This window comes from Poromitra crassiceps (genome assembly GCF_964638095.1).
Source record: "Poromitra crassiceps genome assembly, chromosome: 7".
Lineage (NCBI taxonomy): Eukaryota > Metazoa > Chordata > Actinopteri > Beryciformes > Melamphaidae > Poromitra > Poromitra crassiceps.
Window position 1 is genome coordinate 55202489 of NC_139628.1, and position 70320 is coordinate 55272808.

Consider the following 70320-nt stretch of genomic DNA (forward strand, 5'->3'; position numbering starts at 1 on the left):
GCAACAACCAGAGCTCCACTACACACCAGAGAGATGATCAAGACGCATACGGCACTCTTCTCCATGGTCAGTCTTCTAACATCATGACTGTTCTTCACAACTAATATTACACTAACATTTATAACAACTACTTACTAATCAATAGAAAGTGTGTCTTCAAAGAACAACATAAAGATTGATTTTTGTTGTTGACCTATTGGTAAATTAGACAATCAATCAGTCAGGCAATTCTTGACAACCAAAATGTGATCCTAACATCTACAAAACAATCCAAGGCTCTAATAAGAATCAAAATGGCAAAGCTTTGCATACATCTATCTTTGAAAATTATATTCTACTGAACATTCTGTATTTGAACAAGTGTTAGAAGAGATGAGGTTTAAGTTGGTCTCATGGAGTGATTCATTTGACCTTGTCTTTATTTTTTACTGACCTCTAGGTGATGCTGATGTCTATCAAACTATTCACCCCTCTGCAGACAGTGGAAATGGTACAGTATTGACTTTATGATGAACACTGAATAGCAGAGCGACAATTTGTGAACCAAGACTATTTAATAACAAATGTGCTTTTCACAGATCCATCTAGCAGGTAAGCAGCCTACAGCACAGCACCAATTCTCTCATCTTAACCATAACAGTGATAACTTCCATGTTATTTACTATATTTACTACATTTATTAGACCCATCCAGTCTCAGAGCACCAACCAGAGCTCCACTACACACCAGAGAGATGATCAACACAATGCATATGGCACTCTTCTCCATGGTCAGTCTTCTAACCATCATGACTGTTCTTCACAACTAATATTACACTAACATGTATAACAATCACTCACTAATCAATAGAAAGCTGGTTTAGCTGATTAGCCAAAATGTGATACTAACATGTACAAAACAATCCAAGACTCTGATATGAATCAAAATGATATAGCTTAGCTTACATCTGTCTCTAAAATGATCTGCACTGAACATACTTTATTTGAACAAGACGTATGTTAGAAGAGATGAGGTGTAAGTTGGTATCATGGGATAAGAGTGATTTATTTGACTTAGACTTGTATTTGTACTGACCTGTAGTTGATGCTGATGTCTATCAAACTATCAACACCCCTGAAGACCGTGGAAATGGTAGAGTATTTACTTTATTATTAACATGCAGCAGTTTGAAATGGTAGAATCACACAAATGAAGGTGAGTAACTGACTGATTTAAATTCCAGTGGAAATCTATATTTCAGGCGGAGCTGCAGGTGGATCCGGTGACATCACCTTTTCCTCGATTGAGCTCAGACATGTTGATGAGAATGGTGAGTACACAAATTATAAACATGAAATTAATACAGAACAGCCAGCAATGCCTAAATGTACCTAAAAAAAAACTTGTGATTTTTTAATAATATGATCATCCTCAACAGGGGAGTATGCTGATCCAGCAGAGAGCTCTGACTATGAAAATGATATCAACCACAGGTAAAGTTATAATGATCCTCTCTAACCTTCAGCCTGCTGGCTCACTGACACAAACTAGTTATAATGATCCTCTCTAACCTTCAGCCTGCTGGCTCACTGACACAAACTAGTTATAATGATCCTCCCTAACCTTCAGCCTGCTGGCTCACTGACACAAACTAGTTATAATGATCCTCTCTAACCTTCAGCCTGCTGGCTCACTGACACAAACTAGTTATAATGATCCTCCCTAACCTTCAGCCTGCTGGCTCACTGACACAAACTAGTTATAATGATCCTCTCTAACCTTCAGCCTGCTGGCTCACTGACACAAACTAGTTATAATGATCCTCTCTAACCTTCAGCCTGCTGGCTCACTGACACAAACTAGTTATAATGATCCTCTCTAACCTTCAGCCTGCTGGCTCACTGACACAAACTAGTTATAATGATCCTCTCTAACCTTCAGCCTGCTGGCTCACTGACACAAACTAGTTATAATGATCCTCCCTAACCTTCAGCCTGCTGGCTCACTGACACAAACTAGTTATAATGATCCTCTCTAACCTTCAGCCTGCTGGCTCACTGACACAAACTAGTTATAATGATCCTCTCTAACCTTCAGCCTGCTGGCTCACTGACACAAACTAGTTATAATGATCCTCCCTAACCTTCAGCCTGCTGGCTCACTGACACAAACTAGTTATAATGATCCTCTCTAACCTTCAGCCTGCTGGCTCACTGACACAAACTAGTTATAATGATCCTCTCTAACCTTCAGCCTGCTGGCTCACTGACACAAACTAGTTATAATGATCCTCTCTAACCTTCAGCCTGCTGGCTCACTGACACAAACTAGTTATAATGATCCTCTCTAACCTTCAGCCTGCTGGCTCACTGACACAAACTAGTTATAATGATCCTCTCTAACCTTCAGCCTGCTGGCTCACTGACACAAACTCTTCACTGAAACTGATCCTCTCTAACCTTCAGCCTGCTGGCTCACTGACACAAACTCTTCACTGAAACTGATCCTCTCTAACCTTCAGCCTGCTGGCTCACTGACACAAACTCTTCACTGAAACTGATCCTCTCTAACCTTCAGCCTGCTGGCTCACTGACACAAACTAGTTATAATGATCCTCTCTAACCTTCAGCCTGCTGGCTCACTGACACAAACTCTTCACTGAAACTGATCCTCCCTAACCTTCAGCCTGCTGGCTCACTCACACAAACTCTTCACTGAAACTGATCCTCTCTAACCTTCAGCCTGCTGGCTCACTGACACAAACTCTTCACTGAAACTGATCCTCTCTAACCTTCAGCCTGCTGGCTCACTGACACAAACTAGTTATAATGATCCTCTCTAACCTTCAGCCTGCTGGCTCACTGACACAAACTAGTTATAATGATCCTCTCTAACCTTCAGCCTGCTGGCTCACTGACACAAACTAGTTATAATGATCCTCTCTAACCTTCAGCCTGCTGGCTCACTGACACAAACTAGTTATAATGATCCTCTCTAACCTTCAGCCTGCTGGCTCACTGACACAAACTAGTTATAATGATCCTCCCTAACCTTCAGCCTGCTGGCTCACTGACACAAACTAGTTATAATGATCCTCTCTAACCTTCAGCCTGCTGGCTCACTGACACAAACTAGTTATAATGATCCTCTCTAACCTTCAGCCTGCTGGCTCACTGACACAAACTAGTTATAATGATCCTCTCTAACCTTCAGCCTGCTGGCTCACTGACACAAACTCTTCACTGAAACTGATCCTCTCTAACCTTCAGCCTGCTGGCTCACTGACACAAACTAGTTATAATGATCCTCTCTAACCTTCAGCCTGCTGGCTCACTGACACAAACTAGTTATAATGATCCTCTCTAACCTTCAGCCTGCTGGCTCACTGACACAAACTAGTTATAATGATCCTCTCTAACCTTCAGCCTGCTGGCTCACTGACACAAACTCTTCACTGAAACTGTATCACAGCATCATTACTGATGATACAGATGTCATCCTGAGTCAGGATGCAGTTCAAATCACCTCAGTCACTTTGGCTGTTTGCTTTGGCTCGTCAATGTTCAGATCATTCTAATAATGAGACAATTAAATGTTTCAGCCAATAGTTTAAATGTTGTTTGTCTGTTATGTGTATCCATTGTGTCCATCAGGGGCGTTTCTAGGGTCTGAAGACATTGGGGGCTTAGCCCAGCCCTCTTTAGGGAGGTCCCCATGGGATCCCCCCCCCCCTCATGTCAACACACAATTGTACAATCTCCGAGCAAATTGAGATGAATACTGAAAAACGACATCAGTGGTTCTCAAAGTGACCACCAGGGGTCCTTGAGCAGGTTCCAGGCAGCCCCCATAGCAAATTCATGAATTGTTAAACTTCACCATTAGCCTTGATTGACAAACAGACAAGGAACCTATAAAGAAGGAAAAGACATCACATCACATCACAGCGTTCGATTTTGCAATCTGTGGAAGCATTTTTCAATCAAAGGTGAAACAACACAGACACTGTATGATGGTTGATAGTGGGACTTTCCATGCCTGCTCCATTCACTTCAATACAACTGTCCCCAAAGTCAAGCCACAATGCACAATGTGAACGCTGTGATGAGAGTGATGTCTCTTCCTTCTATATATATATTCTATATAGGTTACAAATTGTTCCATTTTTCTGATCAACTATATATCATGACATTTTTGAGGGCTTTAAAGCATGAATTAAACATGATCTGATGAATCTTTCTAAAAAATAATAATAATTAAAAGCCTCCCAATGCCCAGGCCTAATGATGCCATGGTGTCCATGATGTGAAATCAAACAGAATTATTGGTTGCTTTTCTTGCTTTTCCTCAGTTTCTCACACTAAGTTGACAGCACCAGTGATAGCAGTGTTAAAAAAATAAGAATTAAAATATTATATTAACAATATGTTTTGTGATGTTTATGTTGCATTTGCATTGTGAACTTGTTTCTGCAACTTCTCAAACACTCTGGGTGCACTATGCACTATATGACACCTGCTAGCTGCTGTGCGTCCACACATGATCTCTGACATCAATGTGGTTACAACACTGACTACATTCTGCCATCACAGCAACTGTTCTCCTTTACTGTACGTGTTAAAGACAAACTGTGAAACGGTTGTTTCCACTCATGCTGACAGTGGCTGAGCTTGTTTCTTCTCTGTCTCTATAGTTACCAGACAATTATTAAATGATGCAAATATCACTTTTAACTGTTGAGATCAAACAGCACAGTTTAAATCAGCCTGTCTCTATCTAGTCTGCTTAATGAGCCTTGAACTGTCTCTTCTGTACTGGAGAGTTATATTATTATATGTGACGTGTGTCCAGGTTTACAGACACCTGTGTGTGCTGTGGTTTGTACTGTGCAACATGCTGCAGCTCTCAGGTTTACAGACACCTGTGTGGGCTGTGGTTTGTACTGTGCAACATGCTGCAGATCTCAGACATCTCCTTCTGTTTTATTCATTTCAATGCAAACTCTTCTGCTAACCAGAGAGCTAGTTAGTTATTAGCATTTTCTCCTGTGTTTTATTGTTCTGTATCTATACTACTGCTAAAACTATTCAGACGGTGTACATGCATTGCTAACTGGTGTATGTATGAGTAGTTTGGGCATCACCATGCTGTTATAGCTTTAATGAGGGCAAGTTTACACCAGTACATTGTCACTGTAAAACAGAGCCTACTGGCCTTTTCAAGCTACTGTCATTTACTGAACTAAAGGAGCATCAAAGAGTTGTGGGTCTGTTCACATCCATTTATGTGTCTATTTAATTAATGTTTATTCTCCATTCACAGCATCAACTCCTATGAGAACTGAAGATACTGGTTATTCTCAAACTGGGAACTGCCCATGGTAAAATTAGAGCTAATTTCATAACGTATTCATGTTTTGTTTTAATGTTCTACAGATCATTAAATGTGTTACAGTTGAATGGAACATGTCAGACAGCAGCTGTACATTTACAATCATGTGTTGCAGGTCCATAAAGAGAAGTGCATCAGACAACAACAAGAGAGACATGATGGAGTACAAGAAAACACACATTCTTACTTCCATCACACAACATTTCATTTAAAGTGTACAGATGTGTGCATATAATTGTGTGCATCTCTGCTATTCAAACATCGCACATGTATTTTCTATACCTGCTTATTGCTATTCAGAGTCAGGGCTGGATCAGCTTATCCCAGCATGCATTGTGTGGAAGGTAGAGAAAAATGTACATTGTTTTGTACAGAATGTATTGAATCATTTATACAGACAGCTGATGGAGGTGAATGAAGTTTGTTGTTCCCAACACAAACTGACATTTCTCTCCATTCTTTATTAATAGTTTATGCATATCTATATACTGTCTATATATTTTATATAATTATTTAGTCACATTATTTTAGTTTAGTCATTGTAAGAGTTTATGCATATCTATATACTGTCTATATATTTTATATAATTATTTAGTCACATTATTTTAGTTTAGTCATTGTAAGAGTTTATGCATATCTATATACTGTCTATATATTTTATATAATTATTTAGTCACATTATTTTAGTTTATTCATTCTAAGAGTTTATGCATATCTATATACTGTCTATATATTTTATATAATTATCTAGTCACATTATTTTAGTTTAGTCATTTTAAGAGTTTATGCATATCTATATACTGTCTATATATTTTATATAATTATTTTGTCACATTATTTTAGTTTAGTCATTCTAAGAGTTTATGCATATCTATATACTGTCTATATATTTTATATAATTATTTAGTCACATTATTTTAGTTTATTCATTCTAAGAGTTTATGCATATCTATATACTGTCTATATATTTTATATAATTATCTAGTCACATTATTTTAGTTTAGTCATTCTAAGAGTTTATGCATATCTATATACTGTCTATATATTTTATATACGGTAATTATTTAGTCACATTATTTTGAAAGCAGCACTCGAGCTGTGTTGCTCCCTGCTGATCAGCAGACAGTTTGTATTTAACTCTTTAGTTTGGCTTCATCACTTCCTGTAGGTGAGAAGTGTCAGACCTGCCAGCAGAACATCATTTGGACAAATAGAGAGAATCTGCTGATCTCCATTAGATCTGATGGGACACTGTGTTCTCTTGCAGGGTGGATTATTTTGTACATAAACATATTTCCTAGTGCAGCTTTAAGTCAGTATCTTATTAGTATTATTATATTATAGGTGTGAAAGTTGTCCACAATTGTTTTTTTTTGTAATGTAATGAACTGATTTCAATGAGAACATTTTGATTTTAACCATGTTCTTTTAAAACTGTATAGATAGATAAGTACTTTATTTAGACTTCATATTGTATCTTTTAAAGCTTGGTCTTTTACCAGTTTATGCAACAATAAACATTGAATTTATTCAGCAAGCTGTCAGTAGTGTTTTTATACTGTATTGATTGTATACTGTATTGATATATACAAATAGTTAATTTGCTACCTTTTTTACCCTTTACCCTACGTCATTCATTCATTCATTCATTCATTCATTTGCAAATTCATTCCTTCACCTCCATCACATACTGTACACTGCGCTCGACTTCACCATCACAGACAGTAGGGTTGTAGCTGCTGTGGTCGTGGGCCCGGCCGCCCGGCCAATCACGCGTCACATTAAATGGAAGAATGCTTGTGGTGATTGGCTGTGAGCAAAACCATACATATAGTCATCCTTTTCTCTAGATCTGTGTACAAAATTGATCAAATGCAAGTATTATTTGATTGGAGAAGTTTTGATACTTGAGTTATTTTGGTTGATACTTTAAACTAAGGTATTGAATACCCCGCCCTAATGTGAAAGGAAGGTTTGAACCCCATGTGATCCTCTCCTCTCCTTCAATGACTTCTGTGAACCTTGAGCAAGGCACATAATCCCCTATTACTCCATTATACCTGTTCAGTTCAGGGGCCTGTGTGTGACTGTGTGTCTGTGAAGCCAGATGCTACTAAAGGAAAGCATCAAATATAACACTGTTTTTGTGTGATTTATGAAAGTCTCACACATAATTTAATTAACTGTAACTTTCCTAATAACCTAACAACCCTCTAGATGGCATTAATTACATAACAAATAATGATTTGAGAAGAAAGTTCATTCTTGTCGGTATGTTAAATGCTGTGTGTATGTTGGTATGTTAAATGTTGTGCGTATGTTGGTCGGCTCCAAACCCTCGATATACTCAGTACCTGTATCACAGCATCGTTAAGATCAGTACCTGTATCACAGCATCGTTAAGATCAGTACCTGTATCACAGCATCATTAAGATCAGTACCTGTATCACAGCATCGTTAAGATCAGTACCTGTATCACAGCATCGTTAAGATCAGTACCTGTATCACAGCATCGTTAAGATCAGTACCTGTATCACAGCATCGTTAACTCATTCACTGCCAATATCTGACTGGCATTTTTGGCACAGGCCAAGTATTTCCATAATGTTTGGTCATCTTTCAAGACCCACAGTAAATTCTGTACTAGGACTACAGTGATGTCCAATACCTCGAAATGAAGATCTAAGTCTCTACTTTCATCCCCAAAAAGAAAGTTAGCTTTTAGCATGTTCTGTACTCTACTTATAACCCTTTTATACACCCCATGTTCACCAAAAAAGCCTGTCTGGGAAGAGAAAAGGGAGAAAAAAGCATTTTTGTAAAAGGGCACAATCTCAGGCATAACTCACTCTCAATTCTTTTATTTTGAACTGTATTGACATCAGACATGTAAATATTATTCGTTAGGACACAAATGACAAAAAAAAATATATATATATATATATATATACACACATGAAGTGCTTTTTTTTTACATTCAACAATACAGTTTACTCGGTGTGAGTGTGCAGACAGACAGACAGACAGACAGACAGACAGACAGACAGACACACACACACACACACACACACACACACACACACACACACACACACGATCCCCCTTTTAGATTTCTAACCCAACATAGGATAAGCAATAACCACGCCCTGTGGCGCTGGGATTGGCCAGGAGCAACACTGGAGGGCACGCAGCCCAGCGATTTCATGAACCAACTGAAGAGCTCTTGAGAAGGACAGCGGGCTGCTGTGAGTGCCTTCTGCCCGCTGCTGCCTAGCTGTTCCTGTGTTTATTTTTGATTTGTTCTGGTCCTCGTCCTCGTCCCTGTCATATCAACTCTGCTATTTGATCGTTCCCGTTTTCCCCTCGGCTATTCAACACGTCCTCACCGCCCTCGCAAACTGATCGATCATTTCCTCATTCCTCCGATGATCAAACACATCTCTTGATTACTTTCTCCCGTTTTCTCATGGCTGGCACAGAGGAAGGCGACTCCAGCTCGTGCAGCGCGCCGAGGGCGTTTCAATGTAGTTTCTCCTGTCTGCACAAGGAAGCGTTACCCGTTTTGCTGCTTTTCCTCTCGCTCAATTTCAAAACAACAGCTGCGGTATGTGTTTGATCGCGTGCTGTCGGCTACCCTTTGAAGGCAGGGACCTGTGTCTGTGTGACAGGCTGGGCAAGTGTTTGCTGCAGGCGCTGCACCAATAAAAACAAAAACACGTCAAACACGTCCTTGGCGGGGAAGGCCATTGCTGATAACACGTCAAAGACGTCTTTGGCGGTGAATGAGTTAAGATCAGTACCTGTATCACAGCATCGTTAAGATAAGTACCTGTATCACAGCATCGTTAAGATCAGTACCTGTATCACAGCATCGTTAAGATCAGTACCTGTATCACAGCATCGTTAAGATCAGTACCTGTATCACAGCATCGTTAAGATCAGTACCTGTATCACAGCATCGTTAAGATCAGTACCTGTATCACAGCATCGTTAAGATCAGTACCTGTATCACAGCATCGTTAAGATCAGTACCTGTATCACAGCATCGTTAAGATCAGTACCTGTATCACAGCATCGTTAAGATCAGTACCTGTATCACAGCATCGTTAAGATCAGTACCTGTATCACATCATCATTAAGATCAGTACCTGTATCACAGCATCGTTAAGATCAGTACCTGTATCACAGCATTGTTAAGATCAGTACCTGTATCACAGCATCGTTAAGATACTGATGTAATCCTGGGTCAGGGTGCAGTTCAAATCACCTCAGTCACTTTGGATATTTGCTTTGGCTCATCAATGCGCAGAACATTCTCATAATGAGACAATTAAAATACTTTCAATGTGTCAGATAATTTTCAGCCAATAGTTCAACAGTTTTTGTTTGTCTGTTCATATGTCATGCACATTCAGATAAAGGGTCATGTGCCCTCTGCAATAACTCCATGTGAAATCAAACAACCTTCAACTTTCAGGGCCATTATTTTTCTCTGAATGTTGCTATTAGGAGTGCAAACATTCAAATAAGCATTATAATTATTATTTTATTTTTTTTAAGTCCAAGGCAACTCTTCTTATGATTAAAAAGCCTTTATTCTATAATGGCTAGTTCAAATTCGACCTTGGACCAATAATTTGAATTTGAATTTGAACTAGCCATGATAGAATAAAGGCTTTTTAATCATAAGAAGAGTTGCCTTGGACTTTTTTTCAAATTTGATATGGACTTTCCCCTTTTGAGTTCCAAAGAGCACCTTCTTTTTTAAGTTTTTAACTTTGATCCAGAGCGTCGTAGGCCTCTCCTATATTATCTTCGTTCAAATAAGCATCTTCAACTATTTTCAGATTTCAGTGTATGACATCATTTGAAGGTTTACAATGTGCACTTTTATCATCTATAAAAAATGACCTTGGGGGGCACGGTGTCGCCTCAAAGCTAGAAGGTCCTGAGTTCGATTCCCATGCGTGCCGAGTGCCCACCGCCCATTACGTCATTTGGCAGACGCTTTTATCCAAAACGACTTACAATAACACATTTTTGTCAGCAATAGAGCAAACCACTATGTAACACAGTCTATGATAACTACAACTTCTGAAGGAACAGTGGTACAAGTTAAGGTTATTATTATTATTATTTTTTTTAACAGAGAGAAAGAAGTTAGATCAAGAAGGGCCCAGATGGAGCCTGAAAAGGTGTGTCTTTAGTCTTTTCTGAAAGATCGGCAGTGATTCGGCCGTCCTGAACGAAGGTGGAAGCTCGTTCCACCATTGAGGTGCCAGGGACGAGAAGAGTCGCGAACGGGAAGAGGGGAGTGACATGATGAGAGAACCGCCCAGCCGTCAAAAGGGTCTTTCTGTGTGGAGTTTGCATGTTCTTCCCGTGCCCCCTGGGGGTTTCCTTCATACACGAACCCCTCACCAAAAACACGCAATATCCTGGTCGTAAAAAAGGAGGGGGGGGGACTCGTTGGAATAGCGTGATCCTCCCACGTGCTATGTCCTACTGGTGAAGCTTCCCCTGTCAGGTGAAAAGAAGCGGCTGGCAACTGCCCGTGTCTCGGAGGAAGCATGGAGCCAGTTTCGGGGCTCTCCAGATCAGCAGAGGGTGGAGCAGCAACCAGGATTAATAAATTAAGATGAGCACTAATGGGGAATAAAAATAGGATAAAAAATCATGAGGTGGGGGGGGGGGGGGGGGGGAATGACCTTGGCCTGACACCAGTCCCTGTCTGTCACATGATCCTAAAACCACGCCGGATTGGAGTTTCATTTTGTTTGGACAGATGGGAAGAGTGAAACTAGTAAAAACTAAACCAGTTAACAGCTTTTTTTTAAAAATATCTATATTGAAGCAACCCAACTGTCTGTAACTGCCTCAGTTGCCCTCTCTCCATTTCCCCCTCCTGTCTCTCTATAAGTAGATTACAACCTTTCCTCTCTCTTACAAAATGCCCAGCCTTCAATCAAATCCTTATCTCTCCACCCCTTGTGCCCTGCCTCGTTCTGCTGCTAGAGGGCGCCCTGCCTCATTCTGCTGCTAGAGGGCGCCCTGCCTCGTTCTGCTGCTTAGAGGCAAGATGCAGCTTATTCCATCTCCTCCTGCCTGTGCCTTTTAGTTGCATTTCTCCTGCTTTCTGAAGGCTGTCGCCCACATGGGGTGTGTCTGCGTGCACAGGCGTTTTGTCCTCCAGCTCTCCTTGTCCTCCTGGGGTCTCCCACGTTGCCATGGTGACCCCGGGTGTCACAGCAGTCCGTCTGAGTGTGCTGATGGGACTGTGTGTCACGGTTGTCCTTCACATCCCTGGTGAGTACCGACCTACTGAAGTCAAAGTTGAGGTTAAGATAATTCAGTCACGGTTATTTTTCTCCAGTAGTTGGTGCTTTACTGTAGTAGCTGATAGTAGACCAGGGGTTCCCAACCTTTTTTGGCTTGTGATATCATTACAGTGACATCATCAATGATGAACAGTTTGCTGACTTTTTCTGACTCCAATCTCAGAATTATTACTTTTTTTCTCAGAATTATGACTTTTTTCACAATTTTTAAACTCCGAATTCTAACTTTTTCCAGAATTCGGATTTCATTCTCAGAATCCTGACTTAAACTCACAACTCTCACACACACACACACACACACACACACACACACACACACACACACACACACACACACACACACACACACACACACACACACACACACACACACACACACACACACACAGTTTTAAATTGTGTGTGGTGTAAAAGAAAGAAAGAAAGAAAAAAAGGCGACCCCATTTGGGGTCGCGACCCCAGGGTTGGGACTGGCCAGTGTCGACGGGGCTGCTCCTATGTGTACATGTCATCCACCCTTGCGAGCATTAACAAAGTTGTGACTGAGAATCAGACTTAGCAGGTCAGTGGTCAAGGATCTGAATGACTGTTCTATCTTTGGTGTGTGGGTTCGTGCGATCTTCCCAGGCTCGACTGGCTTAGTCTGCCACACAGCAGTGGATTCACTGGACTTAAGCTGCCTCCTGCGGTGGGATTGCCCCCATGCCGGTGCTAATACCACCTACACTGTGCAGACAAAGACGCACAGGTAAGCCATCGCGTGTGTGTGTGTGTGTGTGTGTGTGTGTGTGTGTGTGTGTGTGTGTGTGTGTGTGTGTGTGTCATCCCATGCCTTCCCATTTCAGTATAAAGTATATTATATGTTTTTTCTAGCCACAGACAAATTGATCAGCATTTGACTGGTGGCTGGTGTCATTTCTCGCCTTGTTCTGCAGTTCTATTCTATTCTACTGTATATTTGTACATGTTTCTCCATGCAGACTTGACTTCTAAACAATGTAATCAACTTGGAGCCCAAACAAACAAAAATCCAGACCAGAGCTCTGCACATAATGTTCCTACACGATGTGCGTCTGGAAGATCTCAAAATGTATCTGAAATGAATTTGATCGTTTCCAGGTCTTGAAATGTTTGAGAGAAGCACGCAGTCTAGAAAAGCATGGGAGGGAAACTTTTCAGATTTTAATACCTCTACCTTGCATGTATCGTCATTTTAGACCTATCATTTCACACAGATTATTATTGTGAAGAATAATCTTTAGCAATAAGGATATGGCCTAGTTGGGAGACATATTCGGCAGCTACCATCTATCTGCATACATAAATAACACTGATCAAAAGCGTGAAATCTCTTTAAAATGGAATGGAATATGGGATCTTGAAATGAATGTTAACCTTCATAGTTACAGAATGAAAAAGCAAAGTCAATTTTATTATAACCATCAGTTGCAACTTTATAATCAAAATGTATAATCAAAATTAACTACGGTAGTTTAATTAACTATTCATTTACCATTAGTGTACTCATGTAAAGCTGTACAATTTTGTGTGTGTGTGTGTGTGTGTGTGTGTGTGTGTGTGTGTGTGTGTGTCAGGGAGCCCTGGCAGGACGTGGCGTGGTGTGTGTGCGTCTCGTCCAGCAGCTGTGACGTCTCGCGGGCCTTCTCAGACTTCCACCTGTACAACATGATCCGTGTGGGCGTCCACCTGGGCCCTGGTCCCACCCACCTGGGCCCTGGTCCCACCCACCTGGGCCCTGGTCCCACCCACCTGGGCCCTGGTCCCACCCACCTGGGCCCTGGCCCCGCCCCCGGCTCCACTCTCTGGATCAAGCCACGCAAGTTCGACTACGGCGACCTCAGTCAGTGACCTTCTGCACTTCACACAGAACAAGAGTCTGTAGGTTTTCACTCCAAACCAAACACTCCAGCAGCTGACGAGTAGTTCATCTCTCTCTAGCTGAAGGTGTGGTGGTGTGGTGGGGTGGGGGACGACAAAACAAAAAACACAACATCTCTCGTGTTTAGTTGGCGTGAAAACCAGCAGACTATCATGGCACGTGGTTTGAGACCATCACTGCTTTAAAAAGTAAATGTTTTATGTATTTATTTTGTTGCTTTAAAGAACCCCTAAAGTCAAAAATATGCGTCTTGCTCCTACAGAAGAATGTCTGTGCGGACACTAGAGGGCTGTTTTCACATTCGTCTACTGAAGGTTTCTCTGTGCTCATTGAAAATCCAATTCCCGACACTACAGGCATGATTTGTGACATCAGACACTACAGGCATTATTTGTGACATCACAAATAGTATGGAAGCCAATTCTGGTCCAATAGTCAACTTACAAAATTGCAATGTGGAAACTTGAAGACTCCAGTGCACATACAATGGATTTTACAGTGAAGTAGGAGACATCTTTGTCCAGCAGGAAAACGGTTGAGATGATATATATATATATATATATATATATATATTTAAGATAATATATTTGCATATTCATATTCAAAATCTGGATTTTGTTTTTTAATGAGGGAGAAGGAGTTGACTTTAGGGGGGTCTTTAATTATATGCTACTTCTCTAAGGATCTAAGGTAATCAACTCCCCCCCTCTCTCCCCCTCTCTCCCCCTCTCTTCTCCTCCTCTCCTCCTCTCCCCCTCTCTCTTCCTCCTCTCCTCCTACCCCCCAGCCTTCAGCCCTCCCTCCGTCTCGGTCTCAGTGAAAGAGGACCAGCTGTTGGTGAAGGTGCAGTTCCCCTGCGCTGCCAGCAGGCGGTGCTCTGTGAAGAGCTGCTGTCCCGTCTCAGAGCTGATCGACCCCTGGACCACAGTGACTGTGTACAACGAGCTCAATCACTCTGACTACCAGGTCCAGCCAGCGCAGTCCTAACCTGTCATGTCAAACAACACAACTGTGTGGCCAAAAAGAACCCACACTTTATTTTGAATTATTTTATTTACCCAGGGAACTCTTCACTGCAACATCCTGCTCTGCTCTGCTCTCACACACTATGGCCATGTTCAGACTAGGAGGCCAAATCTGATTTGTGAACTTTAATGACCTATTAATGATTCTATCCAGAGTCTGGACGCTCCAAGTCTGATTTGTGTCACTTGTCCCAAACCACATATGGAGGTCTGTCTGGACACACAGATCCGACTTGAACACTTGCCCAAATCAGATTTGTGGCAGTGCGGACACACTCCCAAATCAGATTTGGGAAACCAATCAAGATAATGATGATTAATGACTAAAGGCGATTTACGAATGGAAACGGTTGCCATTAAAAGTTCTCTTGTCACTTTATCAAAAATTTAATTTGCATGTCCTGCCCTGACACCATCTCTGCTCAAAATGAGCAACTTGTATATCGCACAAAATCTATATTTGCAAGCACATGTTCGACTCTCTTTGATTACATTTCCTCACTACCGCTGTAATTGAGCTTGTGTTTTCTCTCCCACAGACAGTTTCTCCCACTGACTTCTGTGTTTGTTATTGGAATGGCCACTGAAAAGGCCATTATGCCTACCCCACACTACAGGATAATTTGCAAGATTATGGTCAAGATTCCCCCCTCCCGATTTTCTCGGGGGTGCTCCCGATTTGAAGCGCGTCGGGCAGATAATCTTCCCAAAAGATCCTGTAGTGTGTGGGGTTCAAAGATTCACAATCGGGAAGACTGCCTCTTCCCGATTGTGAATCGTGCATATCTAACATGTTAGATATTTACAACCCGACAGGCGATTGCATCTTGAGCAGAGAGCCAGTAGTAGCTGCGTTTCCATTACAGTTTTTCGCAAAATAATCTGGTCCGCCCGCAGCCCCGCACAGAAACAAAGAACGAGGAAATTGTCCTCGAGGTGAAATACCCGTGCGTCTTTGAACGGGACGGAAAACTAATGCTATACTGCAAAGCATGTAGCCTACACGGAAAAGTGAGTCAAATCAGCAGACGCCCCCTCCTCCACAAGGCACCTGTGCAGACGGTTTTCGCCTGGCCGTGCACAGTAGGCCTACACCCCGAATGGACGCGGCTGTCCGCGCAAATATTAGTTAAACAAATCCTTTCAGTGCAAATGCATTATAAAAACAAAAAATAAGATTTGTTTAGAAAACGAAATGACACAAATGTATTATTATTATTATTATTATTATTATTATTATTATTATCATTATTACTACTACTACACCCGGTGCGCACACTGAATAGGCATTTTAAAAGTTAACGTCGAGCCCTGCTTCCAAGGTGAATCTTCTGCATAATCTTCTAGTGTGTGGGGTTGCGTTTGAACAGACGCGATTGTGTGTGTGTCCCAAGATTGAAATGTAAAAAAATCGGCTCTCTCTGTCCTGTAGTGTGTGGGCTCTCAAGATTTTTATAATCTTCAAGGATTTGAAAATCCTGTAGTGTGGGGTAGGCATTAGTTGAAGGCTATTTAGTAACGTATGTGTGTTAGATAAGATAAGAAAAGAGGATTAGAAGTGGAACAGAAATGGAGTGAAAGAAAATGAAAGATAATAAACACTCAGCCCTATAGGCCAGTGGTTCTCAAATGGGGGTCCGGGGACCCCCAGGGGTCCTTGAGGGGGTTCCAGGGGGTCCCCAGCCAAAAGGGGGGGTCATTTATTTTCACTATAATTCCATTCATAAGTAACACAATTTGTCAATGACTATTTTGGTCATGGGCTTTATACACTTTATGTAATAAAACATCTAAAAGCATCAATCTTATTATCATATGGGGGACCGTGGGACAAAATCCTATCAAATGGGGGTCCGTGTTAAATTATTTGTCAGTTTAGGGTTCCTTCATGTGAAACAATTTGAGAACCACTGCTATAGGCATAACAGCACAGTGTGTCAGGTTGGAAAGGCATCCTTTATATGGATGGTTTTGGTGATTTTAATTGGACGAGGCCAGAGGAACAGGCTGATGGCTATTCACACAGCAGTTGCGATTGGGTCTTGTTGCAGAGCCGTACAGTCTGGACCCAGGAGGTGGTGTCCTATGTGGACTTCTCCGGCTTGGCCCCGGGTCAGAACTATTGTGCTGTGGCCAACTTCTCCTTCCCAACCTTCTCCATGGCCGCTTCCCCCAAGTCACACCCGCAGTGTGCCCCCACGGGCTCCAAATCAGGTGAGAGGAGAGATGGAAGACGAGTCCAACGGATCTTTTGAAGCTTGGAAGCAGCAGTTAAAGCTAAATGAATGTTGTAACCTCCACAGGACAGCTACCGGTGTTCCTTGGAATCGGCCTGTGTTGCGTGTTCCTTGTTCCACTTCTCACCCGGTTTCTGCTCAAACAAAGAGGAGCCGCACCGACTGCTGAACATCAACCCAAGACTGCAGTACCATTTTCCTTTTCTCATCCTCTGTCATTGTCTTTCACTCTCTCAACAACCACTAAAACAGATCTATCTCTTAAACATGACATCTTTTTCCCCAATACATCTCAACTGAAGTATTCTCAAAATTTTCTTCATTCAGGCCTCCTCCGTTCAGGACCCCGTCTCTTTGGGTCCTCTGGCCTCGGTCCCAGTCGACCCAGGTGACATCCATGTGGAATTTGTCGAAGACCACATCTCCATCGTGTCGCCCTCTAGGCTTCCCTGCAGCCAGGACTGGACCTCAGGCCTGGGGGACCATGTATTCCAACAGCGTTCTCCGGACTGACCCAGGAGCAGTGTGCTGGGGAACATGTACTCCAACAGCGTTCTCCGGACTGACCCAGGAGCAGTGTGCTGGGGAACATGTACTCCAACAGCGTTCTCCGGACTGACCCAGGAGCAGTGTGCTGGGGAACATGTACTCCAACAGTGTTCTCCGGACTGACCCAGGAGCAGTGTGCTGGGGAACATGTATTCCAACAGCGTTCTCCGGACTGACCCAGGAGCAGTGTGCTGGGGAACATGTACTCCAACAGTGTTCTCCGGACTGACCCAGGAGCAGTGTGCTGGGGAACATGTACTCCAACAGTGTTCTCCGGACTGACCCAGGAGCAGTGTGCTGGGGAACATGTACTCCAACAGTGTTCTCCGGACTGACCCAGGAGCAGTGTGCTGGGGAACATGTACTCCAATAGTGTTCTCCGGACTGACCCAGGAGCAGTGTGCTGGGGAACATGTACTCCAACAGTGTGCTCCGGACTGACCCAGGAGCAATGTGCTGGGGAACATGTACTCCAACAGCGTTCTCCAGACTGACCCAGGAGCAGTGTGCTGGGGAACATGTACTCCAACAGCATTCTCCAGACTGACCCAGGAGCAGTGTGCTGGGGAACATGTACTCCAACAGCGTTCTCCAGACTGACCCAGGAGCAGTGTGCTGGGACAGCAGGGAAGAGGGGCTGGACTCTGGCATCAGCATCCCACCGGCCACTGTTCTGTGGAAACATTCTTTAAAAGCAAAAACCCTGGGACCAAGTCTTATCAGATCGGGTTCCGTAGTTTTGTGCCAGTCAGTTTATAGGGGTCCTTGATGTGAAAAAGTTTGGGAACCCGTAGGCCTACCTTGGACTGCACGATTGCACTGGAGTGTCAAGCCAGCCACAATAAAAAAATAACCATAAAAATGACTTCTGGTCAAATTGTTAAAAATAAAACCGAAATGGCCGTATTGACGAACATTGTGTTGTGTGTGTGTGTGTGTGTGTGTGTGTGTGTGTGTGTGTGTGTGTGTGTGTGTGTGTGTGTGTGTGTGTGTGTGTGTGTGTGTGGTGGGTGTGTGTGTGTGGTGGGTGTGTGGTGGGTGGGTGTGTGGTGGGTGGGTGTGTGTGTGTGTGTATGGGGGGGGGGGGGGGGGTCGGGACTCGGGAGTGTTCGGCTACTCGCCTGACTGCACTCGGCTATTTCCGCTATTTCCCCGGCGGGTAGGTTGCATGCTGGGAGGAGGAGACGTGTTGCGTTGACAGCAGCAGCAGCAGAACAGCAGCGGGCTGAGCAGGAGCGTGACAGAGCAGGAGCCGTTGACCTTCCATAATAATCCCATCTGACTGCTGCTAACTGTGACAGACAGACATGGCGATGAGCCGCCTGGAAAGGGTGCAGTCATGGCTGCTCAGGGCGGCCATCGGGCTGTTGTACGGGCTTTTTCGGCTTCTCTCCCGGGGGAGCAGCCCCGGCGGCGGATCCAGGAAGCTCCCCCCGGTCACCAACCCGCTGCTGGCCGTGTCAGCCACGCAGCTCGCCCAGAAGATCCGGAGGAGAGAGGTAATGTAATCATGTTGCTAGCTATAATAACACAGAGCTCTAGAGATAGGCTATATGATTTCATATTGGAATCGATTTGTAATAATAATGTGGGATGGGAGAAGATTAATAAATCATTCTATCCAGCTAAACACTATGTTAAAACAAGAACAGAGAGACGTGCATTGTAACGTTATTTCTGTGATGCATGTCCTGTCCAGACATCTATGTGCACTGCGTTCATTAGGCTACTGAGTGAAGAATTGATGAAAGTTTGACTTGGCTTTGGAAGAATGGATTGTTTGGTCTCATGGAAAATTAATTATACACAGAAAAACACCTGTGTGTATGCTATTGCTATACTGTACATGATAATTCTGATTAGCATAAAGGCCACATTCCATATCCATAAATGTAAATTGACAGGTAAGAATCCATGCTTTATTGCCTTTAGCAACGAGATCAAACTATTCAATAGATAGACCCTTCTCACGGGTGCCATTTTGTGTCGAAAGGGCAGGGTAAACACAGGTGCAAGCAAAACACTAATGAGGGTTTCAAACTTCCTTGATTGGAATATGGCAACCCTCATTAGTGTTTTGCTTGCACCTGTGTTTATTCTGCCTTTTCAACACAAAATGTCCCCCGTGAGAAGGGTCTATTCAACACTCTAAAACAAACTTTATTTTATTATGTGTAGGCCTGGACTATCCTTTTGTACATGTTATGTAGCCTACATGCAAATTGTTTTTTGATAATAGAGAGAGAGGGAGAGGGACAGAGGGTGTGCTGCTTGGGCTGCTTCTCTATAATCCACCACAGGGAAGCAAATTATCTTATTGTCTTTCAATCCAATGAGACTACTCTCTCCTAGCAAATACATCGAACTGCTGCTCAATTTACCTAAGACTCGGCTGTGTGTAATTACATTTAGTAGCCTATTCAATACTAATGGATTGAATCAGTGGTTCTCAACCTTTTTCCATATCAAGGACCCCTAATTTAATAATCCATATTAGGTTTGATGAGGTTTTGTCTCTATATTGGACTCAAATCTGAGAATATTTGATCGTTAGATATGATTTTGTGCAGAATTCAGAATCTGTTTTGTAGGTAGAGCACCGCTTCAAGTATTCAGTGTGAAATAAAATATACAACTGCACCATTTGAATAGGTAGCGTGGGGCTGCTAACACACACAAAAAGACTTAGCGTGTTTTCAATGTGTGTTTTTTTTAATGACTTGCTGGTTGGGTCCCGAGGTCCCTAAGTCACATGGTGTTTCCACATTGGGTGAACTGTTCAGTCCTGCACTATAGAGTGATGTGTGTTTTTGGTCAAGCACAGTGCAGGTTTACTACTACTACTAATAACAACAACAACAATAATATCAAATATTTGTATGGTTCTTTTCAAAAACCGTTGACCAAGCTGCTTTGCAGATCAAATGAACAGCAAAGGAATACAAATGACAAAGCAACCGAAATAAGAATAAGAGAATAAAAGGAATGGAATTAAAACAAAAACAAGCAGAGACAAGAGGAGATAAAACAATTCAGAGCATCTCTAAATGAATGAATAAAGTCTCCTGCAAGAGACTTAGGAAAGTAGAGCTCCGCAACCGCTTATTTTGTTTGAACCCATTGATACCTGATGCAGCATTTGCGTGTATATCCCTCACTTGTGTGCGTATCCCTTTAAGACCGCGAACCGTGTTAACGCGGTTCGCGGTCTTAAAGGGATACACACACAAATGCTGCATCAGGTATCAATGGGTTAAGGGACGTGCGTACCTGGTTCATTTGCCACCTGCAGGAATGCATTGTGATGCTTTCCTTTGTTTTCTTTGTTGTTATTTTCGGTGTGTGCATTTTTTGCTCTCGTGTTAGTGTGGTCAATTTGCTTTCATATAGACTGAATCTGTGTGTGTGTGTGTGTGTGTGTGTGTGTGTGTGTGTGTGTGTGTGTGTGTATATGTGTGTATGAAGAATACATTCAGTAAAATCTGAAATAACAGACTAAAATGTGTGTCTCCTCTCCAGGTGTCCAGTGTGGAAGTGGTGCAGGCGTATATTGACAGGATCCAGGAGGTCAACCCTTTCCTCAACGCCGTGGTCAAAGACAGGCAAGTATCCTTATCTGCCCATGTGCAGTCATCTTTATTACCCTGGGAGGTGAGGATGGACCGGTGTTTAGAGCAGACCTGGGCAACTGGCGGCCCACGGGCCACATGCGGCCCGCGAGAGCCACCTGTGCGCTGGAATTGCATTTTTTTTTTTTTTTTTCTACAGTGCACCTGAACGCAACATGCAAGATACCGGCTGAATAAGTGTCCAAATGTTCATGTCATTCTGGCCAATACTCCACTTCTGTTAGAACATTTCAGTCTGGAATATGGAATATCTTTCAATAATCTTTATGGCTAAAAGTAATCTAATGTGTAAGAAATGACTGTTCTACATTGAAGTAAAAATGTAAATAATTAACTTGTTGGTTTTGGATTTTTTTTAGCTTAAAGACTGCATTTTTGTTCGTATCACCTTCAACACAGGCTTTGAGAATCCCGGGCCACTTACTGATACTTAGGCTTAAATTAACCCACTCATATTCTGGTTTATTTCAAGAATTTTGGATAGTGGAAATTCTAATTGGCTGGTAACTTTAAGATCTAGCAGCCATACTGGCAGGTGGTCAAAAAAGTTAATTTCAAGCCCTGCAGGGAGAGCAGGTGGTGATATAGGAATGAGTGAGAAAAGGATCAAATATCGGTGTTTAAGACTGAATAATGACATCACAACTGTTAATTTAAAATGAGTTATTCCTCTAAACCTGACTTCAGTTCAAATGCCCCAAATTTTTTCATGCCGGTGCTGTTTGGCCCCCAACCCTCAGCAAAATCTGGCCCTCTGGTGGCGAGGACATTTTTTTGTGGTCCTCTCTATCATCAAAGTTCCTGGGTTACGGCATGACAATATTTGTTCGGCCCCCGGCAACAATCTGGGTTTCTCATGTGGCCCCCCATGAAAAATAATTGCCCACCCCTGGTTTAGAGCAGAGGTTCTCAAATGTTTTTCAGCCAAGGAGCCCTTACAAGATAGAAAATATACCGGGGACCCCCTCATTCTGATTTGTGATTTTGGGCTAACCTTAATTGTTTCCACGGTAACGTGCTTGACTTTTAAATTGATAGGTTTGTTAGATTAGAATGTAATCCATGAACCATTTTAGATTGAAAGCATAACATATTTTCATTGGACTATGAAGCTTTTGCAACAAAAACAAAAGTTTTTATTTTTATTTTCCTGAAAACTTTCCGCGGACCCCCTGGCAAAGTGCCACGGACCCCTGGGGGTCCCCTGTTTGAGAACCCCTGGTTTAGAGGGACCGTCCTGCAGCTTGAAAGTCACATGCGCTCTGCTCAAGTGTCTTTGAGTAAGACAGCGAGCACCTTGACTGCACACGCTCTACAAGTTGCTCTGGATAACTCAATACTGTCCGCTAAATGCTGATGTAATTGCCAGTTCTGTAAATAAACATTCCACCTCGTGACAAAAGTGGATTATGAGAAATGTGATAAGCATGATCCAGGGCTTTTCCCAGGCTGTTTCATCTGCACTGCTTAACTTGCAGCACATCAAACATGACATGCTTGTTTTCAAGGCTAACTCAGGTCAGTCAGGTAATGTAATGCACAGGACAGGTAACAAGTGTATACAGCCTATAAATGGTTCAGACACTCATCACTTGATTAGCCAATGTACAACACCTGTGTGAAAAAAAAACATTTCCTGGTGGCTACTAGACATCAAGGGAATTGTAGTCCTATAGATTTTCAGGACTACAACCCAAAGACATAAGTGTCCACTGAGGCAAGAAACACTATAAAGTAGGGATGCACCGATTCACTTTTTTCACTTCCGATCCGATTCCGATACCTGAATTTGGATATCTGCCGATACCGATATTATGCCGATACCAATATTTTTCTTGAATATACAGTATAGGCAAAGATTTGGCCAATTAAAGTTTTTTTTTTAAATTTACCTTGCAAAAAGCAGACAAAATTAAGAAAATATACAAGGCAAGTATACATGGGCAAATTACGGCCAGCGTTCCCTGTGCGGCCCGCGCTGGAATTGCAGTTCTTTTTCTTTTTTTTCCGATCCGATCTGTGAATTAGTGCCAATACCCGATACCGATATTGGATCGGGTCGGCCCCATCCCTACTATAAAGTACATCGAATATAATTTACAATATATACAACAGAACAAAAAACAATAGAGAATGTTACATTATGTAAAGATCAGGCAGTAGCCGTCATAAAACATACAATCTATTGTAATTTATTCAGAGCACAACACTCATGTCAAACTCCTCAAAACCGTGAAAAGCAGTGATTTTAGAGACCCTAGAACAGGTTAAAAAAAAATCCAGTAAGGGGAGTGTGGTATCTGGGCTGCCACCGCCCCTACTACACTGTCTTATAATTGTCCTTTATTCTTAAATATTAAGTTATGGTGTACAGAGAAGAGACAAAGGGAGACTAGTTATTAACTTAACTAACTAGGAGCAGCTGGGGACAGAGACATTCCGGCTCTCTTTGAAGTAGGGAGAGAAGCAATAAAAGTGATAGCCTCAGGAGGGACACACAGAGACACAGGATTTAACAAAAGGCTGGATTAGGATCAAGGAGAAGACAGGAGAGCTACACACATTTTTGCAGGGAGTTTACGCACACACAGGAGCAACAGTGGCTCTGTTTATGAGAGGATGAACGCACATGCTCAAATGCTCTCAAACAGTCACAGGCCAGTATTCTGTTGTGATACTGAGAGGAGATAGTGGGGATACTGAGGGAAATGACCCTTCAGGCCATCGTAAAAGGAGATAAAAAACCATTTGTTGGGGGATCTAAGCAGGAAGGAGCAGGAAGCCCTTTCAACGATGGAGGCAGCTGTCAGATGGGGGTTTGATTGACAGGGGACACCCTGCAGCTGCCACAGACAGCACATACTCATTTAGGGAAAGGAGCTGATTGGATGAGAGGAGGAGGAGGCTCAATCTAGAAAGTTTTTAAATACAGAGGTTTAGAGGTCAGAGAACACACTCAAGACTACCTCTCCATGACTCTACAAGAGAGCCATGTCAGATATCACATTCTGCAAATAAAACAAATACTTTAAATAGACATCATGTTCTCCATCGTTTTTCTGTGGTTCATTTCTTCTTCTCTCAATGTACTTAATATACGACAGGAGTTATCACATGCAATTCAAAAAACGTCTACTTGTTGAAATGTCCATGTGATAAATTCTATATCTGTAAAACCACCCATCCTCTTAAACAAGGAATCGGTGAACGCAAAAGTACCATAAGACGCCATGATGTCAACTATCCAATAGCCTGTCATTATTTAATAACCACTCACAGCCCTCAGGTTCCAGGGCAGAGAGCACATGCCTCTTCAGAGAGGGGCTGATGTTGACAGGAGGTTGTGCCAGAGAGAGCTTTTTTGGATCCACACCCTAGAAACTTTACAACCTCTGGATGAGGATTTGGACATGAGTGTTGTGCAATGACAATAGATTGTATGTTTTATGATATATGACGGTGGCATGCTCCCCCGCAAGATTTCTTTTTTACATTTTAAAGTAAAATGCATGAATTTGGTGTACTTTGAGAAAGCACTTAAGAGCAAAATTAAAAGGCTAGATCTATGAAGAACATGTCATCATTACTGTGCTGTGGGTTTACAATGACAAACTCAATTTCTCCCTATAGGTCAGGGATACTCAACTTGTTTTGCCCGGGGGCCACTTTCGTGAAATGATAGAAGGCCAGGGGCCAGTTAATAAACAAACAATATACATTTTTCTGTAGCGGATTGTAGGTTTTTGGGGTGTCAGCCGGAGTTTAGGCTGACAATGTTGTGCACACCGGATAGTTAGTTAGGTTAAGTTAGTTAGGTTAAGTACATACATAAGTGCCTGGGTAGCGAGCAGACGGCGGTATTTGACAATTTAGCAGCTAAATCATAGATTATTGAAAGAGATTCCATATTCCAGACTGAAATGCTATAACAGAAGTGGAGTATTGGCCAGAATGACATGAACATTTGGACACTTATTCAGCGGGTATCTTGCATGTTGCGTTCAGGTGCACTGTAAAAAAAAAAGATGGTCAACATCTTGTGGCGGTGCGCCATAAATTCCCCTATGTATGGGAAACACTGACACTTGGCAATTCCTCATTCAGGCCTGGTGTGTGTGAAACAGAGGCGGAGGAGTCCACCCTCATTGGAAGAGAGGGGTAGTGGATTGTGCCAAGTGTGGTTTGAGTAGAATGAAATGTATCAATCTATTTTGAGTGTCTTAGAACGTTGTTTGGGACATTGTAATATGTTTGCTGGGTCATCCAGTTATTCAGTGATGCTAATGTAACAAATTATTGTATTGAGTGTAACCCTTGATCTGTTGGTTCTTTAATTGACACTGATTGTCGGTCCTGTGTTTGTAGGAGGGGCTTGTGTCGGTCCTCTGTTTGTAGGAGGGGCTTGTGTTTGTAGGAGGGGCTTGGGCTATTAACCAGCAAGCACCCGTGTGAGAGAGCTCACTCTACCTTGTGCCAGGAAGGAATGGACATGACTGCTGGCCTGATAGCTAGGGCCCAAGTCTGGATGAGTTTATCATGCGTTCCTTTATCGCAAAATAACTGGGATGTGGAGGCTAAATGACGTCACATCCGTTTTGTTAGCGTTCCATTTGCAGAAAACTTGAGCTGGGAAGTTCACAGTTCATTGGTCAGATCCACTAGCTAACCAGGCTAGCCATTGTTAGCAATAACAGTTGATAACAAGGCATTTCACGGCATTTTGCGCATACAAACACTGCAGCCTCATGTCCACACAGATAGAAGTTAGACCGTGCTGTGTGTACAGCTGATTTAATGAGACACAAACAAGACAGAAGTGCTCAACAACATTACTACGATTATAACTACTGTTGTTGCGCGGCACAGCCATCTTGGATTTTTGAGGTTGGGGGGCTGCTGAGGCTCCTACGAGTTTGGAATGGGAAATACCACCTCTAGTGACGTCACCGTCCCAGCTCATGACCTTTGAAGTTGTAAGATTACCAGTTCCCAGTTATAAAGGAATGCACGATTAGCCTAGGCTAAGGGTTCCAGTTAACTGTGATCTCTTCATTCTGGTATTTTGTCTTGAGACATTTTGTCTTGTTTAAAAAAAAAACTATTCAGAGTATTTTTTCAGCTTTTTTGTATGTTAAGAAAGCCTGGTTTCTCCACATGAAAACAACTGTGGGGAACTTGAAGCCTGCCTCTGCCTCTACCTTCTTTGTCTCCTGCTCGACCATCCTCACAATAAGCCTGTCCTCAAAGGACTGCACACTGTTTCAGGTTTCAGGCCACACTGGGGTGAAAAACCTCTTCTTGCGTAAGTCCAAACCCAGGTGATTTGGCTCAAAGTGCAGGAAAGACTTATCTACGGCACACACACACACACACACACACACACACACACACACACACACACACACACACACACACACACGCTAATCACTACTTTATCAATAACAGGCCTCACAGTGTATCTGTAAGGATGGGGCCTTGTGATTGGTCAACAGTGACAAAACGCCCGACAGAACTCCCAATTAATGATGCTGCTGTTGATGCGTCATCTAGTCTTTCTGATCAAGTCTTTGTTCACTATAGATTTGGGGTTGCTATGGGACCAGTTTGAAACCTAGCTTATTTCCTGTCAGCTGTTGTCTTAGCAAACATTGCAACAGGAAGTAAGCTAGGGGCAATTTTTGTTTATGTTGTCACATTAAAAGCGTCTATAGATTTAACTGGTATTTGAAAAAAATGCAGTTTAGTGAAACTACAACTACTCTTTCCTCCCTTCCCCCATCCCATCCCATCCCATCTCCCTCTCCCTCTCCCTCTCCCGCTCCCTCTCTCTCTCCCTCTCCCTCTCTCTATCCCTCTCCCTCCCTCTCTCTCCCTCTCTCTCTCTCTCTCTCTCTCTCCCTCTCCCTCTCTCTATCCCTCTCCCTCCCTCTCTCTCTCTCCCTCTCTCTCTCCCTCTCTCTCTCTCCCCCCCCCCTCTCTCTCCCTCCCTCTCTCCAGGTTTGCTGCTGCCCTGCAGGAGGCAGGCCAGGTGGATAAGCTGATTGAAGAGGAAACGGGGGGAGAAGAGGTCCTGGAAGACCGCCTGCCTTTACTGGGAGTCCCGCTGTCGGTCAAGGAGGCCTTCGCCCTGCAAGGTAACAGTCAGACCAGACCACTCTGACCACATCAAACACACAGACACACCCACTTATACAACAGTACCTATAGCATTCAACACAACACAGTAGAATCTATGTGATATTTACAAGCCAGTTTTACCTTTGATCCACTTCCTTTTTATGCCTTTTTATGCGTTTATGAGTCACCATTGAGTGGAGAAGCGATAACTTCTTCACGGATACATTATGACATCCTACCTAAGATAACCTTTCAACATCTCCACCGCCGCCGTAGACTTCAGTCTCACTACTTCAACAGGAATATAAACATCAGCATCAGTGTTTCCCCTAGAAAGATCTTCAGGCCTGGAGGGATTTTGAAACGTACCCCGAACGCAGCGCTGGGGGCCCTCGCTGGCGACACTAAACTCTTAGCCAACCTGTTCACATCTATGTTGGCAATGGCATCCCCAAGTATCATCATACTATTATGGGATGCGATGCGAACAGTTGTATTATGGGATGTGCGTTTCCCAGGCAACGACGCACGTTGACACAGTTCAGTTCAGTTCACTTTATTTATACAGGAAGGGATAAAAATGACATTTCACATGTACATTTAACTGGCCTGACTCAGTTACAAACTGGTTTTCAGCAGGTTCCTGTTCTGCAGTACATGAAACAAAATAATTAATATACAAGAACATGTTCAATTTCACTACATGCACGTTTTGGAATAGCACTGCACGCTGGCACAATGCTCCTAAAAAGCAAAATGCTTATTGTTTTGAATGATTTGGCATCTTATATTACTGTCAACACTGTCAACACCAGTATTGTTGTATTGTAATAATATGCCATAAAGGTTTATTGAAATTTTGGGGAGAGCAGGAAAAAAAAATCTGAAAAAAAGAGAGAAAAAAGTTGCAAAAACATTTCTGGCCTGGCGGGGGCGCTGTTGGCATGGCGGGCCCGCCAGGCCTGTAGAATGGTAGGGGAAACACTGAGCATTGTCTGCAAACACTTTGAGGCGGTAGAGTAGGGCTGCCAACTTCCAGGGACAACTGGGGGGAAACCAGTAAAACTGTAGCATACTAATAGATAGTATTCGATCAGCATCATCACGGTCGCCGCGGTCATATTGTTGACATTGTTGACAATAGATCTATTACAAAATAGCGATGGTGATGACAGCAATAAAAACCCCAGGGTTGTTGTTTGTATGCTGCCGTTAATGCCTGTAATAATAAACAAAAGAAAAAACGAGGTGGACAGACTTTGCTGCTGTGAGGAGCTGGCAGAAAGTTTCACCTGTCTCTCCTAACTATCCACACATCTCCTGTGTGCTGACGTATCCTCAGTCTGACGGTAGAGAAAGCATAGAAACAAACCCCTTCATTGCTGTCACTACTACAGCCATGTATAACGCAGGCCACCATCCGAACACAACAGGAACGATGGAGGTAGCGCTAACGGCGGCTAGCTTCCTATAAGCGCTGCTCTCACATAGGCTGTGTCACTAGTTGAGAGCTGCAGTGCTATGTCAACAACATGGCCGCAGCGACTGTGACGACGCTGATCGAATATACTATCTATACCTGCGGTGATTTGCCTTAGCTGCCAGGTTAGAGGAGCTACATAATTGATCTTTTGACGTCTCTTCTCTCTGTGTGTCCTCCTCCGCCCAGGTATGCCCCACACGACAGGTGTCGTCTCCAGGCGTAGAGTGTTGGCCGCGGTGGACGCCCCGCCGGTGGCCCTGCTGAAGAGGGCGGGGGCCATCCCGATGGGAGTCACCAACAGCAGCGAGCTGTGCATGTGGTCCGAGTCCCACAACCACCTGTACGGCATCACCAACAACCCGTACGACTTCGAGAGGACACCAGGGGGCAGCTCAGGTCAGCAACCGTCGCGGTTCATCGATCTGCTAATTGGTTGGCTGGATAAAGCGTAATGAGCCTTTTTTGAGGTCTCAAAGCAGGGTAGACACAGGCGTAACCAATAACATTAAGGTTCCATTCCATTTAGGTGTTCCGGTGACAGGGCCCTCATTAATGTTATTGGTTACACCTGTGTTTACCCTGCTTTGACACTCAAATGGCTGCTGTGAAAAGCATCTATCAGCGAATCAGACAGACAGACATGGTATTTAAAGCCCCAATCAGTAACTTTTTCACCTTAATAGAACTGCTTTTTAGTCATTGAAGATGGTACAGTGACTTGTAACAGGGAGAATGTCACCTCTATTGGTCACACACCGCCCTCCAAAGGCCTCTCCTGGGACTAAGCACTTTGGTGCCTGCGTCCCGGAGGCAAGACGCGTGCATGCGCTGTACAGCGGAAGCATTGTGTTCATGAAAACAAGGAAGTAACTCGGTGCAGATTTGCTACGAAAATGACGTTTCACGTAACTATGGATTATTATTTCATCACGTGGTGAGTACCCGATGTCACAACATGTACATAGAGCTTTCTGGCGCTGTGTTTTGTTGACTTTGAACGGCGATATCGATACCGATGCTATTGCACCCAGAGGGCGCAGTTTCTCCAATAGCAAAACTTGGAAAAGCTGCTGAATGGGGCTTCAAGTGCAGAGTCCAGACCCAACAGCTATTCAGCACAGCCTGCCTTCACTCTCGGCTGCAGTCTGTCATTCACTATTTCTCCTGGGAACTGGCCTGGTTTTGCCCACTACTCATATTGCACCAGACTCTCTCTGTGTCTCTCTCTCTCTCATCCGCTCTCTCTGTCTCACACACACACACACACTAGAGCTGGGCTCGGGCTGAATTTTCCTTACCGAACCCGACCGAGCCCGTCACATTATTAGCCGAGCCCGGCCCGGCCCGACAGGTGTCAATTGATAATCTGTCCGCGCCCGGCCCGAACCCCCTCCCTGATTTTTTTCCCCCCTCGGAGCGCAGCGAGCGCATAATTCAATGAGTCTGTCCAGCCTATAAACAGCCCTATATAATCCCAAACCAAAATCAGTCCTCGTAATTCAAAGCAGTCAATGATTAATACGTAATGTACAAAGCAAAGCACCAAACAGCCTAATTCGTGCGTGCCGTGCACTGCCCACACAGTCCCACATCGCTGAAAGAAGTACTGCACGGTGTCGGCGACACCAGCGCTGAGCCGACACGCAGCTGACTCCGGGCAGAGCAGCAGAGTGCATGTCTGGGCGTGTTTCATTCGATGCCTTCAGGTGCTTTCATTAACGTAGTAAATTAGCTCAGGAGCTGATGATAGATTTTATTTGAAGGCAAAAACAAGTGACTGATTACGTGACCGAGCCCGGCCCGAGCCCGAACGCGACTTCAATGTTTCTATCCGAACCCGGCCCGTAAGTCGGGCCGGGTTCGGGTTCCGAGTCCGACGGGCCGGGTAGCCCTGCTCTAACACACGCACACACACACACACACACACACACACACACACACACACACACACACACACACACACACACACACACACACACACACACACACACACACTCACACACACTGTCCCTGTTTCTTGGAGTCTATTCTTCTGTCTTTTGACAAACCTGCTTGTTGTAAGTGCTCTATTCACCTTATAATTTGCCCATATCAGGACGCTTCTGCATAACCTCATTTTGTAATCGTCTTTCCGTTTTAGACCCGGAAGTAGATTACTCACCTTTATCATTTTTACACTTGGCAAAAAGCTGTTTTCATGCAAAAAAAGTTATAAAGTTTTAATATTTTTTCGGATGAGAACGTAACATTCCAAATATGTGACCAGTTGATCAGAATAATGCCTATTTGGACATTTCTATCGAGCAGCGCTGGCTGTGCTGACCGGTTGGACTAGCTAGTATCTGTCAACCCCTACTGTAGGCTACTGGCAGTGAGAAAACACTGTCGACGTGCTTTTGTAACTAACGTTAAATGCTGACCGGGTACAGCCATCGGCTCCTCGCAGCAGTAACACTATGAACATGTCACTGAAGTTGGTCGCAGTGTAGCTGCTGAATGTTGCCACACTAAATTCATCATAGTTTACAGTTTACAATGCAACCGGCCAGCCGGCTAACGCTGAACCGGAAGAACAAATACAATTGCGTCTGACACGGAGGAGAAAAAGTGGGCGTGGCAACATAAGGTGAATATAAATAAATTAGACTAATTAGTAACCTGTGTACCGATGACTAACAACCCACTCGTTACTACTGTAGATCAGTGATTGCTTCAATTTCGTTGTTCTTAAAACTTGTTTTGTGACAATGACAAATAAAGCTCACTCATCATTCATTCATCTTGAGTAACGGGGTCATGATTTCTGGAAAGAGACATTGCTGTTGAGTTTATCAAATGTATTTTTTTGGCACTTTGAGCACCACAAACCGAGTGCCATCCAGTTCCATTGTATTGGAGAGAAGGCAGAAACTCTGTGGCCGATATCTCCAAAACTCAGCCAACTATCCCTAAACGATATAGATGGATAAATAGCACTACAGTTGAGAGGAAAAGTATGTATTTTGGATTTTAGGGTGAGCTGTCCCTTTAAACAGTTCCTCCTGGCTGTCCCAGGTGGAGAGGGGAGTATCCTGGGAGCAGCAGGTGCAGTGATCGGTGTGGGCTCAGACATCGGCGGCAGCATACGTATGCCCTGTTTCTTCAATGGGATATTCGGTCATAAAACCACCCCAGGTAAGAGAACACTAATGCGTGTGTGTGTGTTGTATTTTGATTATGATTATTTGACACATCTGTACATAATTGTATTGAAGGAATGTGTGTATGTGCTGTGGTGTTACTGTGTTCCTCCAGGTGTGGTGTCCAATGTGTGTATGTGCTGTGGTGTCACTGTGTTCCTCCAGGTGTGGTGTCTAATGAGAACCAGTACCCCCCAGCCTCGGGCCTACAAGAGGACTTCCTCAGTACCGGTCCCATGTGTCGCTATGCCGAGGACCTGCTGCCCATGCTCAAGATCATGGCCGGACCCAACGCTCACATGTAAGACATGTCTGTCTGTCTCTCTCACATGGAAGACATGTCTGTCTGTCTCACATGTAAGACATGTCTGTCTGTCTCACATGTAAGACATGTCTGTCTGTCTCTCTCACATGTAAGACATGTCTGTCTGTCTGTCTCTCTCACATGTAAGACATGTCTGTCTGTCTGTCTCTCTCACATGTAAGACATGTCTGTCTGTCTGTCTCTCTCACATGTAAGACATGTCTGTCTCTCTCACATGGAAGACATGTCTGTCTGTCTCTCTCACATGGAAGACATGTCTGTCTGTCTCTCTCACATGTAAGACATGTCTGTCTCTCTCACATGGAAGACATGTCTGTCTGTCTGTCTCTCACATGGAAGACATGTCTGTCTGTCTCTCACATGTAAGACATGTCTGTCTGTCTCTCTCACATGGAAGACATGTCTGTCTGTCTCTCTCACATGGAAGACATGTCTGTCTGTCTCACATGGAAGACATGTCTGTCTGTGTCTCTTGTGCTATCTGCTTCACACTCATACAGCTACAGGCATGATCATAGCTGGACTGGGGAGCTAACAGTCTTCTACTGCTGCTACATGTATCTCTGAACATGTAAGAGAGAGCAGATGAATGGAGAGCAGCTAGCTAGGGGCTGTATCCACACAGCTTCCTAGTACTAATTGGTCCTAGTGGTGAAATTCTAAGAAACTCTTCGAGTGACGACGTTTTCTAAGAATTTCCCCTTAAAAGTAAGAGTCAATCCTAGTAAAGCTATTTACAAAGCATCTTAGCTCTTAAGAGAGCTTCTAAGGTGGAAAACTGTTAAGAGCAGGGATGAGGATTGTTAGCTTAGGAATTTCTTACAGAGAGGAGAAAATGGCTGAAAGACGCAGAAAAGACGCATTCATGCCGTTGTTATTGTGAAAGTTATCACAATGTTAAGATATTTAGCAACAGGCAAACAGTGATGATTTAGCTTTATGTATCCACATAGTTGTATAATCAATCACACAAACAATCACAGCTCCTTCACACATTCATATTGTGACGTAACCCATTTAATTCCCACTGGACCTCTGCCTCCTGGAATTGCAAATGGGAACGTTGAATTAAATGTAAAATATGGCAGGGTTCTGCTTTGGCGTACATAGAAAACGACATGTCAGTGGAGTTTTGATTTTAATTGTGGCTGTAATAATGCATATTCCAACATGGTATGATGAGTGTATTATTATATTTAAATTGTGTTGTACATTATGCTGCACACATACTGTATATGGGAAATGAAATGGCAATTCAATCTAATGATTTCAATTGAATGTCAGATTTGGCCTTCCATAGAAATAACATATACCGTTCAGAGAATGCTTATATCAAAATTTACAATAGGGTGAGAGCATAGGCTACATGTTTAGCACCAGTGGCTCCAGTCCAGTGGAAATCGAACCCCCATCTCTGAGTTAAAGTTAATTACTGTGTGTGTGTGTGTGTGTGTGTGTGTGTGTCTGTCTGTCTGTCTGTCTGTCTGTCTCCAGGTTGTCCTTAAACGTGAAGGTGGACCTAAAGAAGGTGCGGTTCTTCTCCATCCCTCATGACGGCGGCTCTCCTCTGACCTCCCCCGTCAACAAACAGCTCCTTCAGATTCAGAGGCAGGTGAGTTGAGTCCAGGCTTCTTCTGTCAGTTAGCCCAGTGAAAAACCCTACGGCAGCTGTGTGACCAATCAGAATAGGTGTTTAAGGCAGGTCCTTCCTGTTTCACATACTATGTGTAGCTATCCTCCTTATAGTTCAAAGTGAGCCCTGTTTTTTATCGCCTTCAAGTATTTGTCACAAGGTATTCAGATTTCAGTTTTGTTCTCTTTGGCGACACCTATGGCGATGAACGGTAATTGCAGGTGAGATCCAAACAGTGTTGCATAATGTGTCGTTAGTCAGTTTGTTCGGCCGTAGTAACCACCCGTAATGCTAGCAGAAAAAAGTAGCTTGTTATGCTACTTAGCTTCACACAAGAGCTGTCAGGAACCTACAATAACCTACAGAGTGAGTCTGTTGTGTTAGCTCCGCCCACCCTGTGAACCTACAGTAACCTACAGAGTGAGTCTGTTGTTAGCTCCACCCACCCTGTGAACCTACAGTAACCTACAGAGTGAGTCTTATTGTGTTAGCTCCGCCCACCCTGTGAACCTACAGTAACCTACAGAGTGAGTCTGTTGTGTTAGCTCCGCCCACCCTGTGAACCTACAGTAACCTACAGAGTGAGTCTGTTGTGTTAGCTCCGCCCACCCTGTGAACCTACAATAACCTACAGAGTGAGTCTGTTGTGTTAGCTCCGCCCACCCTGTGAACCTACAGTAACCTACAGAGTGAGTCTGTTGTGTTAGCTCCGCCCACCCTGTGAACCTACAGAGTGAGTCTGTTGTGTTAGCTCCGCCCACCCTGTGAACCTACAGTAACCTACAGTGAGTCTGTTGTGTTAGCTCCGCCCACCCTGTGAACCTACAGTAACCTACAGAGTGAGTCTGTTGTGTTAGCTCCGCCCACCCTATGAACCTACAGTAACCTACAGAGTCTATTGTGTTAGCTCCGCCCACCCTGTGAAGCTACAGTAACCTACAGAGTGAGTGTTGTGTTAGCTCCGCCCACCCTGTGAACCTACAGTAACCTACCAGAGTGAGTCTATTGTGTTAGCTCCGCCCACCCTGTGAACCTACAGTAACCATAGACAGTAACCTACAGAGTGAATCTGTTGTTAGCTCCGCCCACCCTGTGAACCTATAGTAACCTACAGAGTGAATCTGTTGTTAGCAGGTGGTAGGTGAGCCACCTGGTAGCAGATTATAACTTTAAAAGTGAACTGCTTCTAGCCTGATCGGTTCCGTTGTGGCAATTTAATGTTGCCTTATTCATCAGCAAATGATGCATACAGTACATTGTAGAACATCACTTAAAGAACATTTACTTATCACTAGGCGCCACTGGAATATTTGGCATAAAAGAGATTCGAAGTCAGTTGGATTTGTGCAAATATTATATTTGCAAGTTTGCAGTTTCTATTACATTATTTTGAATATTGACGTGCTCGTTTGTAAATCCTTTTTGTGGATTCAAATTTAGGATAGAGGTGAGTGCATATTGTTATTAATTCAACATGCAATTCTCTGGTGTTTAGCTGAAATAATAATCTTCACATAAACTCTCCTCACTGGTCCTCCAAACAGGTTAAAGCAAACCTCAAGTCTCAATTGCAACTATTCATTTCAATTGAGAGACACTTAATGATGATGAGACCCTCCTGTGGTGCTTTGTAGGTGGTGGAGCGGCTGGAGGCTGACCTGGGGGTGAAGGTCCAGGAGGTGTGTCTCCCCGGGCTCCGATATGGCTTCCAGATCTGGGACACCTACATGGGCCTACCTGACAAGGAGGGCAAGGTTGGTCCACTCAGCTGACTGCTGCATTTTATACATTCAGATTTGAAGCTTGTAGCTGACAAGTCTTCCCCAGAGAGATGTAGGATAAGCCAGCAGGTAGAAGATCAGTGTCTTCTTCCTCAAAGACACTGCAACAGGATGCATGGATGTTGAGTAGGGATGGAAGAATATATCGAAATTCAATATCGCAACACAAACACAAAGATGTGACAATATGATGGGCGATTTCTTCACCGTGATTTTATAATTTGCACTTTGGAATGACATTTTTTTACTTTTTTTGTCATTGAACTCTTAAACATACATATATAAATTACATACATACATACATCGTTTCACGGTTGTATGGAATCATACGATAAGCACATCGTCCCATCACTAATGTTGAGTAACACATTATTGCTGCAGCCTGCTACTGATCGCCAAAGGAGAGATTCTCTTGCTCGTGGCCACAAAGGTCAGAGTTCAGGGTGACCACTGGAGCAGATAGGGATTCCGTGCCCGGTTCAAGGACACACTCCATCAGTATTATCAGTTTAACAGTATTTTATCAGTTTTCCAGGAGATAGAATGAAGATTAACAGACGGGAGGAAAAAACAAGTCTTGGTTAGTTAGTGTGCACCTGCTAAGACTGTGTAGCAGGGTTCCTTGAACGTTTGCTAATTGAAATGTGTAAAGCCTGCTAGCTCTCATCATAAAGATTGTCAGTGTTGTAGCAGTAATTCACCTTGATCCATATCTCAAACGATGGCGTGTTGGTGCCTTGAATTTGAGCATAATTGGGCCTGGAAAGTCCTTGAATTTGATGTTGAAGGTTCTCTGGTAGAGAACGAAAGCTGGTGAAAAGTCTTATATTATTGTCGCTTGTTGCCCAGGAAATAGTGCACTAATAATCTGTTAGTTACCAGCTCCCAGCGTTCCCCTCCTCTGAGGTGTGTCGGTGCGCACGTGCTTATCTCAAAGTCCCTTTGTTTAGCCGGGCATGTTTCTGCTGCATAATACCCTTTCACAATACACACCCGTTCAATCTGCAGTGTTTCACCATAAGCTTTCATTCACAGTTTGAGGCACTACTAAAGTTAACCTTTGACCTTATGAAAGATATGCTGGTGGTAAAGCACACAAACATGCTGCATTTGGTTGTGACACAGTTGGAATCTCCTTGCAAGTTTCTGGGGATGTGAGGAAAAAAAAAAAAAAAATTTTTTTTAAAAGCTTTTAAAAATTAACAGACTGCCTTGAGATTACTTTGAATGAAAATACATTTAAACATAGCACCCAATCATGACCTTGATCCTAGGATCAACACATCCTGAGGAAAACCCTATGATGGAGGTTCAAAATGATTAAACGTGTCAATTCTGTTTCAAGACACTGAAAGTCTTGTACACAAACCGGAGCCAACATGCTTATCCCAATGGAAAACAATACTGTAGTGTACCAGAACCCATAGTGGGGCCCAGGCTTGATTGATTGGCTTTATTAATGATATAGAGACAACAAGATCCAAGGGATAGCATGTAAAAGTGTAAACACTCATTTCCAACATGGTCCCCGATGTTCTAAAAACAGGACAGACAATAACAGAAAACATATAGTCATCTAAAAATCTGTATCAAAAATCCCCATCACAATAAAACATAAAATAGATTTAGACACCAATAAATATGGTACTTGAAAAGGCAGGTAAACGACACAAGAACAATGCAAAAACACTGCTAAAGAGTACAGCTGGTAAATGTGAACCGCCTTATGACAGCTTCAACATGGCAGTTTTTCACATTATTAGTGTGTACAGAAAATAATAAATCCTTCCAAATATTGGGTTGCAACCCCTTCTGCAAAATCCATATTTCAGTGCTAAAATAAATTTTAAATCTGTCTCCCCTTTGTGACTTAAGTGCAATTGTCTATTTAATTCAAGAGTGAGCCTTCCTAACAAACCGTAGGCTCTGCTCTCTCTCTCTGTATTTCCACACTCGTCAACATCAGGTAGCCTAACAGTAAGTGGGGAGGAAACGCAGCACTATTCCGTTTGCTGCGCCGATCTGAATGAAAGCCTTGTGTTGAAAGCGACCGTTCACATGACAGCGAGGAGCACTAACGCAGGCTCGCGTTACCGCTGCGATAAATTGTTGTAAAAAAGGCTCATCAGCGTCTGTACTGTCTTCGTAAACTAAACTCCTTTGGAGTCGACCAGAGAATTCTGGCCACGTTTTATTCTTCCTTTATTGAAAGTATTTTAACATTTTCATTTATCTGCTGGTTTTCATCCCTCTGTCAAAAAGACAAGAACAGACTGCAAGGTGTTGTCAACCTTAGCTCTAAAATTATAGGCAAAACACAAAGATCCCTAGTACAGTTGAATAGAGCACAAGTGCTCAAGAAAGCGCACAAGATAATCAATGACTCCACACATGTCCTTCATGTCTGTTTTGATTTAATGCCATCAGGAAAGCGCTTTAGACAGCCTGCCTGCAAAACAAACAGAAGGAAGTTTGGTTTTGTTCCAGAGGCCATTCGACTGGTGAACAGCCACAGTACAAGAAATGGTCAGTTTATCTAGACTAAGTCTGCACCTTGACCTTTTGATTTGAACCCTTGAACAAGTATAATATGCACTTGGATTGTATTGACTGAATTTAATTTGTATTGATCTGACATCTATATTCCTTTGTGGTGTTGGATACATTGTAATCAGGGATCTTGCTTTATCAGTGCCATTTATTGTATTTATTGTCTTGTTTTTTGTATTGTTTTTGGATGTGTACAAAGTACAGCTTGTTTGCAGTATTCATGCCTTAAATTGCCCCTTGCGGGACTAATAAAGTTTTTTGAATTGAATTGAATTGAATAATGGGCTCCGCTACACTGTAAAAGGTCTATTAACACCCAGGTGGCAGCAAGCAAACGGCACCCTGCACTCCCTTAAGCGAGTGTCCGGCACAGCTGAATGGGCAGAGAGCAGCATGGCACGTTACTAACGCTCCCGTGTTCCTCCTCAGGCGCCCCAGCCGTTCCCCGAGCTGATGGGCGAGCCGGGCCGTCCCGTGTGGCCCGTGTGGGAGCTGCTGAAGCGCATGGTGGGAAGGTCCGAGCACACCATGGCTGCCATTGGTAAGAGGCACCTTTGTCATGTTTTTACTTATTTCTATTGCATTTGCCTGTTTTATTGCTACTTTTAGTCCCCCAATGACTGGTATTTTTTATTGTTTATCTGGTTTTGTTTGTTTTATCTGTAAAATAAGGATTAGTGCCATAAAAAAACAATACACTACAGTACATAGAAAAAAGAACATTCTGTCGCTCACTTTTAGTTTGTGATTTCTGTGTGTGGTGCTGATGGACGCTCCTTTCATCGTTAAATAAGAAACGCTCTGAGAAGAACACATGATTTGGCCTCCTTACTGTTTATGATCGGATTTGGCCCGTGAACATTTGAGATGATCAAGTGGTCCATGAATCAGAAAATGTTGAGCGAACCGGTGAGTTATAGCATTCATATTTGGCTACTGCCGTGTCATGCTTCTCCAAATTTGCTTGCTCAACTTTCACAAGACCCTTTATGACATATGTTTAACTGATGGATAAATTAATTCAACTCTTAAAAAGTAGCTTGGTTGAAGCGTTATTTTTATTTGTGTGGACACGATGTACCTCTGATGTTCTCAGGCTTGGCCCTGATGGAGGCGATCCGTGTGTCGAAGCCCTCGCCCTTCTTCATCCAGCAGAAAGAGAAGCTCCAGAAGGAGTTGGAGGATCTGCTGGGGACCGATGGAGTCCTCCTCTACCCGTCGCACCCCAACCTGGCTCCCAAACACCACCACCCGCTCTTCAGACCCTTTGACTTCTCCTACACCGGTCAGTGACACTGCCAATAGACCCATTTCATGGGGGCCATTTTGTGCCAAAAGGACAGGGTAAACACAGGTGCAAGCAAAACACTAATGAGGGTTTCCAACTTCCAATGATTGGAATTTGGAAACCCTCATTAGTGTGTTGCTTGCACCTGTGTTTACCCTGTCTTTTCGGCACAAAATGGCCCCCATGAAATGGGTCTATTCCTCACACAGTTCTACCTTTGAGCATCACACCTCACATCAGATCACAATGTGTAATGTCCAGACTGTCTTGACAAACAAGTGACTGAGGCTCGAACCCAGGACCCCTATCTGCAGCAAAATCCTTTTATTATTTAGATTAATTCATTGTTTGTCATGTATCAAGATTTGCTGCTTTCAGCTAAGTAACTCAATTGGGCTCTGGTCACTTTTGATCAGAGGTGACTTTACCATTAAAGCAACAGCTCATCCTAAAATCCAAAATACATATTCCTTCTCAGCTGTAGTGCTAGTTCTCCATTTATATCGTTTTGTTAGTTGCCTGAGTTTTGGCGATATCGGCCTCAGAGTTTCTGCCTTTTCTCTCCAATACAATGGAACTGGATGGCACTCGGCTTGAAAATAGTAACAAAGAAATGCATTTGATAAACTCTAAAGCATTGTCTCTTTCCAGAAATCATGACTCAGTTACTATTTTCTTTTGACCGAACTACACCTACATGACTGCAAAAGAAAATGGTTCCTACATGAAACGGCGCACAACAAAGTCATCTTGAGTAACTTGGTCATGATTTCTGGAAAGAGACAATGCTGTAGAGTTTATCAAATGCATTTCTTTGGCAGTTTGAACACCACAAGCCGAGTGCCATCCAGTTCCATTGTATTGGCGAGAAGGCAGAAACTCTGCAGCCGATATCTCCAAAACTCAGACGACTATCCCAAAACGATAGATGGATAAATAGCACTACAGGTGAGAGGAAAAATATTGTGATTTTAGGTGAGCTGTCGCTTTAAACAAGGTAAGGCGGTTGCCTTACGCTCCGCGCTACCAAGGGCCCCATACAACTGATTAACAGTTTTTCTTCCGTGCAGCATTGTTTGCCCTTCAGTTGTAGAAGGTGGAAGTCCACAATGCACAGGACAGCATGTTGGTTAATTGCCTAGTTGACCTCGTTAAGGGGCACTGAAAAGCATCTCTCAGCCTGTGAAGGTCTCAGTCACCATCACACTTTACCCACTGGAGGAGCTCTTACTGCATCCATCACTAGACCTGCCACTGCCTCATCTGATGTAAACCAGCTGTGTCACTGTTAAGGAATCTGTGTTGTGAGGAAACTATTTCCATTTGCTCTGAATTATAGGCCAATAGCATGTTTGGATTCTAAACCTTGGAACTTATGTTCATTGTTCTGAATATTCTGATTTCTTTTATTCTTAGTTTTCCACTTCCCCTAGTTCACTTCCTTTACCTCACTTCTTACTGATTAGTTATTTTGTTCACCTGTTGGCTCCCTCACTGATTGTCCCCATGAGTTCCCCTCCTCACTGCTTATTTAAAGTCTGCACTCCTCAGTATCATTCAGTCACACAAATGTGGCTGCAGGGACGGGCAGCACTGGTAAGTTGGTTATGTTTACTATTAGTTTTATATACTGCTTAATCCTATATCCTTATTTCTTTGTGTTGTAGTTCAGATGGACAACTTTAAACCCAAGTTTACATGGACTTGAATTGTTTGTCTTTTCCTAATCATGTCTTCCAGACAAAAGGCAACCCATGTGTTTTCTCCTGTGTTTCTCCTCTTTTTCCCTGTGTTCTCAATATGGGGTTTTTGCCACATTGCCCAAAAGATTGTGCTGGAAATAAATGTTTTAATCTGGAAAGCAAGCTTCTCTGGACCTCATTCAGTCCACTTCTCTGCATCCTTGAATGGCTGCCCATGGTGACGGGCAACTTAAAATCTTGAACCTTAGCCCTCCATTACATGATCCTGCTCGAAGGACCATGAGGGCTAAAAACGAGTCCGCACTCCGCACGCAGTCTCTTGTGAAACAATTTATCCGAACTGCCATGTGTTGGACAGTAACATTAACGTTAATTGATACTTTTCAATCGTCAATTCGACCGCTTCATGTCATTTTTGTAACACGGTAAAAACTACTGTTTCATCATTGAGTGCGAGCGTATGCATGCATGTGCCTGATGAACATGCACTGCAGAGAGGGAGGGAGAGAGTTGCCAGCCGCAGCAAGCACGCCACGCACACGCACACGCCACGCACATGCAAGATGTGTGTCCCGGCCGTTAGACCGAATGAGACAGTGAAGAAAAAGTAGGCTAATGACAGCACACACGGAGTTAACAAAACTATAGAACATGTATGAGCTGATTGTTTCGCTGGGTGTGTTCATCATTCTGAAATGGTCACAGAGCACATCTGAGCTGTGTGCTCAGACAGGAGCAGCAGAGGGGCGGGGCAGTCAGTGCGCTCACTTCTGCAGCAGGTGTTCAGCTGTGTGTGTGTTTCGCTGCGGAATGCGTTTGATCAGACATCAGGTAGATAAAATCAACATGAACCATGTGTTTATTTCCAAATCTAGCTTGATTAATACTTGCCCCATCATTTAATATACTTATGTTACATTGCTGACCACGAAGAGGAATCGCCACATTGGCAACACTGTTATATGCAAATTAACATGGAAATTGACCGTTTAACCGATATGCTTAACCGACCAAAGACGTTCTTGGCAGTTAACCGGTTAACGGTTAACCGTCGACATCCCTACACAGGACCCTATGTTAATAAGCCACCAGCCAAATTTGAACGATGATGAACGTCGCAAAGTATATAAATTTAGGTTTGACAGTCATGGCAAAACTCATGAGAATCAATTATTTTTTAGAGTGTATTTTCTCCCGCTGACTGTGTGGGCGTGTCCCGTCTGCAGCAGGGAAATTTCTCTCGGAGAGAGAGGGAGAGAAGGAGAGAGAGAGAATTTAAGAGAGATTGGGTGAGTGTGTGCGTGTGTGCGTGTGTGTGTTCGCGCGTTGCTCCACGGCTCTGAGAGGAAGAGATCTGTCCGTTCTTTGCCCCCACAGCGCTCGCTGAGTGTCCGTCTCCCGTTCTGTGTTCTGTGTTCTGTGTTCTCTCTCTCTCTCTCTCTCTCTCTCTCTCTCTCTCTCTCTCTCTCTCTCTCTCTCTCTCTCTCGACTAGAGAGAGAGAGAGAGAACTGCATAGCGCTCGACACAGCCTGGTGACGCGAGGTTTACTCACACACACACACAGTAGGGCGGGTTGTGCGCGTGTACAAAGGTTATATAGAGCTTATGACGTCATAAGCTCCTGCATTTTAGCACCTCGCGCACTGCTCTCTTCAATGAGGAAGTACCTTGTAGAAGCTTGTAGAAAAGTGTCGATTTTAAGGCTTTGGGTTGAAAGTAATGTATAATAATTTCGGAGGCACACAATTACTAACATAAGACCCTAAATTACATAGTTAGAACGTTTTTGTGGATTTTGGTTTCCAGGGACTTTAAATTTCTAATTCAATGTAGCCTTTTAGTCATAAAGATTATTGAAAGATATTCCATATTCCAGACTGAAATGCTATAACAGAAGTGGAGTATTGGCCAGAATGACATGAACATTTGGACACTTATTCAGCGGGTATCTTGCATGTTGCGTTCAGGTGCACTGTGTAAAAAAAAAAAATGCAATTCCATCGCGGTGGCGATAGTTTGCCCATGTATGAGTTAACCCTTCACAGTCCAAATCAAACTGAACAGGTAGTTTTAAGGGCTTATTTACTCAGAAACATGTTTGTTTAGATGATGATTGTCAATTTATGAATTAATATAATAAAATTACTTTTTAAATTTTATTTTTTAAGAACATGTTAGGCCCTCACAGAGGGCCCTGACGGTTCCCCACTGCGATACGCTCTATATATAGCTATATATACTATACCTACAAACCAAACAAAAAATCACTGCATAGTGCATACACGTTCACACACACACTTCCACAGTCCAAAACTAAACCCAGCCCATACATTATTGTGTGCAGTTAGATGTTAGCACAGAGAGAGAGGCCAGCAAGAGCAAAAGGCCAACTCAGTTTTTCCTGACTTTGCTCAGCAAAACTCTGACAACAGGTCAACTGATAGATAAGCTAAAACCCATATAAACCATTTTAGCTTATAGGTTTTGTACCGGTCCTAGTGTAGGTAATGAGACCGCCTGTGTACTGCCCTTTGTCAAGAGGATGATCTGCATAAAGACGGACTGTCCCTTTACTGTTGCCATGGTTGGACAAGCTAATTGGCCATTCTCCTGTGTGTGTGTGTGTGTGTGTGTGTGTGTGTGTGTGTGTGTGTGTGTCATTGAGTTATAATATGAATGGAGAGAGCGTCCGTATCTCCGCCCTGTATGTGTATTGAAACCAAAATCCGGCCAGATCAGTGAACCAGAGCATGCGCAGTAGCGCCTTTGATTGAGAACCTGTGAGAGCTCCACGCCCCTCTGAACTTTCTTATGTAGAGCTGCTGTTTCTAGAATGCGCACAGTGCGTTGTGTATTTATATACAGTCTAGCTCTGTAAATATTACACTTTAAGTTGTAATATTTTTTGTCTCGCCAAAAGTAACCAGGAAGATTCCCACTATGAGATCAGTTTATCAAAATGACGCCTGTACGAAAATCTGATTTTGGTTGTCGGAGATTCAGACCTCCGGGCTGCTGCTGTGCTCTCAGCGCTCTCAGCGCGGGCCGGAAGTGGAGGCAGGCCAGCCTCACTGGGGGGATTGCTGTGTCTAGCCTAATGTTTTCGTGGCATTTTGATTAACTTTATGATTTAATTCCTTTTGGAGCAAATGTTGGTGTTACAAATCTAACCTTGACGCTTTACGCAACGTTGTTTGCTGGTGTTGTGGGTACTGCAGCCTGTAACGTTCTCCGTTGTCGGAGATTGAGTTGTACTGTCAATGGTTGTATCAGCCAGTCAGATCTCCGGGCTGCTCTCAGCCCGCAAGAGGAGCCAGGGCTGCTTGGCTGAGCCTCTCACTGGGGGAAATTCTCGGATGAACAGCTCTGTGTTGATTAGCCTAATGTTTCCGTGGCATTTTGATTAACTTAATGATTACATTTCTTTTGGTGCAAATGTTGGTTTAACACATGTAACCGTGAGGCTACGATGTTGTACCCGCGTTAGCCTAGACCTGAGCCAGGCTGCCTGGTCTATTGCCTGGTATATCGTTACTAAGAGAGGAGCTTGTGAACAACGAACATCCCCACAGTCAAAGCATTTCCCCCAGATATGCATATAAAAACGTTTGTTGCTTTAATAGCCTACAAGAAATAAAACGTCTGTTTGTATGTCATGCTAACCCGTTAGCGATGAGCTAATGGTGGTTGTGTACTACTAACTAGGCCGCCCTCATCTCATCTTATACCCGGGACGGGAGTTAACGTTATAAAACACATTTCCTGTCAGTTGGACAACCTGGTCAGTTCTGAAAATATGTGTCTATTATTGTGTTATTTCAGCTATCGTTATCGGTTGTTAAGTTATAGTAATATGAAAACCAGCCGATTAGCAAGCAGCTAATGCTAGCTTGCATGTTAAAGCCATTGTGTGTCATGCTAACCCGTTAGCGATGAGCTAATGGTGGTTGTGTACTAGGCCGCCCTCATCTCATCTTATACCCGGGACGGGAGTTAACGTTATAAAACACATTTCCTGTCAGTTGGACAACCTGGTCAGTTCTGAAAATATGTGTCTATTATTGTGTTATTCCAGCTATCGTTATCGGTTGTTAAGTTATAGTAATATGAAAAACAGCCGACATGCAAGCAGCTAATGCTAGCTTGCATGTTAAAACCATTGTGTAGCCTACTTATAACGTAGCTGGAGTAACTCAAAACACATATTTTCTGAACTTACTTCAGTCCCCAACCAACGTTAATTCCTCGCGCACAAAACATTTGTTTTCATTCCTCAAAACAATGTTCTTTTTATTGGGGTCCATTGATGTCTGTAGCCAGCACAGCCAACATGAGCCACCGACCTCCAGGCAGCGTTAGATAACATAAAGCCGTGTGTCTTGTCTGTGACGAATAGATCTATTATGTGCAGACCCTGTCCAGCCAATGATGGCTTGAGACTGGCTGCCACAGCTGTCAATCATCCATTTTTATCCCTTTTTATATGTCAAATAACTACTTAAAAACAAACTGATCAGAAAAATGACCACTTGCACAGGCATTAGCATGATAATGACTATCTAAAATGATACAAACCACCTTTGGAAAAAAATTATCTGACGTATACTGTGATTATTTCGGTTGTGATTTTCCCATCCACTAACATGGGGAGGCGGGCTTTGTGACCTAATACTGGATTCAGCCATCAGGGCGGCGATCTAACATGCAGCGGCTTCACTTATGGGACCATGGAATTGCGTCCATCTTATATAGGTCGATGGTGTGTGTGTGTGTGGGGGGGGGGGGGGGGGGGGGTGAGAGAGAGAGTTGTCTGATGATGGGCAGACAGGCGTACAGAGGGCTGTTTCCGCTTACACAGCTGCCATTAAATAACACACTCTGAACACAACACGCACGGATGCGATGGTTCCATCCAACCCACACAGCGGAAGCATACAGCTGAGCCGACAGTAGGTACAGTGCATTCTGGGTAATCACACAGGAAACAGAACAAGTGTGTGTGTGTGTCAGTGAGAGCAAGAGAAAGAAAGAGCGTATGCAGGAGGAGGAGAAGAGACAAAAGAAAAGTGAATGAAAGTTGATAAGCAAAAGTTATGCTTTCTTAGCATGCACGCACAAACACACACACACAAGCTCAAACAGACACACACACACCACCAAGTCAATTAAGCCACTTTCAGACATGCAGTGATGATATATAATATAACTTGATATGTTGAAAGCGTCTGAGCATCTCGCATTAGACTTGAACATTTTAAATTCTCAAAGACCAAAGCAGCATATTTCCTCTGATAATGGCCGGGGGCGTGGTCGACATGAACAAATACAGGCTAGGGGAAAAACAAAGAGGAGAAAAACACAATGGTGGATACCGGCAAACTCCTGGTGCCTGTTATATAATGTAGTTTGCAGTAATGTATAAGTGCCACAAGATGGCAGTAGCTACATTTGAAGTACCATAAGGGGTGCAAGTGTTACTGACTGAATTTTCCACAAAAAACATGGAGTATGCCGTCGTTGATTACCGTAATTATCGGTAATGCATTGCAGTAACACAAAAAATGGCTACCTAACAAAACAAGGAGGCTTGGTACCAAAATACGGTAGTTTAGAATGTGGGCAAAAGAGAAAAGAGAAGGGGCTTGGACTTCATGGCTGTCTCGGTGGTCCCACCTGTACTTGCAGGGCAGCAGGTTGACCTGGTGCTGCAGGGTCCTAGCTCCAGGCATGTTGACGGACACTGACAGGGGCTGAGGGGTCTCGTCCTCACTGGAGTACTCCACCACCAGCACGTAGTCTGCAGGGGCTGGCAGGCGGCCGCGCATCTGCACAACCATCTGCAAGTATGGAAACATGGTAAAAAAAAAAAAAAAAAATTATATACAGTACATATATATAAATATATTATATATATATACAGTATATATATATATATATATATATATATATATATATATATATATATATTTATATATTTATATATATATACACACACTGTATATACACATAGACACACACGATACGATATGGTCACGATACTTGGCCCTCGATAACGATATTATCACGATACAGCGATTCTGCAATAATCGATATGGAAGACATTTAACCTACGATACATCACGATATCTGTGTAACTGAAGAGAAAAAAATACCCCTAAAAGGCAAGAAGCAGGTATTATGTATTTATTAACAGAATTGACATGAAGACATTGACATGACTATTCATCATTCATCTAGTTTGACAGTTATTGAGAGTTGATTTGAGTTAATGAGTTATTAATTTGAGTTAGTGTGGACCAGTGATGTCACTGGTCCACACTTTAACACTCAATAACTGTCAAATTAAATGACAGACATCAAAACAGTTTACAGTTTTCTGATATACTACTGATGTTCTAATGATACAAAGCTGGTTGAAAATGGGCAGAGTGTTCCTTTAATGATGCGTTTGCTTTAGTGGTGCTAGCTAGGAAAACAATATCAAGAGGGGATGTCGTGATACAACTTTTTCACTGTCTATTTTGCTAACAGTATAATACGTATAGTAGGCATGGGTCGATTCCCGGTTTTACCGGTTAGGTTCGGTGTACGAGCCCAAACCGGTTTGATCACGTGCGAACCGAAAAAACCTTAAAAAAAATATATATATTTTAAAATTAGGGGTAGGGATTTTTCGTATTAGCCGCTTCTCAAGATGCACTAGTAGCTAAAAGTCTTATTTTGTTTATTATGTTGATGTTTGAAGAAAAGTTAAGCTGAATAGTTATGAGAAATAAAAACAGTGTGTTGTTACAGTTCAAAGGTTCTGCTTATTTTTATTCAGTGTTAGTGCTGGTTGGCACACTAGCTTAGAGGTGCATTATCGCCACCAACTGCAGTCGCATTACAGTCATTTATGGGCTACACAAAAAAAATTAATAATAATAAAAATTGTAAAATTCGATATACCAGTTTGATAAGTGTTTTTGGGAATATCGAACCGGTTTCAAATTTTTCAAACCGACCCATGCCTAATGTATAGTAGACCATTGGCTTGGGGTAGCTGTACAAAAATTATACAGACATGAGTAACTTCTCCCTCTGAGTGAGAGGACAATCCTGGTAGCTCGGGTGTGACGGGCTGCATTCCATGAGAATGCAATGGTTTTTGTATGATTATAATTTTTCCCCACAATTGTACTCAGCCTCTGCCGATCTGGGGAGAGCCGTAGACTAGCAACATGCTTCCTCCGACACATGCGTAGTTGCTAGCCTCTTGTTTTCACCTGGCAGCGGGGAGCTTCACCGGTAGGACGTAGCACGTGGGAAGATCATGCTATTCCCACCGGTTCCCTTCCACACCGAACAGGCGCTCCGACCGACCAGAGGAGGTGCTAATGTAGCAACCAGGACACTTGGCCAGGTTTTTTACCTGGTTAAATGTAATGTAAATCTTAATCTTAATATTAAGATTAAGATATCATTATTATTAATAATAAGAAGAAGAAGAAGAAGAAGAAGAATAGAATGTTAATTTTTCATATTCAAATATTATTTAATTGATATATTCGTATTCGAATATAGAATATTCTTTGACAGTCCTAAACCCCTAACATACTGTTAACTTAACATACGTGGTTTACTAATGTTCTATGTTATTTTAAATCATACACTTAGTTCAATGGCCATTTTTTTTACATAATACATTATGTATTTATTTGCCCAGAGAGTTTACAAAAACATGTCTTAGAGGTGCACAATACCGCGACAGAGTGAAACTGATTTTTGCCTATGGTTATCATACCATCAGAGTCTCATACCGGCATATGACTTATTGTATTGGGGATTTTTTTCTGTCTGTCACTGAATCCCGAGAGAAAGAGAGAGAGAGAGAGAGAGAGAGGGAGACAGAGGATGGAGAGAGACATAGCGAGAGAGAGAGAGAGACACAGAGGATGGAGAGAGAGAGAGAGACAGAGAGGATGGAGAGAGTGACATAGCGAGAGAGGGAGAGAGAGACACAGAGGATGGAGAGAGAGAGAGAGACACAGAGGATGGAGAGAGAGAGAGAGACAGAGAGGATGGAGAGAGAGAGAGAGACACAGAGGATGGAGAGAGAGAGAGAGACACAGAGGATGGAGAGAGAGAGAGAGACACAGAGGATGGAGAGAGAGAGAGAGACAGAGAGGATGGAGAGAGAGAGAGAGACACAGAGGATGGAGAGAGAGAGAGAGACACAGAGGATGGAGAGAGAGAGAGAGACAGAGAGGATGGAGAGTGAGAGAGAGACACAGAGGATGGAGAGAGAGAGAGAGACAGAGAGGATGGAGAGAGTGACATAGCGAGAGAGGGAGAGACACAGAGGATGGAGAGAGAAGAGAGACATAGCGAGTGAGGGAGAGAGAGAGGGAGAGCGAGAGAGCCAGAGGATGGAGAGAGAGAGAGAGACAGAGAATGGAGAGAGAAGAGAGACATAGCGAGAGAGGGAGAGAGAGAGAGGGAGAGACACAGAGGATGGAGAGAGAGAGAGACAGAGAATGGAGAGAGAGATGAGTTGAAGGACAGAAGTGCAGCAGGGAGAGAGAGAGAGAGAGAGAGAGACAGAGGATGGAGAGAGAGAGACATAGGATGGAGAGAGAGAGAGAGAGAGAGAGACAGATCGAGAGAGGGAGAGAGAGAGAACAAGCTAGGTGTAAAAAGGAGCAGGATAAAAAGGTTGAGGAGGGCGACAGATCAACAAAAGAAATGCCCGCCCGCCTGGTAGCACACACTTTCTTCTCTGGCAGGGCTGATGTAGTGAAGTCAGCTAGAGGTCACCGCCCACATGTTTAAAGCTTTAAACACTGCACTGAGATCAGCCAACATGTCACCGCCCACATGTTTAAAGCTTTAAACACTGCACTGAGATCAGCCAGAGTCGCAACATCTCCATTTACTCCAATGGAGCAGTTTTTTTTACTCTCAAGAGTTCCAGGATGTAAGGTCCTGGATTAAGCAGCACAGTCGAGTTGCAGCAAAATGGACAGTTTGTGTTGTACTCTGAACGTTTTTTTTTTTTTTTTTTTTTTTTAGAATCAAATTTATTTTAGTAGGAGTGGGCTATAAATGGGTCATTTTTTGTTTTGCTTAGGTCTCAGTTTTTTTGTATTCCATTTGCCCTATCTCAACATGAAACGACAAATTTTTTGGCTTCAGGTCCAAGAAAAAAGTGTGCAGGGCACAAATCCAACATGACCACCGTTTTCCCTGAAAAATCACATTTTTAGCCATAACTTTGTCATTTTGGGGTCTTTTTACTTGGTTGTGGTGTCTAACCCTATGTTTTGGGGGTCAAGCAATCTATTTATGCATCTAGAAGTAGTCACAAACCCCTCATATATTTAGTTAATACATACTTTTGACCAAATTTACCCTTCTTTACCTCAATTCTGAACCATGCCCGTAGACCTAATATTTATTGGTAAATTATAGAAAAAACAGACAACAGATTAAATTTGACATACCATAATAATATTAATAGCAACCCTACACTGCTAATTATTACCAACATTTCACAACATTTAACTTATTTCACTACAAAATATTGTATGATGAATTTTATTGTGAAATAGGCCATCCGCTGTCATGAGTCAACATTACTGTAATCACATGAGGGAGATGGGAAGACAACAGCACAACCCTAGCACAACAGTTTGACTTGATTCTAGAGGAAGCTGGGGTACAGAAGTCATTTAGCCTCTACAAAGAGAGACGTTTTACTAGACTTGATACCAGGCAGGTGCAGTCTATGATTGCATTCCCTACATCAAACAGCTACTTGAGACACTGAGAGACAAATAATCTTCTTGTTCGAGCATGCAACATTTACCTTGAGAATGACTTCACAATAGCAGGATTCAAAGCACTTGCTAATTTTACATACAAGGTGACAATGCATTTCCTCAACTGCGTTGAGATAGCAAGCCAGGATTTGCTGGTTGACATGCTTCCCAAGCTCTGCAGTGACCTTGCTGACAGCTGAGAGCCTAAAAATGTAAAAATGGAAGACAATGCTCCACAAAGTGATCTCGATCACCTTCTTCTTGGAGAGATGTGTGTCCAGGCCGCGAAAGGAGTAGAATTGCAGCGCAAACATGAGTATTAGGATGTTGATCCTGATGCTGCATCAGCAACTCCTCTCTATACACTGACTGCAGACCAACGGAAAAACCTGCCCACAAACAACCTGAATGCAGAGAGGTACTTGGCCAAGTGTGTGGATATCTTGCTGCCCAGTCAGCCCAACACTCAAATAGGATGTTCAAGGCAAAGGGGATCAAAGATCTTCACTGCCATGTCTATCTGTTATGCTAACAGATAGATATGGCAGTGAAGTTGAGCAGTCAACCACAGCTGTCCTTAAACACCTAGATACAATGGAGGTGACATGGAATAACAAACAGAAAGAGAAGAAGAAACAGGTTGAGAGAGAACCTGCAAAAGAAAGTGAGGGCCAATGATTTTGTTGAAAACTTCTTGTGAAGTGCAAAGAACATGGAGGGCCTATTTAATAGATGTAATAGGCCCTATTACATCTGTCACTAGTCACTGAAGTGAAGGCACTTGTCCTTATGAAGTCACCTGAGCTGAAGGCTTACTTGAGGCAAGAGATCCAATACCAGAGAGTTATCAGAGAAAGAGATGATTGAGAACCTAATTGTGCTCCTCCTGGATGATTACCAAGCTGAGGTGGTATTTCCTTGTGAGGAGGAGGAGCCAGAAAGGCAGAGGGGATCTCTCAGGAAGAAATTATGCTCCAGCCCAACCAATTACTTGCTGTCATTTGGGATGAGGGTATATTGGGTTTTACCTGGATGATAATGGGGATGGAACCTTCCGTGTGGATCACCTGATGTGCGTTGCTACCGGAGATTAAATTTGGCAGCGACCACCTGGCACTGATGACATCCAGGACACTATCGGGCAGCAGATTGTGCCTGTGGCAGTTTCAAGAGCCTGGGACTTTATAGGAGAAAACTGTTATGTTTTAAGCAATGCCCCTGAAATTGAACATATGTTTAGTGAACTATGCTAATTAAGGTGAAAAAATAGGTAAATTTGGTCAAAAAAGGTATTAACTCAATAGCTGATGGTTTGTAACTATTTCTAGATGCATAAATAGATTGCTTGACCCCAAAAACATAGGGTTAGACACCAAAACCAAGTAAAAAGACCCAAAAACGACAAAGTTATGGCTAAAAATGTGATTTTTCAGGGAAAAGGGTGGTCATCTAGGATTTGTGCCCTGCACACTTTTTTCTTGAACCCCAGGCCAAACATTTTCTCATTTCATGTTGAGATAGGTCAAATGGAATAAAAAAAAAGCTGAGACCTAATAAAAATGACCAAAACAGTGTTTTTGACCTCTGTATAGCCCACTCCTACCTGTAGCGTTTCATTAACTCACTGTTATTCAGAGTTAGGAGAATATTTATCTTTCCGCCATTTTCTCCTCTGCTAAAGAAACTCTCGAGCCTCTTAAAAGTCCTCCTCCCTCCTCTTATCACTTTTCCACCTTAGGAGCTCTCTTAAAGGAGAATTTCGTTTTTTTACACCACGGTCCTCATTTCCATCTTAAAATATTGTAGTATATAGTGCCGCGGACTGCAGTCAGATGAAACTATAACAAATATGATGTTTTACTCACCGAAATATGTTTGGCTTCATTCAGATGCCCACGGAAGATTTTGAGCTCCGAGTAGTCTCCTCAAACAGGCTATAACGAGAGCCTGCGGCGAGTGCGGGGCAGGCTGCACGCGCTCTCTAAATGACACTTTTTCTGTCAGATCACGGTTCATTATGTATGTAAATATAATTATTTAGCTAATAGCTAGAAGCTAAGCTAACAACAACACAATAGTCAACGTTGATCTGCCCCGGATGGGGTTACAGTGCGTATCTTCCCCCTTCTGTGGTTCCTCTGAAGGAGTGTGGTTTCACAGAGGGGGGCACACATGTCATGGCCTCAGTAGGCTGGAGGCCCAAGATGACCTCTGGAGCCCTGAAGGTGGAAGACCAGAGCCAAACAAATATAAGACAAACAAACAAATGTGTGACAGTGACACCAACTGTGAATTGCAGTCAAATGTAAAAAAAAGAAATCCTAGAAGCTAGAGGAATGATAGAAGAACGCCAACTATTCATGAGTAGTGCTACAAAACTCTCAATAGAACAGCTGGGCGCTCTTGAAAATGAGAGCTTGCTCTCAAGAGCTTTCCCTGTATAAATAAAGGCAAAAAACACTCAATTTGATATAGATAGAGCATATTATATGATATACTAAACTATGACTGTACATTGTAAGTACAAATTGTGCAAAGTGGACATAGTGTCTACTTGTGCAATGTGCATGAGCAATATATGGGTTTAATAGTGTCATTATAGGAGGGGAGGAGAGAGGGAGAGGTAGGGAGAGGAGTCCTGCCTGTTTGAAGAATATCGCAGCTGTGTGCAATCCAGTGAGATGATTGATTGACGGCCAGTCATCCAATCACGACAATGCTATAAGGAGGAGCATGACTGGATGACAATTTGTCATTGGATGACCCAGTCATGATCCTCCTTATTGGATTGTGGTGATTGGGTGACTGGCTGTCCGTCACGCTGTTCTCTTAACGATATCGGCTAGCCAACACGCAATGACAGCACACACACATTGACCATGACATTAACGCTACTTGGCGGGTCGTTCACGTTATTAACAGCAGCAGCCCAACTTTATTTGAAGATACATTTTAGCATTTTGTATTTTTATTTTATTTTAACCGTCCGAGAAAACGACGCCATCGCTAGCCTCGATAGCAATCTCCCTCCTCGTGCAGTGCACTGCCTGCAGAGGTAGAGAGAGGGGCGGGGAGCTTAAAGACTTGACTCGGTGTAAGTTCAGTTATATTTGCAGGTAAAACAATGTTGCTAGCGGGCAGTCAGGTGCAACGTGTTGCCCAGTGGAAAGTTGACGTGTTGTTGGGTTAAAGTTCAAGCTGCACGGACCTACAACTGAAGAAACGAGTGTGGTGTGATTTGTTTTGTTGCAGAGCTGCTGTTGATTTGCATCACAGAGCAGAAAGATGTTGAGAATATCCATTCTGAAGGTAAGTCACCCCAAAGATCCAACAGGTGCTGTGTCAAAACCTGTCTGCCAAAAAGCCATTAGCTGCCAAAAAGTGATTGATGTCAGATGTACTGGTAGTAAGATTGGATTGGTTACAGGGCCGGGTTAACACAGTGTGATGCCCCAGGGTGACCTGAAGTGCCACACACACACACACACACACACACACACACACACACACACACACACACACACACATGTAAAAAGTGAAATTTACTATGGCAATATATACCACAAATTTACATGACTGTATTGCTAAAGTGGAGCCTCAACACACACATACCAGACACAAGACACAATGTAGATGATGGGGACTAACATCATCACACATGAATATGATTGGGCTAATTGAATTTACAAAACTCTCAGCTTTCCAGTCACACTCAATTCCAATATTGTTTAGGGGTCCTATATGCAGAAATATTCAAATAGAAATAGGCAAAAATAACACATTTATAATGCATGCAAAAAGCTTTTTTTAAGAATAAAATGGATTAGCATAAAGTGGGCATGTCTGTAAAAGGAGATTTGTGGGTACCCATAGAACCCATTATTATTCAGATTGAGGTCACAGGTCAAGTGACCACTTTGAATATGGCCATGCCCGTTTTTTGGTATCAATGGATGCCCTTGGTCTTCTAGTTTCATATGATATCAGTACCTTCGCTCTAGCTTTAAAAACGAGCCGGCTACAGCCTCTGAAAGACAGTAAAATTAGCTGCGGAATCATTTTTTTTTTTTTTTTCACATTTCTGTTTATTGAAGTTTTCAGGGCATAAATGATACAGCACATCAGTATTTAAATTTCACTGCCTGTTATAGGACTGGAAAGACAAGAAAAAAAAAGAGAAAAAAAGGTGAAGATATGTGTATACGGTCGTAGGAAAACAGGTTCACTGGAAAAGAAGAGGAAAAACAAATACCTATACCATACCCTCCCTAACAGCAACAGTACAAAAGTAATATTCTCACCCTGAGATACTTCCTTTTCCTTATTAACAAAAACAAAACAAAAGTAAAACAATAATTGACATAGTCCGATCCGATCACCCATCAGAAACACAGTGCACAAGTACATGATCAAATATCCATAATCTACACAGCCCACCCACACAAGAGAAAAGAAGAGAAGACAGCACAACAGACAGACATCATCAGGCCCAACACATCACAGAGAAACACAAATCAGTCCTTTGGGATCTCAGGAAACTGCAAACCCTTCACCACCCTAAAAAATAGTCCCCATGTTTTCAAAAATCTAGTTGACGAGCCTCTCATCGTACACCGAATTCTTTCCAATTTAATAAAATAAAGAATATCTCTGATCCATAAGGAATGAGAAGGTGGGCTAACGGATTTCCATTTTAATAGAATTAGGCGCCTTGCTAAAAGCGTTGTATAGGCCACAAAGCCTGCTTGGTATTTTGATAATGATACTGTGGGGGGAGGGACTCCGAAAAGAGCTGTTAGAGCGGTAGGCTCAAGTGTCACTCCAACACTTTCTGAGATAGTATTAAAGATTTCTGTCCAGTACTTGTGCAAAGAGGGGCATAACCAAAACATATGAATGTATGTGGCAGGGGCCGAGTGACATCTGTCACAAGTAGGGTCAATGTCATCATAGATCCTAGCCAGTCGGACTTTGGTCAAATGCACCCGGTGAAGAATTTTACACTGAATTAGCCCATGCCTCGCACAGATAGATGAAGTATGAACAAGATGTAAGATGTCGCTCCACAGCTCCTCCGGGATCTCCTCCCCCAAATCCTCCTCCCATTGGTTTTTAATCTTCTGAATGGAGGTAGGACGCAGAGAATGAATAAGATTATACATAAAAGATATCATACCCTTCATGAATGGCCGTGGGGTCAAAAAAGAGTCTGCAGGTGTAACCTCTGGAAGATTGGGAAATGTGGGATTAATGTCACGGACAAAGCTACGGATTTGTAAGTATCTGAAATGATGGTGATTAGGAAGTGAGTGTTTTGCAGAAAGTTGTTGAAAGGACGCAAATATATTGTCTATGTACAGGTCCTTTAAAGTGCTGATACCAAGGGATGACCATATGGAAAAAGTTCTATCTAACAGAGAAGGATGAAAGATTGGATTAGCAGCTATTGGGGACAGGAAGGAAAGAGTTTGCAAACCAAAGTGCCGTCTGAACTGGTTCCATATTTTAAGTGTCGATTTAACAATAACATTTTTTAGCTGCGGAATCATTTTGGCTGATGCCCCAAGGCAGCTGATGCCCCAGGGCACTAACCCTGCCCATATAGTTGCTAGTCGCTGTATCTCCATTTCTCTCTGAAACAGCGTCACACATCGTCCCATAAGGAAATTGGGGGGGGGGGGTTAAAACGCTCTCCTATCCGTCTCCAACATCCTATCGCAGATCTGAAGATATAATAATCTCCCTACGGAAGCCAGTAATATAGGCGGGGGTGTTAAAATGATATTGTACTTACCCTGCTAGCCGGGCGCTTCTCGCTCATACTGAGCATTAGCGCCCGGGGACCCACGTAGGATTTCCCATCAGACAATCGCGATGCTCGCTACGTCTTAAAACGAATCCTTACGTGAGCCAGAAACTTGACGTGAAGACGCTATCCGATACATAACACCCTCTTCTTCTAAATAACAGATGTTGCCGCTTCCAACTTGTTGCATAAAATCCACTTTTATGTCTTTTATCTCAAAAAGTCATTGATTGATCAATCAATCAATTTTGTCTTTGTGTAAAGGATGTAAAGGATGTAAAGGAGTCAAAATGTGCCCTGCTGACAAGTTTTGGCATTATTTGTTCCATCCAGACCTGCAATGATTATTTTTTCCAGGTGTATCACTGCTATAGGCATATTTGGAAATGTCTGTCTGTGATGTGTGTATGTCTGTCATTCAGTACGATCTGGAGCTGTCATCCAGGCGGTTTGGTGTGGAGCTTCACCTGGTGGAGGAACTCATCAACTACATCGAGATGCACGGCCTCTACACCGAGGGCATCTACAGGAAGTCTGGCTCCACCAATAAGATCAAAGAACTCCGTCAGGGGCTGGACACAGGTGGGACTGACAGGGCCCTGATCCAGTGAAAAATAAATCTGTATAAATATATTTACATTTCATTTCATTGACCTGATGCTCATTGCTACTTATATCATAGTGTTCCTCTTTTGGTAGGCAATGTTAGACTCACTTGTATCTGTTCAATAGATTCACCTGAACCTCTCTCTCTGTTGCAGATGTGAACAGTGTGAACCTGTGGGGGGGCTGAATAGGCTGCTGACATCAGACATTGTATTGAAAGCAACATTGCGAATCCCAGAGGCAGATTACATTACTATTTAATTTTTGTTCAGATTTTGAATAAGAATAAATAATGGTAATTAATTCAACGTTAAAATAAAAACGATGCTAATTTCCATCCGTAGTCCCTGGACAGATGACAGAGAGAAAAGTGCAAACAGTCACACAATCAAAGAGGTAGAAGAATGCAAATACAGTCAATTAAAACACATTACATACCTGTAATTATACAATGTAGAAAATACAATAAAAACACTTAGAAGTGGTCGCAGTTCTGATCTGCCTTGAGCCATTGTTTGAGCTGGATCTTAATAAAGGTGGGATAAGTGGGACATTCCCTTATTAGTAGTGGTAGATTGTTCCAGGCACCTACAGTAATGCCTATATCGCCCCCTGTTGATTACTGAACCTTCATACATTCCATGGGTTTGATACTAACTTATACTGCATTACGGCATCATATTCATTATTGAACATGAAGATGGGGCTACCCTGGATCATGTAGGCCATGACACAACCCAGGGCCCACATGTCCATGGCCTCAGTAGGCTGGAGGCCCAAGATGACCTCTGGAGCCCTGAAGGTGGAAGACCAGAGCCAAACAAATATAAGACAAACAAACAAATGTGTGACAGTGACACCAACTGTGAATTGCAGTCAAATGTAAAAAAAAGAAATCCTAGAAGCTAGAGGAATGATAGAAGAACGCCAACTATTCATGAGTAGTGCTACAAAACTCTCAATAGAACAGCTGGGTGCTCTTGAAAATGAGAGCTTGCTCTCAAGAGCTTTCCCTGTATAAATAAAGGCAAAAAACACTCAATTTGATATAGATAGAGCATATTATATGATATACTAAACTATGACTGTACATTGTAAGTACAAATTGTGCAAAGTGGACATAGTGTCTACTTGTGCAATGTGCATGAGCAATATATGGGTTTAATAGTGTCATTATAGGAGGGGAGGAGAGAGGGAGAGGTAGGGAGAGGAGTCCTGCCTGTTTGAAGAATATCGCAGCTGTGTGCAATCCAGTGAGATGATTGATTGACGGCCAGTCATCCAATCACGACAACGCTATAAGGAGGAGCATGACTGGATGACAATTTGTCATTGGATGACCCAGTCATGATCCTCCTTATTGGATTGTGGTGATTGGGTGACTGGCTGTCCGTCACGCTGTTCTCTTAACGATATCGGCTAGCCAACACGCAATGACAGCACACACACATTGACCATGACATTAACGCTACTTGGCGGGTCGTTCACGTTATTAACAGCAGCCGCCCAACTTTATTTGAAGATACATTTTAGCATTTTGTATTTTTATTTTATTTTAACCGTCCGAGAAAACGACGCCATCGCTAGCCTCGATAGCAATCTCCCTCCTCGTGCAGTGCACTGCCTGCAGAGGTAGAGAGAGGGGCGGGGAGCTTAAAGACTTGACTCGGTGTAAGTTCAGTTATATTTGCAGGTAAAACAATGTTGCTAGCGGGCAGTCAGGTGCAACGTGTTGCCCAGTGGAAAGTTGACGTGTTGTTGGGTTAAAGTTCAAGCTGCACGGACCTACAACTGAAGAAACGAGTGTGGTGTGATTTGTTTTGTTGCAGAGCTGCTGTTGATTTGCATCACAGAGCAGAAAGATGTTGAGAATATCCATTCTGAAGGTAAGTCACCCCAAAGATCCAACAGGTGCTGTGTCAAAACCTGTCTGCCAAAAAGCCATTAGCTGCCAAAAAGTGATTGATGTCAGATGTACTGGTAGTAAGATTGGATTGGTTACAGGGCCGGGTTAACACAGTGTGATGCCCCAGGGTGACCTGAAGTGCCACACACACACACACACACACACACACACACACACACACACACACACACACACACACACACACACACACACATGTAAAAAGTGAAATTTACTATGGCAATATATACCACAAATTTACATGACTGTATTGCTAAAGTGGAGCCTCAACACACACACACATACCAGACACAAGACACAATGTAGATGATGGGGACTAACATCATCACACATGAATATGATTGGGCTAATTGAATTTACAAAACTCTCAGCTTTCCAGTCACACTCAATTCCAATATTGTTTAGGGGTCCTATATGCAGAAATATTCAAATAGAAATAGGCAAAAATAACACATTTATAATGCATGCAAAAAGCTTTTTTTAAGAATAAAATGGATTAGCATAAAGTGGGCATGTCTGTAAAAGGAGATTTGTGGGTACCCATAGAACCCATTATTATTCAGATTGAGGTCACAGGTCAAGGGACCACTTTGAATATGGCCATGCCCGTTTTTTGGTATCAATGGATGCCCTTGGTCTTCTAGTTTCATATGATATCAGTAGCTTCGCTCTAGCTTTAAAAACGAGCCCGCTACAGCCTCTGAAAGACAGTCAAATTAGCTGCGGAATCATTTTGGCTGATGCCCCAAGGCAGCTGATGCCCCAGGGCACTAACCCTGCCCATATAGTTGCTGGTCGCTGTATCTCCATTTCTCTCTGAAACAGCGTCACACATCGTCCCATAAGGAAATTGGGGGGGGGGGGGGGTTAAAACGCTCTCCTATCCGTCTCCAACATCCTATCGCAGATCCGAAGATATAATAATCTCCCTACGGAAGCCAGTAATATAGGCGGGGGTGTTAAAATGATATTGTACTTACCCTGCTAGCCGGGCGCTTCTCGCTCATACTGAGCATTAGCGCCCGGGGACCCACGTAGGATTTCCCATCAGACAATCGCGATGCTCGCTACGTCTTAAAACGAATCCTTACGTGAGCCAGAAACTTGACGTGAAGACGCTATCCGATACATAACACCCTCTTCTTCTAAATAACAGATGTTGCTGCTTCCAACTTGTTGCATAAAATCCACTTTTATGTCTTTTATCTCAAAAAGTCCTTGATGCAATACCATTCAGGAAGTGTGGGGGGGCAGTAGTGTGAACACGGTGAGTCGCTGTCCGTACGGCCCCCCCACACTTCCTGAATGGTATTGCATCAGGGATTCTGTCCTGTGAGTGAGCACCGTCCTTCAGATGAGACGTTAAACCGAGGTCCTGACTCTCTGTGGTCATTAAAAGATCCCATCGGCACTGTTCATAAAATTAGAGGTGTAACCCGGGTGCCCTGAGGGGTGTAACCCCGGTGCCCTGAGGGGTGTAACCTGGGTGCACCCTGAGGGGTGTAACCCCGGTGCCCTGAGGGGTGTAACCCCAGTGCCCTGAGGGGTGTAACCCCGGTGCCCTGAGGGGTGTAACCTGGGTGCCCTGAGGGGTGTAACCCCGGTGCCCTGAGGGGTGTAACCTGGGTGCCCTGAGGGGTGTAACCCCGGTGCCCTGAGGGGTGTAACCTGGGTGCCCTGGCTAAATCCCCACACAAGCCTTCCTTCAAACATGGCCACCTAATCATCCCTTGTTACTTAATTGACACATTCAGTCCTCAACTCTCCACCATGATAGCTGATGTGTGATGAGCGTTCTGGTGCCGTGCATCACCCAGGTGGTGGATTAGTTGAGTTCCCTCCACCTCCCTCCCCTGATATGTGAAGCGCTTTGAGTGTCTAGAAAGGCCCTATATAAATCCATCCAATCAATAATTAATTAATTATTTGTTTCATATTGCAAATAGAACAACGAACATAAAGAATAAAATGCATCGGACTCAGTGTGCAAGGTTTTCTGTGCGTGACAATCTTTTTTTTTTTTTTTTTTTTGCAGATAAAAAAAAAACGCATACGAAATTTCGGACTGTGTGTAAACTCCGCCTGATATTCAGACTGAATCATTAACTCATAAACTCATTTCCCCTTCTACTCAAGAGGACTGGTCTGGAGCCAGGCTATAAACTCCTTGTCCATGGATCACATTTTGATGTTCTGTTGCACCTGTTTTCATTTGGAAAAGTAAATGCATGATAGCTGTGGGATATAGGCTATTGGATTTTATTATTTTTTTGTATTCATTGTATTTGCACAAAAAAGCTGTCAAGTAACCTGGAACACTTTCATTTTGAGAGTTTGAGTGAGATGGTCCTACCTCATGCAAATGGTAAAGAATTGTTCTATGAATCTTAATTTTCAAACAAAGTTACAAAAACGTTTGTGTAAGCTGTCAATTATTGTTCTTAGAAAGAAAATCGCAATCGGCAGAAATCTGTATCGGCAAGTCAGACTATTCAAAAATCGGAAATCGGAACCGGCCAACAAAATCGCAAATTATGGGTGCATGCCGATGGCGTAACCAGGGCCAGTAATCCCCAAGCAACGAGCAGTAACATGAATGTTAGTAGAGTAAACACAGTCATAAGTGCAGTTATTGCAGAAATAGACTCAACAATAAGGGTATAATTTGTGTAGGTGTGCGTTAACGTTTTTAATAGAAGCAAAGAATGGAAGTTGTTGCTTGGTTTGAATTCACATCACTTTCCATTTAGTTGTGAACTGAGTTCTCTCTGTCTGTCTGTCTGTCTGTCTGTCTGTCTGTCTCAGGTGGAGAACCCTGGGTGCCTGTGGGGGCGTGTGGTGCAGAGGCCTGGGGAGGGTCCAGAGCAGTACGAGGAGCTCCAGGTCCGCATGAACCTGTTCTACCACGATGTCGCCGCAGACCACCGCACACTTAAGCCACTGGAGGAGGGACAGGTGAGACTAGATAATGGTCTTAGATATTGGATATGGTAATATGGTGATATCATACTAGATATGGTCTTAAATGTTGGATATATAGTAATATGAGGATATGAGACTAGATCTAGTCTTAGATGTTGATAATGGTAATATGGTGATATGATACTAGATATAGTCTTAAGCTGTGTTCACACAGAGATATTTATTTTTCTCTCCGTCGCTCGATTCAACCCTTTGGAATCGCTCTGTCGCTGTGTTTAAATCGCTCGTCAACAGGCACATGAATTGACGGACATCTGGGGGCTATAACGTTACGCAATGTCATGATGTTTGTCCACTACGAGCCATCGTAGTTGTTTACAAGCTAAGCCTATCAGAGAAATTATCAGTTAGAAATTCTAGTATTGTGACACCCCTACACGTACCACAGCGCTTAGTAGGGCTGAATCCTGCGAGCAGCTGAGAGCACAGTTCATGGTGGCGGTGACCTACAGGCTGTGTGGTTTCCTAGGAGGATGTGGTTCATCTGTGCAGGACTGAGCGTTGGGAGGGGTGGAGGTATTGCTTGCTATTGGACTCCTTTACACAGCTCTCTCGCTCTCTCTCTCTCTGTGCTTGGTATTCATTTGGATAAGCAGTTGACAGATATCATTTGGACATGTTCTAGTTCTCGCTAAAAACAAATTTGGATTCAAGATTCATCAGCTAAAAAAGAATCTCTCCGGCAGCCAATGAGTAAAGTGAATGTAGTGTGGAAAGCAGAATGTGTTGAAGTGCTGCACAGTGCCAGTGTGTTCACATGCATTCTTAATGCACCCTGAACATCCCATCCTTCGAAGGATGATGAATGGAATGGAGCAGTGATTCCCAAAGTGTGGGCTGCAGCCGCCTGCTGGGCCGTGCAGGTACTGCAGGCGGGTCACGAGAGGCATACCTGCCAAGTTACTCCCGATTTTGGCGGGACGGGACTGAGTCTTCCTATTCCTATTTCATAGTGATACAAATCAAATGGCTTTTGCCCCCAAAATATATTTTACATTTCCTACACTGGCCTAGATTTTGGCGAGGGAAATCTTTTTCAAAGGGGTCCTTGGAGACATTTAAATAGCATTAGAATCAGAATTATTTTACAGTATTTGCCAAGGTATGTTTTCACATACTAGGAATTTGTCTTGGTGTGGTGGTCTGGTGGACATAAACAAATAAGATATAAAGGATCTAAAGAGATTATAAAATATTATAAAATGATTCAGATATTAACAGATGTAGACAGTATTAACAGAGTATAAACAGTCTTGACAGCTAGGTGAGGTAGCCTAAGTTTGCTGTTTACAGAATATGTACAGGGTCAGGGTGCATCAGAGGTAGCAGCAGTAAGTGAGCTTGGTGTTGACATGGTTTGCAGATAAGTGACAGTCAGAGTCATAACATATGTACACTACAGTGATAAGGTGCATGATATAGCAGCAGTAATGAGAGAGTAATATGTACAGTGGAAATTAATAATGAATTAATAGTTTTTGGATAGATTTTTTTCTGTTGTTGCTTATCACAGTTTGTCTCAACAAATATGCTCGCAAATACTTCTGATTAGTAAGGTGGGAGAAGATTCAGGCTTTTGGGTATTTTGCCTGAATTAAATTTGGTATGTGGATGTATTATTCATACAAAAACAAAAACAAAAAAACTTGACATCATTTGGACCCGGAAGTTCTGCGAATGAACGGGGAGCTCTGGGTCCAGGCAAGATGGAGGGAAGTTAAACATTGTTCATTTGCATATTCTAGTGGTTTTGCAATGATACAAAGCTGGTTGAAAATCAGCAAAGTGGTGCTTTAAGTTTGGGAATGGCTGGAATGGATGATGATGATGATGATGATGATGATGATGATGAAGAATGGATGATTGATTTGAATGGAACATTGAATTGGTGATGATTGCGTAACTAATCTCTCAGTGGGGTTTGTGTGTCACACAGAGGATTGATAGCTCATTTCCTGTGAGTAGATCAGTGTTGTTGTGGCCACTTCATCTCTGTCCTGAGGCCTGTACTACAAAGCCAGTTTAGTGGTTTAGCGAGGTAACTTCAGGTTTAAACCTGGTTTGGCCGTACTACAAAGCAAGTTAACTTCTTACCGACATATATTTCCATAGCAACTTATGCTTCACACTTAACCTGGTCCGTAGCAGGTTAAGTTGCAAGGATAAGATTAGACCTTAAATCCACCGCCCACGAACCAATCGAATCAGCAGTTTGGAAAAATGGCCAACCCCTTTCTGGATGAGTTTCCCGAAGGAGCACGAATTGTAATGTTGAATGAGTAATGGTAATCAATGTTAATGTTAATCAAGGACTAAAGCCTTGCACTTGTTGGCTATTTTAATTAAGCCCTATACCACTTTGGAATATGTTTTTATATATTCATTTTTGTGCTCTCAAGTAGCCTAGATACGTTGTTTGATCCCGCTGATCGATTGCAGCTGAATAGTGAGTGGAGAAATATCACTAAACCGGCATAAAAAGGTTACATAAACGTCTCCAAAGCGCACGGTGCCGTGTGCGCAATGGAGCTGAGACTGACGTTGGGTTGGAATTGAAATAGTCATAGCTTACATGCTGGCCTACTACATCTAAGCAATTTAATATGGGATCACCTGCACACAGGCGATCCCATATTAAGATGATTCATATCTAGGCTACTCCTGCATTTGTTGACAAGTGTTGCTTTTGGCCTGTATGATGTGATTGAACTTCATATTTCCAGCATCATTATATGAAATATGGAGATATGCGACTCTGCTGACAATATATGTGACCACAAAATAGGCTATTTTTTATAAATGAAATCTATGCCCGCACATACCGTGTCGTTCAGAAGCCTCTTTTAATTTTATTATCATTCTTTTTTTTATTGATAGCCTATAGGAATTATTCAATCAGTGCGACTAAACATGACATCATTATTATTCGTTGAGCCTAAATGGTCTACGGATTTTGGACTGAGACATTAGGCTACACATTGCTTCCACTCGCAGTTTATTGAGAGGGTGAATTCAGCTGCTGTAGGATACGTGGAGGCAGAAACCGCTCTTCAAATAAATGACTGATGTGAATAAAAGTGGTAACTTTAGACAGTCATTCGGGAACAGACTAAAAATATCCAATGCGGATTTTGATTCTGACATAGTAGTCGATGGCTTTGATGAATGAGGAAATAGGCGTGTCTGGCGCTGTAAAAGCTACGGTTCTGAGCTGAGCGGTCCATATTGCATTGTGATTGGCTAGTTGTTAAAAACCACGCCTCTTTTGCGGGCACGAGCTCGTGTGCACGGGCATTTTCATGTGCACGCGCAGTCAACTTGATTAGAAAAACCTGGTTCGAGTTAACGACTGGCAAACGAGGTTCGTAGTACAAGTTAACTACAATCGAGCTGATCTGGTTTAGACAAACCAGATCAAGGGACAGATCCTGGATCTTCTTATCCAACATTCGTAGTACAGGCTACTGCTCCCAGAGGTGTGTGTGTGTGTGTGTGTGTGTGTGTGTGTGTGTGTGTGTGTGTGCGTGTGCGTGCGTGTTTTCCCCTTCTTGCACCGCAGTCAAGGCTACACATGACTCCCACTGAATACAAGCTAGAGAGCAGAGCAGGGGAATGGGAGGGGAGGGGAGCGGAGGGGCAAGGCAATAGACTGGCGGATGGGTGAGAAGAGAGTGTGTGTGTGAGGGGTGGCTCCAGTGTTTCAGAGCACCCTGAGGTGGAGCAGGAGGGCTGGAGGGAAGGAGGTGTGAAAAGTAGGCTGGCCCAAGCTCCAGAGAGTGGCTAAACTTCCTGACTGAGACAGGGCACAGAAGGACCTGAGGACTCGCGTCGTGTGAGTGTGTGAGTGTGTGAGTGTGTGAGTGTGAGTGTGAGTGTGTGTGTGTGTGTGTGTGTGTGTGTGTGTGTGTGTGTGATGCACCTGGCTGTGGATGTTAATGAGCATGTTAATGGAGATGACACAGGAGGACTGATGACACCGAGGCCAGCATACTGCTTACAGTGTCATGGACATGGTGCTGTGGTAAGATTCAAGATTCAATCAATTTATTGCCATGTCAACAAAGTTGATAGGAATTTGTCTTGGTTCGCTCTCAGACAGACAAGACAGTGCAGCAGCAGCACACCATATACAAACAATAACACAAGAACAAAATAACATTCAGGAACAGTATCCAGCAGCAACGTATTCAGCAGTAGTGCATACAGTTTAAAGTGCTATAGGTCAAACATAATCAATGAATCAGTGCAAGTTCAGATGTCTGATGGCAAGGAGGTAGGTGCTATCTGTTAACTCAATAATGAGACGTTTATTTAATATCAGTTCGTTTACTTTTCTGCTCTCAACAGCATGACAACTTGCCGCTCCCGGCTCACAACATCCCACGTCATCACAGCGCGCAGCCAGCACAGCATCATGGGTACCGTAAAGCATAGTATAGAGGTGCCAACAAGTCATGTTAACAAACTCCCCTCTTTCTAAAAAAAATAAAAGTGACAGAAACCATGTTTCTTTTTTAACCCTTGTCAGAAAACAAATTCCTTTTTTTTCAGTCTTGAACAGCCATTGGATTTTAGTAAACCCTGCAATTAGATTTAAGTAAACACTCTGTAACCTTATCATTACATCAGGCTAGAACAGCCATTAACATTTTCTCCCTTTTTTACAGTCACCCAACCTTCCACTGTCCATCCTTCAGTGCTTTGAGAAGCACAAGGGAAGAAGCTCCCTTTTTAGTCAGACAGTCCGCCAGCTGTTCCTTTGTGTCTGACCACAGGATAGATACGTTGGATCCTTTTGTTTTGGACTACGGTAGTTCTTTGATGCCACTTATTTCTAGTCTCAATCGTTTTTCTGTCACAGATTTTGTGGACTTGATAGCATCCACAAGGGAGTAGTTGTCTGTGACACATATCACAGGCAAGATGTCTTGTGTGACCTTTCCTGTGGTCAGTTCAGAGTAGAGGGAGGATAGAAATATGGCATTGTCAATACCATCAGCAAGAGCAAGTGTTTCTCCTGCCAGTGTGCTCCGAACCACTCTCCTGATCCTCTTAGATTGCCAACAGACAGGCGAGAATGTTCCTTCTTTGCCCATCAGAACGATGAGATGTCCTCCCTGTGTTCCGCCGTCAGGCAGGTTTCCCATGGAAGCATCACTGAAAACAACAAGCTTCAAAAACTCATCATTTCCTAAGTTTTGAAATTTTAGGGTGACATGTTCTGATTTGAGTTTCTTTACTGCTTTATTAGCTTCGTGCAGAGTTTGCACAGTGGCATGTTTTAAGCTAGATGCAAGGACACACGTATCAAACATAATGTCCGGCCTGCTCTGTCTAGCCACCCATAGGAGTTGACCTATCTTTGACCTCAGTTTGTCAGTCTCACAGTCAGTGAGAGGAGAATCCCGCTCCAAAGCTCTTGTTGAGTCCATGAGAATGGGCTGAAGATTCTTTATGTAGAGGTCTTGTTGCATCTCCACTCCTCCTTTTACTGTGGCAAATTCCATCCCCACATAGCGAAAGCTGTTATGCTCCTCACGCCCCACTTGAAAAGCCTTTTTGAGGTGGGGAATGACTGTAGTGGCAAATGTGTCAGTGCCACCCCAGATGAAGTCATCCACATGACAAGCGAGGATTCCAGTGACACTGCAGGATTCATCAAGCCAGAAGAAAACAGCAGGATCCACTTGTGACATTGTGGCCCCCGTTCTCAGCAGTGTTGCTTTGACTTTATTCTACCAGTAGAGCGATGCATCAGCTAGTCCATAGACACATTTCCTGAGCTTCCACAATGTTCCTTCACTTTTGGCTTCAGGAGGAGGCCGAATGTAAATGTCCCTAGACAGCTCCGCCCCCTGAAGAAAAGCCGACTTGATGTCCATGGAGTGTAGTGTCCACTGTCTGACATATAACTGACATCAGTATCCTGAGTGAATCTGAGGAGCACGTGGGAGAATCTTTGGGAAGATCTTTTGTGTCAAATTCTTCAAAGCCCCTAGCTACTAGACGTGCTTTGGGCACTATACCATCAGAGGTTTCCTTCAGTGTACACACCCATCTGGTGGATACCTTCTTTTGGCCAATATCTTTTACCTCATCAAACACCCCATTTTTCTCCCAGTTACTAATTTCGTCAAGTTTTGCATTGTTAAATGAAACATCCTCTGTGACTAACACATAATTTTCATGTATAACAGAGCATAGTACATCATTGTCAAGTTTTGCATTTTCAAATGAAACATTTTCATGCACAGCAGACTCAGAGCATAGTACATCATTGTTCAGTGGCACAATCTGAAGATTGTTTACCTGAGTAAGATCAGCTGACCTCTCTGTACCTGCAATGTCAGGGGGTTCTGAGTACTGTAGGTTGTACCAGTTCTTGTGTCTGCCTGTTGCCTTTCCTGCTCGTCCCATCACTTTTGCTGTGTGAGGAATACCAGTGTCGTTGTCCACATAGCTAATTTGTTGTCCTGTTTTTAGCATTATAGAGCCTCCTACTCTTATGCCTATTGGCTGTGGCTGATCATCCTGATGATCGCCACCATCAGCGTTAGCTACAGCATTGTTGAGGAGCCCTGCAACATAACCAGCATCATTATCATCCTCTATGTCACTATCAGTAGCGGCTAAGTTACCTCCATCACTGTCATTTTGCGGTGGGGGCTCTGGGCCCTCAGCACTAGCCCCGCCCCCTTCACTGTGATCACAATTAGCTCTCCTCAGCCTAGAGTGGTGAACCCTGACATATGTCCCACCATGACGTACAAATATTACTACCCCGTCTTGTCCTATCACGACTCCAGGACCTTTCCATTCAACACAGTCTGTTCTCTTGTAAAAGACTTTGTCTCCGGTTTCATACTTCTCATCTGTTGGACGGAGCTGCTTTCTTAGAGCTCTCCTTATTCTCTCTGAGCACTCTGACTCTGTGAATGCTTTCCTTGCTGTGTGCAACGCTGTTATATGTTGTCCTACCCATGCACTCATCGTGGTTCCTTCTAAAGCCGGTGGCTTATCGACTAGTACAGAGGGAAGATTTGGATTCTGTCCAAATACCAGTTGGTATGGGCTGAAGCCGTGCACATTCTGCATTGTATTTTTCGCCATGAGTGCCCAATCCAGGGCCGTTCTCCAGTCGCATCCGTTGTCGAGTTTAACTTTCAACAATATCTCCGTGAGCGTTTGGTTATGGCGCTCCAGCAAGCCATTGCTCCATGGACTGTAGCCAGCAGTGGTTTTTATTTCAATGTTGAAATTCTCTGCCATGTCTCTTATTTCCTCATTATTAAACTCCCCTCCATTATCACTGAAAAGTCGCTCCGGTGGGCCGTGGACACTGATCCAGGAATGCATGATGTGTTTCACAATCACGCTTGGTTTCTTGGAGGTGACAATGCTGCCAGCACTGAAGCGAGTGAAGTGATCGATAATGTGAAGGTACCACACATTATGCTCCAGCTCATGCAAATCCACTGCTACAGTCTCGTTGTAACGGGAAGCCATGGGCAAACCAACAGCAGGCTTAGGTTTAGGTTTGCTGTGTTTGAGACATATCTCAAATCTATGAGATTTATTTGTTTACTATCTCTTCTAGAATAGCAATGCTCTTATCATCAACATTTCCAGCATTAATCAGCAGTTTCTTAAGTTTATCAACTGACGCATGGCCAAATTGCTTGTGCAGCTTAAGTAAAGCTTTATGCTTTTGTTCCTCAGTCATGTTGTCTGTAATTGCTAGCACTATGTTCTCATATGTATCACTTGGGGAATCTCAGATGGGACTACTTCTGTTTCTATGCAGCATTTTGTTTTTCCTATCTTGGCTGGGATTTTGACCATTTTTGTGGAATGCACAACATGTCCATCCCCGAACTTAAAAGGCCTGCTGCTGCCTGTGTTTATCACTTTTTGTACGTCTCTCTCATTTAGTCCCTTTACATAGTTATTCAGCCACTTTTCACCACAGACTGTCCTTGTGCATGCTGTATCGATTACAGCCGATCCTAGAGCTTCAACCATGAATATTTCAGAATCTGATTCCTTGGAAAACAGCGTTAAGTTACACTCATCAGGTTCTTCACTGCATTGATT

General features: G+C 43.1%; 1 protein-coding gene across 1 annotated transcript; it reads left to right on the top strand.

The window, feature by feature from the left end:
- Nucleotides 1–18726: 18726 nt before the first annotated feature.
- LOC310779718 (fatty-acid amide hydrolase 2-A-like) lies at nt 18727–39409 on the top strand (the record flags this gene model as incomplete). Its single annotated transcript, XM_083640214.1, has 10 exons — nt 18727–18918; nt 20939–21021; nt 27046–27182; nt 28835–29044; nt 31703–31822; nt 31993–32128; nt 33647–33764; nt 35420–35539; nt 38546–38657; nt 39213–39409. 10 exons carry the CDS (start codon nt 18727–18729, stop codon nt 39407–39409), a joined length of 1425 nt encoding a protein of 474 aa, XP_083496340.1.
- Between the last annotated feature and the right edge of the window lie 30911 nt (nt 39410–70320).